Source organism: Pelodiscus sinensis, unplaced genomic scaffold, assembly GCF_049634645.1.
Source record: "Pelodiscus sinensis isolate JC-2024 unplaced genomic scaffold, ASM4963464v1 ctg36, whole genome shotgun sequence".
Classification (NCBI taxonomy): domain Eukaryota; kingdom Metazoa; phylum Chordata; order Testudines; family Trionychidae; genus Pelodiscus; species Pelodiscus sinensis.
Genome location: NW_027465931.1, coordinates 1,386,043 through 1,456,287, shown reverse-complemented (window position 1 = coordinate 1,456,287; position 70,245 = coordinate 1,386,043). Strand labels below are relative to the sequence as shown.

The 70,245-nt window shown below is 55.1% G+C and overlaps 1 protein-coding gene across 1 annotated transcript; it reads left to right on the top strand.

Moving 5' to 3' along the window:
• Positions 1–22,551: 22,551 nt before the first annotated feature.
• Positions 22,552–61,034, top strand: LOC142825128 (maestro heat-like repeat-containing protein family member 7). Its single transcript, XM_075916852.1, has 7 exons — positions 22,552–22,732; positions 23,047–23,169; positions 23,704–23,771; positions 23,888–23,993; positions 24,267–24,362; positions 24,525–24,629; positions 61,005–61,034. Exons 1-7 carry the CDS (start codon positions 22,568–22,570, stop codon positions 61,032–61,034), a joined length of 693 nt encoding a protein of 230 aa, XP_075772967.1. The 5' UTR covers positions 22,552–22,567.
• The last annotated feature ends 9,211 nt before the right edge of the window (positions 61,035–70,245 follow it).

The following is a 70,245-nucleotide window of genomic DNA, read 5'->3' as shown; positions in this document are numbered from 1 at the left end:
GTCGGGCTGTCCCGGCCGTACTACACGCCGCCAGTGGGGTTGCTTCCGGGAGTGGGGCCCGGGGCACTGCCAGGGCACGCACGCTCCCAGCCACCCGGGCGCCCCACTGATTGACGCTTTGCTGTGTCTCTCTCCGCAGGTGGTCAAGGCCATCAACCGGGTGCTGCTCCGCAGGGTGGTCCGCCTCGCCGACCCGGATGCCGTCATCCGGGGATTCGGCGCCCTCGGCTTCCCCAACTGCGGGGGGGCCATCGACGGGACGCACATCCCCATCCGTGCCCCGGAACACCAGGCGTCCCGGTACGTGAACCGCAAGGGGTACTTCTCCGTCATCCTGCAGGCCGTGTGTGACCACCGGGGACAGTTCACGGACATAAATGTGGGCTGGTCCGGCAAAGCACACGACGCACGGGTGTACCGGAACTCCTCCGTGTGCCAGCGGCTGCAGGACGGGACCTTCTTCCCCGACCGCCACATCAGGGTCGGGGACGTGGACATGCCCGTCTGCCTGGTGGGGGATGCCGCCTACCCACTGCAGCCGTGGCTCATGAAGCCCTACACGGGGCACCTCAATCCCTCCCGCCAGGCCTTCAATAACAGGCTGAGCAGGGCCCGCATCGTGGTGGAGGGGGCCTTCGGGCGACTGAAAGCCCGCTTTCGATGCCTCCTCACCCGTCTGGACCTGGCCGAGCACAACATCCCTCCCGTGGTGGCGGCATGTTGTGTGCTCCACAATTTGTGTGAGCGGAAGGGGGAGGCTTTCCTGCCAGCCTGGATGGCTGAGGCTGACCGCATGGCTGGACACTACGGTCAGCCCCGCACGGCCGTCGTCCGGGAAGCCCAGCGGGGGGCCATCCGGATCCGGGAAGCCCTGCGGGAGAGCTTCCAGGTGGAGGAGGAGGAGGACTGACCTCTCCCTGCATGCCCCACCGGGGCCTTCTTCCACCCTACCCCCCCCTTCCCCTTTCCCCTCCCTACCTACTGTCAAATAAAGACACCTGTTTTTCCAACAAAAACGTCTGTTTATTTCACAGAACTGGGGTGGGGGAGGGAGGAATGAAGGTGGGAGAAGGGAGGGGGAAACCTGGGACGAGGGAGCTGGAAGGGGAGGGGAGGGAAGGGAGGAAGGGAAAGGAAAGCTCAGGGGTGGGAGTCCGGCTGCCTCTCCCGTCTCGCCACACTGCGGGTCCGGGGGCGTCGGTGGGGAATGGTTGTGAAGGGGGGGGCAGAGAGGACAGGGGGTGTGGAGGAAGCAGGAGCGGAAGCAGGAGGAGCAGGGGGAGCAGGGGGAGCAAGAGGGGGAGAAAGAGGGGGAGCAGGGGGAGCAAGAGGGGGAGCAAGAGGGGGAGCAGGGGGAGGAGGAAACGGGAAGCGGTCCAGCAGGCTCTGGAGGTGGCCTCGCAGGGCACGGCCCTGCTCCTCCAGGGCCTCCAGACTCCTCTGGCGCAGCCTGAGGTCCTCCTGGACCCAGTGGTCCTGGAGACGGAGCTGTCGGTCCAGGAACCGGAGATGCCGCCTCTGGTAGTCCTCCTGGTTCCTGGCTGACCTGCTTGCCCGGGCGCGGGCGGCTGCTGCAGGCGGTGTGGTGCGCCCTGCAGGCCCCGGTGCTGCAGCTGTGGTGCAAGAAGACCAGCGGTCAATGACCCCAGGGGCCCAGGTGTGTGAAACCCAGCTCCCCTCTGCAAGGCCAGGGCCCCTGCAGGATCCCCAGCTGCTGCTCCGTGGTGGGCAAGGCCCAGGCGCACGGTCCCGGGGCTCCCTCTCGCCCCAGCCCCCCGTACACATAAGGGGAACACGAGGGTACTCACAGGTGGACGCCTCCCCGGCCTCTGATGATGCAGGCGAGCAGCTCTGTGGGGTGCCTCGGGGGTCCCGGGTCCTGGGAAGGCTGGCGGCAGGCTCCTGGCTCTCAGAGCCCTCTTCCTCCTCCTCGGTGTCCAGGAGCGGTCCCTCTGCCCCGGGGTCAATCACGTCCCGGGGGGCAGGGACGGCATGAGGCCCCAGGATGCGGTCTAGGGCATGGAAGTGGGGGCAGGCCTCCGGGTCAGCCCCTGGCAGGCAGGCCCGGGAGTAGGACTGCCGCAAGTCCTTAATTTTGCAGCGCAACTGCTCCCGGCTGCGCTGGTGGCCCCTGGCGGCCAGACTGGCAGCCATGCGTCCATAGACGGCCGCGTTCTGGTGGCTAGTGCGGAGATCGTGGACATTGGAGGCTTCCCCCCAAACCTGGATGAGGTCCACGATCTCCGCACTTGACCAGGTGGGCGCCCGCCTTTTGCGCCCCCGGGCAGGCTCCCGGGAGCCGCCAGGCTGGTCGTGGGGAGCAGTGGAGGGCTGGGAACCCTCGGATGGCTGGCTCATCCTGTGGCAGGTGCAGGCTGTGCAGGCACGGGTGCTTGAAGCCTTGCAACTGGCACAAAGTGAGTAGCCAGCCCGTGGACCTTTAAGGGCTCCGGGGCCGGGAGGGGGGCAATAGAGTTTCCCTGGTGTTGGCCAGAGTGGCCACCAGGGAAACCTGGGAAGCCTTAGCCTCCCACTAGTTCGAACTAAAGGGCTACACAGCCCTTAGTTCGAACTAGCTAGTTCGAACTAGGCGTTAGTCCTCGTAAAATGAGGTTTACCTAGTTCGAACTAAGCGCTCCGTTAGTTCGAATTAAGTTCGAACTAACGGACCGCTAGTGTAGCGCCTAGGAAAGTTAGTTCGAACTAACATCCGTTAGTTCGAACTAACTTTCTAGTGTAGACATACCCTGGGTTCCTGCAGTACATGGAGATCTTCCAGCGGCGGAAGCTGCGGGTGGTGCTGGAGATCACCCACTTGGATACATGCAGCCCTGACAAGGTGGTGGGCGTCCTTGATGCCATGAACATCCTCCTCTCAGACGATGACGCCCCTTTCATCTCCATCCTGGCTGTTGACTCCAGCATCATTGTCGACTGCGTGGAAAGCTCCAAGTATATGAGAGGTATGGCCAACAACGGCTACGAGTTCTTAAACTGCATCGTCACCCTGCCCTTCTCTGTCCCTCGGATGGACTGCGACACCAAGCGGAGGCTGATCAGGAATATCATCGCGCGCAAGGAGCAGCTAGAGGCAGAGGTCGGCTTCCGGCAGGATGGCAAGATGGAAGCCAGCTCTGACTTCCTCAACATCTCTCGCTACCATTCGGCCAACCACGATGCCCAGAATCCAGTTGCAGAGGACAGCCAGATACCTCTCATGGTTGGAACCCCAGCGCTGGGAACCGGCAGCTGCGGGAAAGGTATCCGAGCCAAAGACCTCATTCAAGATGCTTTCGACTACCTCCTGGATGACGCCTTGAAGGAATTCATGACAGACAACGTGGTGCAGATGCGGCGCATCGTGAACACCGTCACCATCACCATCAGGCTGCTGGCGAGTAACATCCCCAAGGATGAAGTGTGTCCGAAGAAGGTGGTGGAATGGGTGCTCCTTGCCAACCAGTGGCCGTGCCGTCTGAGCTGGCTCTTGCAGTGCATCGAGGATGAGGAGCAGAGGAGTCGAATGGGCAGCTGCCATGGAAGCCCGCTCCGCCCCGACATGTCTCTGTGGGAGGTCTACGAGAAGTACATGGAAGAGCTGGACATGCTGAAAGGCCAGATGGAAAAGCTGCTGGAACTGGACCAGGATCCCGAGCTGTTCCACACTTTCCTGTGCGGCAGGTTTCGGGTGGAGGAGGCCCTCTTCTACCTCCCCTTCACGGTCAATTTGGACCCATCCCTGAAAAGACAGATGGAGCTGCAACGTGGCAGCCACAGACTGAAACGGACAAAGAAATTCGACAAGCTCAGCGCCTGCACTCTGCTGGGTATGACGGTGGAGGATGTCTGCCGAGAGGTGGGTCACCCTTGGGTTTCCTTCCTTCGAGCAGGGCCAGCTGTCGATAGAATGTCCATGCCTCTTCATCGCAAGAAGCATGTCATTCATGTGACAGCAGCTGCCCACAGATGATGGCTACAGGCAGAGCCATCTTTGCAAATCGTGGGGCCCTGAATAATTGAGGGCCCTTCTGCAGGATTGCCTGGGCCTTTTCCCCTCATGCAGCTTCTGCTGGAGGTCTGGTCGTTCCTACTACCTCCCTACCCCAAGCAGGGCTCAGGAACTAGAGCAGAGTTGCAGATCCTCTCTGCTTGCTAGCTTGCTGCTGCTGCTGATTTGAACCCCGTAGCAGATTTGAACCTAGGCCCTCTAGGAGTGTGTCTAAACTACATGGCTCCGTCGACGGAGCCATGTAGATGAGGCTGATTGGCAGAGGGAAATGAAGCCGCGATTTAAATAATCGTGGCTTCATTTAAATTTAAATGGCTGCCGCGCTCTGCCGACCAGCTGATGATCAGCTGTTTGTCGGCAGATCGGGGCAGTCTGGACGCTTCCCCGTCGACGTGAAAGCCCTTTGTCGATCTCCCCGGTAAACCTCATCCCACGAGGCATCAGGGGGAGGTCGACAAAGGGCTTTCATGTCGACGGGAGCGTCCACACTGCCCCGATCTGCCGACAAACAGCTGATCATCAGCTGGTCGGCAGAGCGCGGCAGCCATTTAAATTTAAAAGAAGCCGCGATTATTTAAATCGCGGCTTCATTTCCCTCTGCCGATCAGCCTCATCTACATGGCTCCATCGATGGAGCCATGTAGTTTAGACACACCCCTAGAGGCCTCGACAGCTGGAGCCATGAAGGCAGCTGGCTCCCAGCTTAGGATGTAGAGCTCCCTTGTTCTTATCTCTGGCTGTAAGAGGTCCAATTGCCACACGAAGGGACAGTGAACCACACACACTAGGCGTGTGGATTACACTGCCAGCTGAGAGGAGCACGTGGGGGAGGGCGAAGGGAAAAGCCCTGCAGCAGACAGGACACAGCGTCCCCAGAGACGAACCGGCAGAGGCATATCCTCAGACATACAAGAACACATGGCTGCTGCATTGGGGAACTCAAAAATTTGGTGCCCAAATTTTCCGGTGCCCTATGCAGCTACATATTTCCCATGGGCCTAGGGACAGCCCTGACTACGGGCCCCAGAGCTGGGAGAAAACTGTCCCACATAACTGGTGCATAACTGGAGGGAGAGGAGCGAGAACTAGTGGGGGTAGGATGTTGAGGGGAACAGGCGGTGTGGGATGGGAGCTTTCGGGGAAGGCACAGTGTGGGTTTGAGGCCTCAGGAGTAGGGGGGGCACATGAGGGGGAATGGGCAGAGTGAGGATGAGGGGGAAAGGGTGATGTAGGGGGCAAGGCCACAGTCCGGGTTCTGCTAGTTCCCCCACTTTCTGCTGCTCCTGACTCTTGGTTTGCACAAAACAATTCTTCTTGGAACAACTCGGTTCCTTGGAGCTCTTTCCTCCAACCCCGAAGCCATTGGCTGGCTCTCCCCGGGTTCATCCTTTACGCTCTGAAGTGACTTGGGTCGGTTTTAAGACTGGGAGACCCGTAGCTGTCTGTTATGCACTCCAGAGAGAAGAGAGGCAAAAACATAAATACTCTTGCTGGAGGCCTGCAGCGTAATACCCCTTATCCAGAATAACACACAAGAACCCTGAGGCTATGTCTACACTGCTAGCTTTTGCCTGCAGAGAGCATGCTAATGAGTGCCAAGAAGTTGCTAACGAGTGCTTCATTAGCATACTCTCTGCCTGCAAAGGCCCGCAGTGTAGATATAGCCTTAGGTCGAGAGGCCCAACTCCACCCCAGTCAGGCTGACTGCATGCTTCCCTCCAGCCTACAAGCAGGGTCAGGAAACCTTCCCTCTTCATTTCAACACACCCCTCCAGTGGTCCCTGCATTGCTAGCTTTTGCCTGCAGAGAGCATGCTATTTCCCCTGCCGTGCCAACTTGCTCAGCGGTGCCCCTAGCAGAATCCAAGCACACGGCAGTGGGGTGTGCCGGGTACCATACCTGGCCCCACAGCCGGCCGGCCCGCCTTGTTTGCTAGAATCTGAGCAAGCCCAGACAGGTTCCTCTCGGGAGCTATAGCGGACCCTTCCTAAAAACGTGTTTGGCGACCTGTTCAGTAGATGCACGGCACTAACGGGTGCTCCCACTTCTCTTCCAGATGGACACAATCGGCTTGAAGGAGGAAAACGTCCCGCTGTACAAACAGAGGCTCAGGGACCATAATCTCAACGGGCGCGCGCTGGTCTACAGTGACAACATTGAAATCAAAGAGGCCCTGCACATGAGTCTTGGCGAATGGACCCTCTTTAGCATCCATTTCCTTGGAGTGTTTCCCCTGGCAAATTTGGCCTCTTCTGTGGTGTGCCCCGTCCCGTTCCACGTCAGGCCAGAGGCTCTGAAGAACATGGTTGCCTTAAGAGAGACTGTGGCGAGAGGGAGCAAGCTCTCTCTGAACAGCTCCAGGGAAGATCTTTGGGAAAAGAGATAACTCTGAATCCTGAACACAGAGGTGAAAGTGCCCTGGTGCGCAGCTCCAGCAAGAACTGCAAAGACCTGGGCTGCAATAGGACAGTACCTGTGAGAAACTGTAAAGTTACTTTCACGGCCGCCTGTACAAAACCAGAAGCAAGATCGGGGCTTTCGCCCACAATGTACCTCCCTGCGTCTCCAGTGACATCGCACGGATGAATCATAGAATCCTAGAGTTGGAAAAGACCTCAGGAGTCATCAAGTCCAGCCCCCTGCCCAAGGCAGGACCAAGCCCAACTCAATCATCCCAGCCAGGGCTTTGTCAAACCGAGACTTAAACACCTCTAGGGATGGAGACTCCACCACCTCCCTAGGGAACCCAGCCCAGCGCTTCCCCACCCTCCTAGGGAAATAGTTTTTCTTAATATCCAACCTAGACCTCCCCCGCTGTAACCTGAGACCACTGTTCCGTGTTCTGCCATCCCTCACTACTGAGAACAGCCTCTCTCCATCCTCTTTGGATCCTCCCTTCAGGAAGTTGAAGGCTGCTATCAAATCCCCCCTCACTCTTTGCTTCTGCATGCTAAACAAACCCAAATCCCCCAGTTTCTCCTCATAGGTCATGTGCTCCATACCCCGAATCATTTTGTTCAAGCTCCCCTGGACCCCCTCCAATGCGTCCCCATCCTTCCTGTAGTTGGGGGCCCAGAACTGGACACAATACTCCAGATGTGGCCTCACCAGAGCCGAATAAAGGGGAATAATCACTTCTCTGGATCTGCAGGCAATGCTCCTCCTAATGCCCCCTAATATGCCATTAGCCTTCTTGGCTACAAGGCCACCCTGTTGACTCATCTCCGGCTTCTCATCCACTGTAATCCCCAGGTCCTTTTCTGCTGAACTGCTGCTTAGCCAGTCGGTCCCCAGCCTGTAACAATGCTTGAAGCAATCAGATGACAAGAGAAGAATTAAGGATCCGGGGGGGGGAGGAGGGGGGACTGTACTGGGTCTGAGGGATTTGGGGCACATTCATGTCAACGGGGCTGGTGACAGACGTTGTAGGGCCCTGGGTAATGTATGGGAGTGGGTCGGCTCAAGACCCCCTCAAAGGGGCAAGGCTCTAGACCCCCTCAAAGGGGCAAAGCTAAAGGTAGGAGGGGCAAGGCGAGGGCCATTCAGGCCTTAGCGCCACCCACCTTGCACCAGACAGAGCTCTAGGATTGATTTCATTTGCCCGGGTCTCTGGCAGTGGCGGCTGCCATAATAGTCGATACAGTGACCCAGAGGCCTGGACCCTTTTAAATCATCAGCTCCCGAGACAACTGCCCCCTTTGCCTCTCCCCCTCCCCATCCGTGGCCCCTGTCTGTGGGGCTTCAGACCCTGGTGGTCAAAGTATTTTGGTCTGGTTAGTACAGCAGGGGACAGGGAGTTGGGACATACGGGTCCTATTCCTAGCGCTGCCACTGGCTTGCTGTGTTTTTGAACAAGCTGCTCCTCCTTTTTGGGACTCAGTTGCCTCTGTAGTAAGTTGCGGGTTGGTAACATAAAATCAGCAGGCCCGAATAAAGGCCGGTAACATAAAAACAGCAACAGGCCTGAAATCTAGGAAGCAAGACTTTGGCTCAGTGGAACCGCAGGCAGGAAAGAGAAATAGTATAAGCCAGATCAAGCATAAAGGTCCAGGCACAGGTACCAAGCACATTTATAGAATCCTAGGGCTGGAAGAGACCTCAGGAGTCAACAAAAAATCCTCATTAAAAAAAAATTGTTTGGTGTTCCTCGGTCTTAAAAAGTTTAAGAAACACTCGTCTAGACAGTACTGGGTCCTGCCATGAGGGCAGGGGACTGGACTCGACCTCTCGAGGTCCCTTCCTGCCAGCTACATGTGGCAATGAAACGGTAACTCGAACTAAGTCCTTAGTTCGAATTAACTGTTACATCTCATTCTATAGCCGCGCGGCAGTTACTTCGGGCTAGTGGAATTTCAAAATGGCGACCGGACGGGAACATGCAAATAAAGCCTGGGCTATTTAAATCCCGGGCTTCATTTACAACTCCGGTTGCCTGCTTTGCCTACCTAGCTCAAATTAACGAGCTAATGTAGACATACCCTTATTGACTAATTGAGTAGTCGATGGAAATTCCACCAACTACTGGATTAGCTGATTAAGCGCAATTTAACATCCCTCGGTTGAGCTACCACATATGTTTTAGAAAGACATCCAATCTTTATGGCTTGTGTGTAGTTCAACGCATTAAATTCCAAGCAGGTTGCTGAAGTTTCTTTTTTTCATCATGATTGGCAATTTGACCAGCCTTATACAGTAATGGATCTTTACCATTCCTCTGATTTCTTTTGTTCCCAATATATTTAAACATTTCCTAATTATCCTTTATGTTACTGGTTATAGATTTTTTCCCCTAATTTTAGCTTCTCCTATCAACTGTTTGCTTTTTCATAACTCGTATCCTCCATTTTTTCCCATTTGCTTCATATTTTTTTCTTGTGGTGTTTATGACAAAAACTAAAACATAGGACATAAACTTTGAGTCCTATTTATAGTACTTTAGGTTGGTTTAATGGAAAAGTGGGTTGATACAGAGTAAATTGGAGTTCAAAATAACCCTTTCTCGGGCAATTTTTCTCTCGAAAGCCTCACCTTTTTCAGCCTCCTTCCACTAACTTCTGATTTTAAATGTCTGGATTGTTAGACATGTGCTCAGGAAACCTTACCTGTCACTAAACATAGATTTTGTTTGTGTTAATTATAGATATGAATGGAGCTAGTTAATCCCTGTTGTAAGATTCCAGTGGAGCCAAAGAAAGTAAACAAGTAACTAATTTGGGTCAATCTTTCTACTTGACAGTCCCTAGGAATCTACCGTTTCAACATTTCCTGGGAACAGAAACACAAGTTAGAACAGTGATAGAAATGTAGCCGTGTTAGTCTGGTGTAGCTGAAACGAAATACAGGACTATGTAGCACTTTAAAGACTAACAAGATGGTTTATTAGATGATGAGCTTTCGTGGGCCAGACCCACTTCCTCAGATCAAATAGTGGATCTGAGGAAGTGGGTCTGGCCCACGAAAGCTCATCATCTAATAAATCATCTTGTTAGTCTTTAAAGTGCTACACAGTCCTGTATTTTGTTACAAGTTAAAACACTCATTAATTTTGGCTTCATTCAGCTTTCCCTTCGAACAAATTAAAAACATAGTTGATAAGTGGCAAAGTTGGTGCATGGGAGTGAAGGACACGTTAGCTCATTATGCCTACACAGGGGGATGTCACACTGGTCTGACCAGTTCCAAGGACAGTTGGGCTGCCATAGAAAGGGATGCAGAGCTGCTCTTCAGGAGCTCCATGGATTAGAGCTATACTGCTGTTGAAGGAATTGGGGCTCTCAAATAAAAGAAGTCCCTTGCCTTAGAATCATAGAATCCCAGGGCTGGAAGAGACCTCAGGAGTCATCGAGTGCAGCCCCCTGCCCAAAAGCAGGACCAATCCCAGCTCAATCATCCCAACCAGGTCTGTGTCAAACCAGGACTTAAAAACCTCTAGGGATGGAGATTCCACCACCTCCCTAGTTAGCCCATTCCAGTGCTTCCCCATTCTCTTAGGGAAAGAGTTTTTCCTAATATCCAACCTACACCTCCCCCACTGCACCTTGAGACCATCACTCCTCGTTCTGCCATCGTCACCACTGTGAACAGCCTCTCTCCATCCTCTTTGGAACCTCCCTTCAGATAGTTAAAGGCTGCTATCAAATCCCCCGTCATTCTTCTGCAGACTAAACAAGCCCAACTCCCTCAGCCTCTCCTAAGTCATGTGCTCCAGCCTCCTAATAATTTTTGTTGCCCTCCACTGGACCCTCTCCAATGCGTCCACATCCTTCCTGTAGTGGGGGGCCCAGAACTGGACACAATACTCCAGACGTGGCCTCACCACATCCCAATAAAGGGGAATAATCACTTCCCTAGATCTGCTGGCAATGTTCCTCCTAATGCACCCTAATATGCCATTAGCCTTCTTGGCTACAAGGGCACACTGTTGACTCATATCCAGCTTCTCATCCACTGTAACCCCCAGGTCCTTTTCTGCAGAACTGCTACTTTGCCAGTCGGTCCCAGCCTATAACAATTCTTGGGATTCTTCCATTCAAGTGCAGGACTCTGCACTTGTCCTTGTTGAAACTCATCAGATTTCTTTTGGCCCAATCCTCCAATATGTCTTGGACACTCTGCACCATATACCCTACCCTCCAATGTATCTACCTTTCCCCCTAGCTTAGTGACATAGGCAAACTTGCTGAGGGTGCAATCCATCCCCTCATCCAGTCATTAATAAAGATGTTGAACAAAACCGACCGTAGAACCGGTCTTTGAGGTTCTCTGCTTGAAACTGACCGCCAGTCCGACATCGAGCTGTTGATCACTACCCATTGAGCCCAACAGTCTAGCCCGATTTCTATCCATCTTACAGTCCATTAATCCAATCCATACTCCCTTAACTTGCTGGCAAGAATAAGTCCAGGTATATCACATCCACTGAATTCCCCATGTCCACAGAGCCAGTTACCTCGTCATAGAAAGCAATCAGGTTCGTCAAGCATGACTTGCCCTTGGTGAATCCATGCTGACTGCTCCTGATCCCTTTCCTTATTCTAAGTGCTTCAAAATGGATTCCTTGAGGATCCCCTCCATGATTTTTCCGGGGAGTGAGGTGAGGCTGACCGGTCTGTAGTTCTGTGGATTGTCCTAAGGAACATCTTGGTACCATTTACCTCCCACAAATAAAGTACATACCGACCTATGTTCAGGACCAGGTCAAAGTTGACAGCATAACAGATAGTAAGTTGACAGTATGAAGACTAGGAAGTAAGCCCCCTTCTGCAAGGTAAGGGACGGTAACCAGGTAACAGGGGGTAGCAACCTGATACATCAGGAATGTATAAAAGTTCACCTCAAATGGTGTTCACCAGCTGACTGTGTGGGGGCACTGGATGGTGCTCAGTGGGTGTTAGGACATTGCCACGGCTTCCATAAAGTGTAGCGGCGCAGCGCTGAGTCTGTTCGCTGGCAACTATTATTGCATGTTGTTACGCAAAAAATCTGCTTGGGCGATTTCGAATCTTATCTGGTTTGTGGTCTCTGGGGACTCTGGGCACGGAGACCACATCCAGCGATAGTGACTCGGCTCTGCAACTTTAGCGAAGAGCCAGGTGGCTTGTACCTGATGCAGTAGAGAAGGCTCCAGACTTACAAACCAGGTAACAGAACTTTTGCGTTCTCCTCCAGCAGCAGGCGCTCCGACACAGCTGGACTGAGTACAACACCTGCAAATAACCCAGTTAGTTAATGCAAGCATAAAGAGAGGCAGCCTGGCCAGATGTAACCATTCATTAACTTCCAGGCCAGAGAGGGCCATTGTGATCTTCAGTCTAGCCTGGCATCCTATGAGGTGCACACAGGCCCTTCTCTTCCACTTGTTTAAACAGAGGCACCCTGGGGCACCTTAAAGACTAACACGTGTATTTGGGCATCCGCTTCCAGGGGTAAAAAACACTTGGACATGCTTTTCCTCCGCAACAGCTGATGCCCAAATAAATCTTCAAGGTGCCACAGGACTCCTTGTTAGTAATGACTGTTGGGGTTGCCCCTCTAAGGCTATGTCTACACTGCAGGCTTTTTGCACAAGAACAGCTGTTCTTGCGCAAAAACTTGCAGAGTGTCTACACTGCGTGCGTGTTTTTGCACAAGTATTACAGTACAGCATCAGCAAACAGGGCTTCTTCCGGAAGAGTTATTCCTCTCCCCACGAGGAATAAGCCCTCTTGCACAAGAGCTCTTCCAGAAGGCGGCAGTGTAGACAGGCAACATGAATTTCTTGCGCAAAAAACCCCTACGGCTAAAATGGCCATCAGAGATTTCTTGTGCAAGAGAGTGTCGACACTGCCATGGATGCTCTTGTGCAAAAGCACATCTCTTCTGCAAAAGCACATGGCAGTGTGGACGCGCTCGTATGGAAGACCTTTTGCACAAGAACTCTTCTGCAAAACAGTTCTTGTGCAAGAAGCCTGCAGTGTAGACAGAGCCCACGAGTTTCAGAGGGGTAGCTGAGTGAGTCTGTAACAGGAAAAACTTAAAACACAACATATAGTCACCTTAAAGATTAACAAACCGTGTCAATGGGATCATGAGCTTTCCTGGGCATAGCCCACTTCTTCAGACGACTGGAGTGTTGTATGTCCAGAACCAAAATGAACAGGGGAGGAAAAAATGGGAGGGGCGAAAAAAGGAGGCAGGGGGTATGTAAATATCAAAGGGAAAACCCAGCTGGTATGTAACAGGCACCACTGATAAGAGTTGTTGGGAATTTCCCAGGAACCGATCGGGGTTTCTTAGGAACAAGTTTAAAAAGGGGTGAGAATCGGGGTGAACTGGGTGGATGCCTGGGTGAGGGTTGGGTCGAACAACGCAGGGAGGGAAAAGCAGGAGCGTGGGGCGTGAGGGCAGGTGAGCGCTGCGGTGAAAGCCACGTGCGCAGGCCGGGCCGGGCCCCTCTCTCCTCCAGCTGACTTGCAACTTCCACTGCCGGCCCACGTGGCCCTCGAAGGGCGGAGCTTCCCCTTTCCTGCGCCCGCCCCTTGGGCCCTCCAGCCAATGGGAAGCGAGGGCTAATGTTGCTGGTGTTTCAACATTCGGAGCCGGCTGGCACAGCTGCTGCCGCGGGCCCGGGAGCTGCGAGCAGGCAGGAGGCAGAGGTGAGGGGCGGGGGGCGGTGACTCCTGGCCCCCCAGCGCAGGGGGGTCCAGGTCCGGGTCCGTCCGGGGTTACCAGGCCGCGCACTCCCCTCGCTCTTGGAGGCGACGCTGGTGCCAGTGTCTGCTTCAATGCGACCCTACAATAACAAGCCCCAATCGGCCGAGTCGCTGCTTGTTTCACCTCGTGTCCCCCTGCGCTGCAGAAATCCCGCCTCTGCTGGGCCAGCCCCGAGACACGGGGTTGCCCCTGGATTGTAAGCAAGCTGCCCCCTTCTCCCCCATGCTCCCCATTCCCTGAATATCAGTCCTGCCCCCGCAGCCTGCACAAATCTTCATCCTTTAGGACCAAATAGGAAGGGGAGGGGGCGAGGGATTATTTTCTTTATTCCCACCCCCCCAGCGGAAGGAGCTGTTCTCTGTGTCTGTGTTTACAAACCAAGGAACGTGTTTCTCCCTGGTTTGGGTTGGGGGTTTTTTTTTGCCTGTTTCTTGACAAGATTGATTGAAATGTTGGTCTGACTAGAGTAGTCCCCAAGTTTAGCGCCCTGCCCTGAAGCAGGACGAAGTCAACCAAGACCTACGGGTTTGTCTAACCCTGTCTAATTCTTTCTTCCCACCCATGCTTCCCCAGAAGGGATCAGACAGGCTGTACACAGCGGGTGTTTAAGTCTCAGCTTGACAAAGCCCTGGCCGGGTTGATTTAGTTGGGATTGGTCCTGCCTAGAGCAGGGGGCTGGATTTGATGACCTTCTGAGGTCTCTTCCAGCTCTATGATTCTATGATTCCCTCCCCTTTCCTTCACCATCATTAATATCCTTTTGCAGTGAGTTCCAGAGGTTGATTATACACTTCAAAATACGGCCGTTTTAACTAGAGCTGGAAGGAAGTTTTCAGAGGGGGTGTTTTTCCATTGGAAAACACTGATTTTAGTGACCTTTTGTTTGGAAGGGGAAAACTCCACCATTTCAGAACATTAAAATGTAGTTTTCCATTCCTGAAATGACTCTTTGTTCTCTTTAAAGTTTATCTTCCGTAATCCACCGTAATACATTTAAAAATAGTTAAAATCTAAACAAAATGTGAATTTATTTGCAGAACTGTGTGTGATCAGGAAAAAAAAGTCAAAATCCTGGAATTTCTAGTCCCAGTTCAACCCTACTTTTAGCCACCTTGGTGCCAGGGATGTAAAATCTCATTTAATTAGCTAACCAGTTAAACAATACGTTGAACCAGTTAACCGATTAAATGGGACACGTAGGACGTGTTAAAGATGGACTTGGAGCAGCCCCAACACCTACCCCCGTGGCACACTGCTGTGACTGCTGAGCAACCCTACCCGTGGTGTGCCAGAGTGCCCTGTGCCTATGGCTGGTGGAGGGCTGCTCCAGCCCTCACTGGTTAACCATAACCGGCTTACTGGTTAGCCATTCACTTCCGAACTTGGTGTCCCCACTGCTAACATTAGGACAGTGGTGCCCAACACGGTGCCCGCATTTGTATGCGCCCGCCAATTGCTCAGGGCTGGCCTGGCCCCAGGCACGTGGTGCATGTGCGGTGCCGGAGCTGACCCCGGGCGCATGGTGCACAGTGAGCGCCGGCCCCGGGGGCGCCGCAGATTGGCTGCCGCGCTTTGTCCACGTGGTGCATGGGGGGAGCGCAGGCCCCGGGCGCGCGGCAGTTGCAGGGTGCGCCGGCCCCGGGCACGCGGTGCTTGGCGGGGGGCCCGGCCCTGGGCGTGCGGTGCTTGTGGGGGGGGGGCGGCACTGGGAATGTGGCTATGGGGGGGCCCCGCCCGGCAATGTGGCTATGGGGGGGTCCCCGCCCCCAGGTGCACAATGGGGGTCCCCGCGCCAGGGCGCCCTGCGGGCAAACGGCCACGCCCCTTGGCGCCGGGAAACCTCAAATGGTTGGGGACCACTGAATTAGGAGAAGCCATTGGTGCCTCCCCTGCCCCGCCCCATTCCTTCTTTTACATTCCCCTGCTCCCATGGGGGTCACGCTGCCCCCCTTTGAGAGCTGATGCTGAAAAGTGCTGGGAAAGCTCGGGGCGATTATCTGCCTGACCCCGGTGAATAGGAGCTGGCAAAGGCCCTGAAGTGTGACAGACCCTGGAGCTGTGACCGGCCCTTTCACCCAGCAGGATGTGCCGAATGCCCCAGAGGACCAAGGGATGGTGGGCGTGGCACTTCAAGCACACCTTGATTTTCTTCTGTCAGGGCTGGGGCATCGGACCGTCCAGGCTGGGTTCCTGTGATTTCCCGCGCGTGCTGGGTGGGACCTCTGCATATAAACGCTGGGTAAGTCCTGGTGGGTTTTTAATGGGCACTGCCATGTGGTTTGGTAACTCAGGGTGCCCCTGTATAAAACTATGGGACACCAACATCTTGAATACTGTGTACAGCTGTGGTCTCCTCACCTCAAAACAGATATTTTGGCCTTGGAAAGGGTTCAGAAAAGGGCAACTAACATGATTAGGGGTTTGAAACGGGTCCCATATGAAGAGAGGTTAAAGCGATGGGACTTTTCAGTTTAGAAAAGAGGAGATTGAGGGGGGATATGATAGAGGTCTATAAAAATATGAGTGGTGTGGAGAGGGTGAATCAAGAAAAGTGATTTATTAGTTCCCATAATAGAAGAACTAGAGGACACCAAATGAAGTTAATGGGTAGCAGGTTTAAAACTAATAAAAGAAAGTTCTTCTTCACACAGCGTGTAGTCAACCTGTGGAACTCCTTGCCAGAGGAGACTGTGAAGGCTAGGACTATAACAGGATTTAAAGAGAAGCTAGATAATTTCACGGAGGTTAGGTCCATAAATGGCCATTAGCCAAGAGATAGAAATAGTGTCCCTGGCCTCTGTTTGTGGAAGGCTGGAGAAGGATGGCAGGAGACAAATCGCTTGATCATTGTCTTTGGTCAACCCTCTTTGGGGCACCTGGTGCTGGCCACTGTCAGCAGACAGGCTACCCAGTACTGCCGTTCTTATGTTAGGGTTCTTGGTTGGGGCACAGGGCAGAGCCCATCGGTTCAGAGCTGCTAAGAGCAGAGTTATTTGCACTTACGTCCCAGCCAGACTCCCTCATATCCCCTAACACAGGGCTGGGGGGATCCTTTTTTGGGTCGGGGGCCACAGAGAAATCCGTCGGGCCTTGTAGGAGTTGGGCGGCAGGAGTGGAGCTTAGTGCCTACGGGGCCAAGGGAAACAGAGAGGGCACCATGTCCACAGGGCCGGGGTGCCATTTTCCCTAGGGCCTCCGGGGGGGTGGGGGGGGGAGTGTGTCTATGGTCTAGGAGCCAGGGCCCACCAAAGATGAATCCGACCCAGGCTCTGGTACATCTCTGCAGCGCTGCCGGCCGGTTCCCCCACCTCTTGGTCCTCAACCCAACTAGACCCGCTTCCCGACGGCTGGTTGCCCCCCGGCCAGCCCCGCTCCCTCCAGCCCCCTCCCAGCCAGCCCCGCTTCCCGGCGGATGGTTGCCCCCCGGCCAGCCCCGCTCCCTCCAGCCCCCTCCCAGCCAGCCCTGCTTCCCGGCGGCCGGTTCCCCCCCACCCCCTCTCTTCCAGCCAGTCCCGCCCCCCCCCCCCCCCCCGGCCCCTGCTGTTCGGTATTTTTTTTAAACCATCTGGTAACCCAAGCAGGTGGGGGTGAAAAGGGCACAGAACTGCCCGCACAGGCGCGTCTGGGAATGAGATGCTGCTCTAACATCTCCTCCTCTGTTCACTTCCAGCCCCTGCCTCGTGGCGCTGGCCCCCCCGTGGCCTGGGCAGGCCCCCCAGGCGCACCATGGCCCGGCATAGCAAGCTGCAGAAGCACGTCCTGAGCCTATACAGGCAGTTCCTGCGCGCCGGCCGGGAGAAGCCGGGATTCCTGCCTCGCATCCAGGCCGAGTTCCGGAAGAACGCCAGCATCCCCCGGGCCGACGTGATGCACATCGAGTATCTGCTCCGCCGTGGCCAGAGGCAGCTGGCGCAGCTCCGAGACGCGAACACCAAACAGATGGGCACCTTTGTCCAAGCCAAACCGGAGGAGCAGTGACCCCTGCTGGTTGGCGCAAGCGTCTGTCTTGTACTGGGACGGTTGGGGGTGAATTCACAGATCAGCCTTCCTGGTTCTCACATCCCTGTGCACCCCTCGTGTCCAAACACAGGTGCCTGGCTTGGCATTTGCTGAGCTAAGGTGTCTTTATTGGCAGCCAAGCTTTTAAACAGTTCAGGTGTGGATGGGTGATCTGGAGGAGATGCTCTTGTTTCCAGGACCTGGTACACAATTCATTCTACCCCTGCTGGCTCCTCTCTTCGGGTATGTCTACACTACAGCGCTAGTTCGAACTAAGCTAATTCGAACTAACGCGTCTAGAACTAAAAACTAGTTTTGCTAATTCGAACTAGCAAGTCCACATTGAGTGGACTCTGAACAGGGCTTAAGGATGGCCGGAAGCAGTGCCAGCAGGGCATCAGAGGAGGACTTAGAGCGTGGAGATGCAGTCTCAGGCTAGCCGAGGGCTGCGCTTAAAGGGTCCCGACCCCCACCCCGGACAGACAGTTCTAAGGGGTGCCCCGCTTGAAAACCAGTCCTGGCTTGGAGTGCCCGGAGTACCCACACTGGGCACATCACACCACTCAGCCATCAGCCCGGCTGCACTTGCCGCAGGCTGCCATCTGGGGAGAGGGGGTAATCGGGGGGCTGCAGGAGAGCTTCCACCCCCAGAAGCCTGCAGAGCCAGCCCAGTCCTCCCCATCGGGGGCTCGTACCCCATTCCTCCCTCACCTCCTTCCACTTACCCTTCCCTAGCCCCCCTTCTTATTGATGTACAAAATAAAGATAACGTTTCTTCCAACATTGACTCTGTCTTTATTGAACAAAACTGGGGGAGACTGGGAAAAGGAGGTGGGAGAGGGGAAGATTAAGGCTGGGAGAGGGGAGGGCAACTAAGATGATCAGGGGTTGGGAACAGGTCCCAGATGAAGAGAGGCTACAGAGACTGGGACTGTTCAGCTTAGAAAAGAGGAGACGGAGGGGGGACAGGCTAGAGGTCTCTAAAAGCAGGGGTTGGGTGGAGAGGGTGCATTCAGAAAAGTTCTTCATGAGTTCCCATAAAGAAGGACTAGAGGACACCAAAGGAAAGGACTGGGTAGCAGGCTTGAAACTAGTAAGAGAAAGTTGTTCTTCTTGACAAAGCAAATAGTTAACCGGTGGAACTCCTTGCTGCAGGAGGCTGTGAAGGCTACAACTAGAACAGAGTTTAAAGGGAAGGGAGATCAAGTCATGGAGGTTGGGTCCATGGAGTAGTCTTAGCCAGGGGGTAGGAGTGGTGTCCCTGCCCAAAGTTTGTGCAAGGCTGGAGAGGGATGGCATGAGACAAATGGCTTGGTCACTGTCTTTGGTCCATCCCCTCCACGGTCCCTAGGGTTGGCCGCTGTCGGCAGACAGGCTACTGGGCTAGATGGACCTTTGGTCTGACCCAGGACGGCCATTGTAAGCTCAGGGCTCAGGGTCGGGGGTCTCACTGGACCCCCTTGATTTTCATGCAAACCTGCTCCTGGGTGGCCAGGCTGGCAGCTCTCCTGCCCTAGATGGCCACTTTCCTGTGCCTAGTGCGGAGATCGTGGACGAGGTCCACGATGTCCGCACTAGCCCAGGAATGTACCCGCCTCTTGCTGTCCCGGGCAAGCTTCCGGGAGCCGCCAGCCTGGTCCCGGGAAGAGGGGGTGGGCTGGGGGACATCGGGTGGGTGGCTCTGTGCCGTGCCAGGTGCAGGGTCTGCTGGCTGGGTGCTGGCAGGCTTGCACCTGGCACGGGCACCGTAGCCAGCCCGTGCCCCTTTAAGGGGTCCGGGGCCGGGAGGGGGGCATAGAGTTTCCCTGGTGTTGGCCAGAGTGGCCACCAGGGAAACTTGGGGAGGGCTAGCCTCCCACTCGTTCGAATTAAGGGGCTACACAGCCCTTAATTCGAACTAGTAAGTTCGAACTAGGCTTAAGCCTCGTAAAATGAGGTTTTCCTAGTTCGAACTAAGCGCTCCGCTAGTTCGATTCAAATTCGAACTAGCGGAGCGCTAGTGTAGCGGCTATGAATGTTAGTTCGAACTAACGTCCGTTAGTTCGAACTAACATTGTAGTGTAGACATACCCTTCCATCCTTAGCCAAAGAGGAACAAGCCAGTTAGCCCAGGGAAATAAACGAAAGGGAGAGCGGTGACGGAAAACCCTGTGTCTGTCATTTTTTCAAATGATCTATCTTGCCTAAAAGCCTGTCAGGGATTGGGCTCTGTTGCAGGAGGTGCTGGCGAAACACTCCGTGGATTTGGGTGCTACAATTCCTGAGTGTCGTCCGCCTTCCTGCCCCCTCCCCCCACCGAAGCGCTTTGGAAGGCTCACAAAGGACAGAGACCTGCCTTTTGAAAATCCGACTCCCCACCGGTGTCTCAAGACAGGCGGCTCTCTCTCGCCAAAAACGGAGGCAGCAGCGTGGGATGACAGGCAGCCAGGTCGCAAGGGGAGGTGCTTTTTAGACCAGTTCCCTCCTGGCACTCCGTACTGCTGCCTCTGTATCAGAGGCAGCAGCACAAGCTGGCAGCAGCCCTTGCCTGGGGGCTGGGTCTGAGCTTCTGGACCTGGTGCAAACTGGAACTGAGCGAGGCTGCCTGCCTGCCTGGCTCCTAACACACTGTAAATGCAGAGCCGCAGAGGGGGTAGGTCCCGCACCCAGCGCGAGCCAGGACTGAGACAGCTGGCCCCTGGGGACTATCGAAAAGTCAAGTAACCGATAAGAAATCATGAGGTTAATTGACTACTCAGTGAATATCTAACGTCCCTAATCCCTTTTCATAGTTCCCCTCTGGACTCTCTCCCCTAAAGCATGGCCCTGAGATCTGGACACAGTGCTCCAGCTGAGGCCTCCTCCGTGCCAAATAGCTAGGAGAGTGACCTCCCATGTCTGCCGTACGTCTCCTACCACGCCCCAGGGCTATGCCCTCTTACTGAAGGGCTTTGTGTCTGAGATCGCTTCTCTCCTAGGCTACGTCTACACAACGAGTTTTTTTGGCAACAAATATGCTAACGAGGGACTCTATGACACGCAATGTCATTTGCATATTTTCTGCCGATCCGTTTTTGTGCTCGGGGTTTGTGCGCAAAACCAAGCCGTGTGGATGTTTACTTTTTGTGCAAAAAACCCCCTTTTCCCACAAGATCCCTATGCCTGCAAAAAGGCCGACCGATCTTGTGCAAAAAGGGGCTTTTGCCTAAAAAGAAAACATCCACATGGCTTGTTTTTGCGTGTTCTTGCGAAAAAACTTGTGGCGCGTCTACACTCTACGTGTGTTCTTGCAGAAGTAAATTTGCAGTAAAGCATCAGAGAACAGGGCTCCTTGCACAGGAGTTATTCCTCTCCCGACGATGACTAAGCCCCCTTTGTGCAAGAGCTGTTGTGCAAGAAGGCAGCGTGGACGGGCACCAGGGGCTTCTTGAGCAAGACACTTTTATGGCTAAAATGACCATCAGAGCTTTCTTGCACAAGAGAGCGTTCACACTGCCATGGACGCTCTTGTGCAAAAGCCCATGGCAGGGTGGAGGCACTCTTGCACGAGACATTTTGCGCAAGAACTCCGGCGTGAAACAGCTCTCGTGCAAGAAGCCTGCAGTGTAGGGCAGGGAGCAGCCTATGAGGGAGGGGGAGGGACCCCTAGTAATGGCTCAAACTTCCCAGGGGGGTGGCCAGAGGCAGGACATTTGCCTGGCAGGGTGGGGGGGGGGCGGTGACCTCACAGGGGCTTTGGGCAGCCCTCAGCATATAAGGCAAAGGGCAGGTGGGGAGGTGGTGACCTCACAGAGGGACCCACATCTCAGGCTGATAAAAGCGGGGGGCGGGCCCAGGGGACTTTGGAGACCCCCGGTTGCTTTAGCTCTGGTGCGTCTCCTCCTCACGGTTCCTTCGCGTTCTGTGAGTTCCACATCCCGACACCTTTGTGACGAAGGTAAGAGCCCCCAGGGGTTGGATCCCGCCCGGGGCCGGCTGGGTTCCAGGCAGGCCCAGCCCTCGGTCAAGGGCCAGAAGGTGATTCCTCACCTGGGCTGCGTCCTTAGCGCCACTGGGGCTTTCTCCTGGTTGGTTTCCCTTTTCCTCCATCCCCCCACATTTCTGCTCTGTTCTTGCCTCCTCTGTGACCTTCCCTTGCTGCCTCCCCCAGCTTGGGACCCAACAGACTAGCTGAAGGACGGGGGGTGGTTTGCAGGAGCCGTGGGGTGGGGGATGCAGCCCCCATTGTGGGGACTGGGGAGGTGGGGCTGGAACAAGTCTATGCCGATGTCTTTGGGGAGAACGCTCCACCCCCCACACCTTAGATTCTCCCCTGATTGGCCAAGAAGGGGCTGTTGATGGGCAGGAGACTCGTGGAATGAGGAGTAACGGTAGTTTGAACTAGGAAGCCTAGTTTGAACTACCTAGTTCGTGCCCCGTGTAGCCGCGCTGCACGGGGTTCGAACGAGCGAGGTTTTAAAAATGGCGGCTCCCCGCTTATGCAAATGAAGCCCGGGAAATTCAAATCCCGGGCTTCATTTGCAAGTGCGGTATGCCTACATTACCCTCCTAGTTCGAACTAGCGGGGTAGTGTAGACATACCCTCAGGTCCTTGCAGTGCCTGTGCAAGACCGAACCGATAAGCAAGGGGCCATTTGGGGGCTGGGGGCAGGCGCTCTGGGGAGCTGGAACCCCTGGATTTCGTTCATCAGGCTGCGCCCCAAGCTCCCCTTTGCTCCCCTCATTTGCAGCATGGCCAAACGTTTTCGGCTGTGGTTCAAGAAAGCCCTGAAGATGGCCCCAGGGCCGGTGGGGAGCAGCTTCTCCGTCCCCGCGGGCGGGGAAGCTGGATCCCACCAGCTCGGGGCGACTCGCCCACCGGCCAGGCCCCCCCGGACCTGGCTCCAGAGGCGGCTGGGCAGGCGGGACCCAGCCCAGCGGGGGAGCCGGGTAGGGTGGCTCCGGGGCCTCCTCTGTGGAGAGAAACACCTGCCCCGGGAGCCCAGCCCCCATTACCACCAGGGGGCATCGCCCTGCCCGGCCCCCGGGGACCTGCCAGTCTCCGGGAGCCCCCAGCCCGTCGCTCCCCGCACCAGCCCCTGCAGCTGTGGGTCCAGGTCCGTCAGCAGCAGCGCCTGGGCCTCCAGCTGCAGCTGGGCCACCTCCCGCAGCCGCTCAGACCCAGGTGAGGGGCCGTGAACACGCTGGGCCCAGGGGCTCACCCAGTACCCGGGGGGGGGGGGCAGCCCCAGTGTCTGCCCCGCAGCCAGGGCAATGGATGGGGGGGGGCTGCTTGGCTCTCTTGTTCCTGGTGGGGGCTCTGCTGAGGGCGTTGGCAGATGTGAGGGTGGAAGGGGGATGGGTCCCTGCGAGGGGCGTGTGGGGCCCAACCTGCCCTGGGTCCCTGACATGGGGGCGCGTGACCCCTGCTGGGCGCTGGAGTCACCCTGGTCCCTTCCCTCCCGCACAGAGCCCCCCTGCGCCTCGGCGGAGCTCTGCCAGGAGCGGATGGACTCCCGGGTGGAGGAAGGGGCCATCTACGACATCGAAGAGCAGCTCCACACCCGGGACACGGTAGGAACCTTCTCCACACGGGGGGGACCCGAGATTGTCCGGCCCCTTCCCAGCATGTCCCCCCACCCTCCGGGAGGGGCTTGTCCCTGGGGATCCCCCTGGGGCCCCTTCTCCTGCATGACCTGGGCCCCCCAAGCTGGGGGCTCTTGTCATGCACCAGCTGGGCCCCCACATGCCTGGGGCAGCAGTAGGGGGGGAGTGTGGGTGCTTGGACAACCAGCAGCTCCCACCTCCACTCCTGGGAGGCCTGAGCCCTGCAGCTGTCCGTGGGGGGCAGGCAGGCCCCAGGCTCACAGACTCTCTCTGGGGTGCAGAGCCCAGCCGCCCTGCAGCGGTTCCTCTTGGCCATCCCCCTCGCCTGCCTCGCCGCCCTCCAAAGGGGCGAGGACACCCTGGCGCCGCGCTGCTGCAAGGACACCATGATGGCCAGGATCGTTGTAAGCGAGTCGCGGCAGCCGGGAGGAGGGGAGGGGATACGTGGGGTGGACAGGGGTCTGCCTGGGCCATGGCGGCGGGTGGGGGTGCTGGAAACGGGATGGGTGGAGCCAGGAGGGCTGGAGGTGGACATGGGGAGGGTGGGTGGGGATGCTGGAGGAGGGAGGGACACAGAAATGGGGCAGGTGTGGGGTGCCGGACAGGAAGGGGGATTCGGGACAGGGAGGGGTCTCCCCGGGCCATGGGGGGCTGGAAGGCAGCCGAGCGGGCTGCTGGGGATGCGCCTGGGGAGCAGGGATGAGGAGGTTCAGAGGCTGGTCACCAGGGCAGGGAGGGGCAGGAGACGGCCTGGGGACAAGGATTGAGCTGGTCCCGGTTTGGGAGGGGGGTGCTGGGAGGGGCCCTGTGGCGGGCAGGGGGGCTACAGGGCAGCGGGAGGCAGTGGGGTTGGATCCTGCTGGGTGGGGGCGCTGGCCGTGTGAGCGTCTCTTGGGGGTCCAGCGTCACCCGCCCCTTTGTCCCCTTGGGTCTCCCAGGAGATCATGGAGGACTCGCCCCCCCCGCTGGTCTTGGCCGACTGCCTCAACGCCGCCTGCAGCCTCAGGTACCGACCCCCCCCCGCCCGCCGACTCCCCCCAGAGCAGATCCCCTGGCCAGGGAGTGGGAAAGTCTCTGTCTCCTGCTGCTCAATTAACAGCCTCTGCCCCTCTCTCCTGCCAGCACCTTGCAGCCTCCCCTGCGGGCTCAGCTCCTGAGCCCCCTGCTGATGGCGGCCGTGGGACAGACAGTGTCTGGGGACTGGCAGCAGGAGCCCATCCACACGCAGGTACGTCCCTCCGGGCCCTTCTCCCGGGCTGGGCTGGAGCTCCAGAGAGGAGTGGGGGGGGGGGGCAGAGGGAGGGAAGAAGCTGCAGGTTTGGATCCTTCCCTCCAGGGTTCCCGTTGCTCTCCCGGGGGGCCCGTCCCTTCCACGCCCAGCCTGGGCTCCTCCCTGCTCTGCGAGGCGGCTCAGACCCTGCTCAAGGCTGGACCCCGGAGCCAGCGGGTGGCCTGGATTCCCCAACCCCCCTCTGACCCAGGGCTCCCCCTTGTCTTGCAGCAGTTCATCCGGGCCCTTCCCTACGACCTCCAGGCCCTACTGGCGAGCCTCCTCGCCGAGTCCCCAGACACCGCCCGGCTGCAGCTCATAATGGAGGTGAGCCCCGTGGGGGGGACGGGGCCATTGTCCCTGCTTCCTCGGGGGGCCGAGAGAGGAGCTGTGTCAGTGGCTGGGGGGGGCACAGTCCGAGAGGAGCCCCAGGCTCTGCCCAGAACCGGCACCTCCCTACGGGTCCTGACCTGCCTCTTTCCCCCCCAGCACCTGAGCCCGTGGCTGGAGTCCCGCCTGCCCCAGGAGCGAGCCAGGGCCCTTGGCAGCACCACGGCCCTGCTGGGAGTCGCCACCACCCTCCCGGGGTTTGACGTAAGTGACCTCGGAGCCGGGGGGTCTGGGGCTGCAGGGCGCGGGGCTGGGAGCGTCCCCGGGAGGCAGAGGCAGGGCCAGGAATGGGCCGGGAATGGGCCGCGTTCCCCTTTCCCCGGGGAGGGGCGACCCTGGGCCCTTCAGGGGGGCTCTTGAGGGACTGGGCCCCAGACTGGGGAGTGGCCGTCAGTGGATCCCCTTGTTCCACCCCCGGAGTGACCCTTCAGTCGGGGCCATTGCTCAGGGTTGTCTCCTCGCAAGGCCGGCCCCGCCCCGCCCCGGGAGGTGTCTCTGTCCGTCCCCCGAGCTCAGAACCTCCTGCCCCTGCGAGCGTCCCTGGGGGTGGGGGAGGCTCTGAACACAGAAACTGTCCTAGGAGGCGGGAGGGGGCCGAGGTGTCAGGAGCTCTGGGGGGGGGGGGGGTCAGGAGCTCACCCTGCGGGCCTGACGGGGGGTGACCAGAGAGCAGGGGGGAGGAGGGTGGAAATGCTGGTGGGGGCAGTTCCCCTGAGTCCCCAGGGATGAATGTGACGGATTCTGCTTCCCTTGCAGCAGGAAGACACCCAGTGAGAGCAGCAAGAGCTGAGGAGCCAGCAGCTGCGTCCCCCTCCCCCCAACCCTCCCAATTGTATTGAATTGTATTTACATTCTCATTAAACAATGTTTCAAAAAACATTTGGATCAGGCTTGGTCAATAATTTGTAATGGGGGGGCCATTTTGGCAACTGATCAAGGGCCACATTTCTACCGAGGGCTTTGGGGTCTGAGACGGGGTGGTTGGGTGCAGAAGGGAGCTTAGGGGTGGAGCCTGGGTGCAGGGGCGGGGTATGATCTGGGGCGGTGGATAGTGGTGCAGGGTCCAGGAGGGGGTATGGGCGCAGGAGAGGACTCTGGCCTGGGGGAGGGGCTCTAGAGGGGTGCAGGGTCAGGGAGGGAGCTGTGACCTGGGTGAAGGGGGAGCAGAAGGTTTGGGGGAGGGGGTGCGGGTGCCAGAGAGGAGTCTGGCCTGGGGGAGGGGTGTCGGGGGGGTGCAGGGTCAGGGAGGGAGCTGTGACCTGGGTGAAGGGGGAGCAGAGGGTTTGGGGGAGGGGGTGCGGGTGCCAGAGAGGAGTCTGGCCTGGGGGAGGGGTGTCGGGGGGTGCAGGGTCAGGGAGGGAGCTGTGATCTGAGGGAATGGGGGACGCAGGTTCAGGTGGTCGCCTGGGACAGGCAGTCGGGGAGGGGACGTGGGCGCCAGGGGCAGGCTCTGGCTACGGAGGTGCCTACCTAGGCAGCTGCGTATGGGGGAGCCCGACTGTCACCTGAGGGGATGGGGGAGCTCAATTTTCAACTGTGGGGAATGGAGGAAATACTGTGGAGTGGAGGGAGCGAGATGGGGGGGGCTGAATTGTTCCCGGAGGGGAGATCTCCCTGGCTTGGGGGGGGGGGGGCATTTCCAGCAAAGCCCTCACATAAGAGGGGGACAGACGGGGGGAGGGAGAGGACGGGGATGGGCAGGGCAGGTGGAAATGGGGAGGGGCAGGAGAAGGGAAGGGGGAGGAGATGGAGGAGAGCAGGGGATAGAAGTGGGGGCGGGGATGAGGAGCAGGACAGAGGCAGGGCAGCGGTGGTGATGGCTGAGCGATGAGAACAGCTCGCAGGGAGCTTAAAGCCAGCAGATGCTTTTCGGCAGAGTTGCCATTTGCCCTGGCGGCTTTGCCAGAATAGCTGTGCCAGCGGGGGGGGGGGGGGGGGGCTTTTGCCACACACCCAAGCCAAGCCAGCTGTGGCGGCAAAGCCTTGTGATGTAACCTAAGCCCTTGGCAAGGTCGGGATCAACCTGCTCTGACAATTTCTCGGACCGGCGGGATGAGAAACAAGGATCGTGCAGGGAGATGGGGATGACTAGGAAGCGAATCCAGGTGTGGGGGGAATATCCTGGGTTGGAGGGTCAGTCGATACCCCCGCCTGCCACTGTCTGCCGGGGCTCTGCCCGCAAGATGGAACCAACAGCTGAGTTTGCTTTTCTGCCCCGTCGTGGGCACAAAAGGCCCAGAGCAGCCTCCTGCTATCTTGGAGGAAAGGGGCCAAAGTTCAGGAAGCAGGTGCCAGGCTGGGCTGGAATCCGCGAGCGCCGCTTTTGCTTTGCCCTTCCTGGAAGCTGGGTGGCAGGTGAGTGGCGGTTTCATCTCTGCTCTTGGGGTGTTTCTTGTGGGTTCCGAGTGTGGATCTGAGAGGGGCTGCGCAGGGGCAGTGTCATGAACGAGCTGTAAGCGTTACAGCCCCTTCTGCGCAGGCTGGCTCCAGCCTCCCGTCTGTCTCCAAGCCCTGGGGGAGAGGCGGGAGGCCAGCAGCATGGCCTAGTGGAGGGGGCAGGGGGTTGGGTGTAAGAACTCCCGGGTTCTAATCTAATGCCACCTAGTGACTAAGGCACAGAGTTGTGTGTTAGACCCTTGCTCCGCAATTCTGCGCTCACTCTCGCGCTGGTGACCTTGGAGAGGCCTTTCAGGTCTCCCTTTCCCTGTCCATCAAAGGCAGGCAAGTGCGATGTAATGCCCTGGAGCAAGTGCTTTGGGACGTGTCGCACAAGTGTGCCTGGCTCACAAGCGTGTCAGCACAGGTGTGTAAAAGCGTGACGAAGGCTTTGAGATCGATGCCGAAGGCGTGTGAGGCTGTAGCTGGCCAAGTGACAGGGAAATGAAAGGTCAGAGTTTGGTCAGTTAGATTTTATGGCAATACACTGAGACGAAGCACTTTGGGCGTATATACGATAATGTCTTTCCAAGTGCGTTAGTTCAAGCCGTGTCCTAGGAGCCAAGAGGTGAGACAAACATGCTTGGTCCTGTCTCGGTGCAGGGGTGGACTAGATCAGTGCTTCTCGACCAGTGGTACGAGTCCCCTTAAAGGTACTCAAGAGATGTCTGGGGGACACGTCAACACAACTGAAATTTGGAGAAAACTGAATTTTAGTTTTCAGTTTGACAGCGCTTTATTCTTTTTGTACCTTTTACACCCAAAAATGCCATCGCCCGCCCGGCTACGATGCAGTTGTTTAAACAAATGTGTTGCAACGGTAGAAAAAAATTGTGTGTGTCTGAAAACTGTAGGTACTGGGGGTACTTACACATTTTTTTTTAAAGGGGGTACATTATAAAAAAAGTTTGCGAAACACTGGACCTATCATGGTCCCTTCCACTCAGACTTTTCTATGATTCTGTGACAGGGCTGGGCGATAATTTTCAGAAGGGGGCCACTTAATGGATTTTGGTATGGGGTCATAGGCCGGCTCCACCCACAGAAGGGGCGGAGCCTGAGGCAGAAGGGGCGGTGTTGTGGACTAGCCCACCCTCAGAGTTCTCCGTGGCTGAGGCTTTCAATTAAAAGCACAGAAAAGAGCTCACAGCTTTGCCACTACTGGCAGCTGTCCAGCGTGGCTACAGCTTTTTAAAGGGCTCGTGGCTCCTGCCCCTGCTGTAACCATGAGCCGTGAATCATTTAAAATTGGATCCTGCTGCCTGAGTCCCCACTTAGAATTCGGCGGCATGGGCAGCAGGATCTAAACAGTAAGCAACCAGATCACAGTGTTTGGTAGGTTGCATCTTACCCAGCCCTGTTCTCTGAGCGCAGCACATTTCATTAGGGTGTGCACCCAAAGAATGTTTTTAAATGTACTCTTTGACCCCCATTAGCCACGCCTCTGGAGGTAACACTTTCAGGGCAATATGGACACATGACCAGAAATAAAAGGTGTCATGTGACCTCCCCCCCCCCCCCCAAGGACTTTTCCCACCATCCACTTACCAATAGGGATTAGTTTGGCCCTCACCAAACCCCCCTCATGCAACGATCCTGCAATTGCATTAACCCAATGTGTGTGACATTAACTCGGGGGGTGGGGAGGCTGGGGGAAGTGTTCCCTCTAAGAGTTTCCTCCCATGAGCACAATACATTTTGTGTTGTGCACCAGTACTGAGTGTGGCTTGTTTGGATGTGCCATGGTGGCACCCAAGTTATTCATAAATATCTTATGAACCACTTACCTTTCCCCTCTGCTGCCCTGTCTCCTTCCCTTCCTCCATCAGCTCCCCTGGTGCCTACTGCCCCCCCAACCCCTCACCCACCTCTGCTGTCCTGACTCCTGCCCTTCTCACTGCCCTCGGCCTTCCCGAGACCTGCCCCCTCCAGCAGCCTTTCTCTCCCCCCCTGTGCCCACTCCTCCAGTAGCCCCACTCTGACCATGTGAGCTACCCCTCCTCATCCCCTCTTCTAACACCTCCCTCTACACACCTGTCCTGCCTCTCTCCTCTGGTGCTGGTCCCTCCCCTGCAGGTGTCTGCCCTTCTGCTTCACCCCCCGGACTCCCTGGCACCTGCACCTTCCCTTACCCTTGCACCCTCTTGGTGCCTCCCCCTTCCCTCACTGCCCCTACCCACTTTGCCCACTCCCTCACCACCCTCTGCCCCCGTTCCCCTCATGCCCCTGTGCCCTCACACGTGCCTTGCTCCATCTCCGCCTTCCTCATGCCCACCCCTTCTTTCAAGCCTTCTCCCAGCACCTCCCCTTCTCCCCTCTAGCCCCCAAAGCCCTTCCCCTCTCCTCTCCTAGCATCATCCTGTGTCCCCCCCCCTGTGTGGAATACATTTTGTTATGTGCACCAAGGCATGCACGGATGTGCACTGTTACGTCACGTGGAGTTTCACAGCATGGGAAGAAATCAGTGGAAATACAGAGACCTTGAGTAGTTGCAAGTGTCCATTTTATTGCATAGCACGGAGCTAGCTAGAAAAAACCCAAACCAGCTGGGCTGACCCCCAGTGACCTAACGCAGTTACTATAACAACAAGATCTATGTCTACACCCAGTACACCACATGCACCACCACTAGAAACACATGCTACCGGCTAGCAAACTGGGCAGCATTTGAATGTCTCCTGGCTGGCCGCCCAAGAGCTCAGCTTGCAGGGAACACTGGCTAACCGTCCCCTTCCACCTGGAGAAGGGAGAGACAGGAAAGCAGCAACAGAGCATCTGCCTGGGGGAAGCCCGAATCCCATGCAGGAGTGGAGCCCTGTTCCTTGTTCCAGGCCCTTGCTAGAGTCCCCTCCAGTAGCTGCAGCTATGGCCGGCAGTTTTAAAAGCGGACTTACGCTGGCCCTGCAACCCGAGCGACTCTGTCAGTGGGTGCTTATCACTCCATCACCTCGAGCTGTTTAAGCAGCTTGTTTAACCAAGGAGGGAGGGAAAGGGAAACCTTTGGCCATTTGAGGGTTGCGTGCCAATGGAGGGAAAGGGGATGGATAAAAAGGGGCTGAGCACACGGTACTGCCTCTTTTTAAACCCAGGCCCAAAGATGTCCTGGAATTCTGGGCCACTGGCCTGAAGGAGATGGTCAAACTGCCTGGCAGCTGGACTTTTGGAGTCTTGTTATTCCTGGGCTCCTGGTAGCGATGGCTCCCATTCCAGGGGATTCCTGCCAGGTAGTTTACCTCAGACAGCAGCTTTTATTCCCCCGTGTCACTTCTCCCAGTATCTGAGACTTTGGTCATGGGGATCAAGCATTTAACATGATTCCAAGAGGAACCGGATGGTTCATCTAGCGAGCCAGGCTCACCGATATTTGAGTAGTTAATAAAAATCCCTAGTTGCTGTGTGTAGGTCTAAAAAGGGAAGGTTAGTATCATTAGTCTTATTTTACAGACAGGGAATAACCTCTCCAACCTGTGGGAGAGGCAGGAATAGAACCCAGGTTTCCTGATACCACAGTCAGGGCTTTGTTACCAGGCTACATCCTGTACTAGAAAGGATGGGCCTGGTGTAAGGCCTGAGGCCTGAACCAAAGTAAGCAAGAGTTAGCTGAAGAGAAACAGGCAGGTCGTGTCAAAAGCAGACGGTTGCCTGAAAGTCTTGGGACTTAACCCTAACTGTCTTGCCTGGAAAGGTTGAAACCATAGACAAAAGGTCCTAGAAAGTCTCCAGGAATGCTAGAGAAGCAGGAAGCGAGTTGACAGGAGGCCAGGAAAGAAAATGGAAGCAGAATTTGGGGTTTTGAATTGGAAGCAGTGATGTGCCTGTTGTTGTGTGATCATGCCTGGAAGATGTGAATTAAGCCAGGAACCTGGGCAAGCAGAATCCAGCGACTTTCTTGGCTAGGGAAAGACTAAATCTTGGAACAAGAGAGATGTGAGTAGAACAGGGAATTTTTAGTCAGACGCTACTAGGTTATTTTCTTTATTTTTTTAGTTTGTTGGACTTCTTTTTGCTAAGCACATGTAACTATCCCCCTTTACCCTGGAACTCTTCAAACTGAATCCCAGGGAAGCGATTTTCTGTGTTTTAATCTTTCTTTTTTCAGTTTCTTTGTAACACCTAGCAACCAAGTAGATACGCTGGAGGGCAGTAGATATGCTGGAGGGCAGGGATAGGGTCCAGAGTGACCTAGACAGATTAGAGGATTGGGCCAAAAGAAATCTGATGAGGTTCAACAAGGACAAGTGCAGAGTCCTGCACTTGGGATGGAAGAATCCCGAGCATAGTTACAGGCTGGGGACCGACTGGGTAAGTAGCAGTTCAGCAGAAAAGGACCTGGGGGTTACAGTGGATGAGAAGCTGGATATGAGTCAACAGTGTGACCTTGTAGCCAAGAAACCTAATGGCATATTAGGGTGCATTAGGAGGAGCATTGCCAGCAGATCCAGAGAAGTGATTATTCCCCTTCATTCGGCTCTGGTGAGGCCACATCTGGCGTATTATGTCCAGTTCTGGGGCCCCCACTATAGAAAGGATGTGGACGCATTGGAGAGGGTCCAGCGGAGGGCGACCAAAATGATTAGGGGGCTGGAGCGCATGACCTATGAGGAGAGACTGAGGGATTTGGGTTTGTTTAGTCTGCAGAAGAGAAGAGCGAGGGGGGATTTGATAGCAGCCTTCAACTTCCTGAAGGGAGGTTCCAAAGAGGATGGAGAGAGGCTGTTCACAGTAGTGACGGATGGCAGAACAAGGAGAAATGGTCTCAAGTTACAATGGGGAAGGTCTAGGTTGGATATTAGGAAAAACTATTTCACTAGGAGGGTAGGGAAACACTGAGATGGGTTCCCTAGGGAGGTGGTGGAATCTGCATCCCTAGAGGTTTTTAAGTCTTGGCTTGACAAAGCCCTGGATGGGTTGATTTAGTTGGGATAGGTCCTGCCTTGGGCAGGGGCTGGACTTGATGACTCCTGAGGTCTCTTCCAGCTCTATGGTTCTATGATTCTAAGTAATGTTTCACCAAGTGTATTTGTTTTGTTAATAGACGTCACATTTTTAAAACCATGATCTGATTCCTGCATCCTAGAGGGCGGAAGGTTCTGTATGCACGTGCCTAAGACAGCAAGCCATACTTCTAGGAGAAATTACAGGTTTTCAAGCTCTCTCTGGAGGGAGTGTCAAGGACAAGGAAGGTACCCCACAGGAGGGAATTCTGAAATGCGCCTGTCTGGTTCTCAAAGGGGTTTGTGCATTTGGATGATGGCAGCAACACCAACACAAGCCTCCAGTGGCAGGGTATTTTAAAGTCTCTTGTGGGCCCCCACCTTCTGCACTTGGAGTGCCAGAGTGGGAAACAGCCTTGACATGACCCCTCTCCAATTTATCAACATCCATCTGGAATTCTGGTCACCAGAGCTGGGCACAGAACTCCAGCAGCAGAAGTTCAAGTGCCGAATAAAGAGGCTAAGTCGGTTCCCCACTCTGGCACTTGGAGTGCAGAAGGTGTGGGCCCAAAAGAGACCTTAAAATACCGTGTCTCTATGGGCTTCTGCTTCAAAACTCCCCAAGGTCACAGATTCCCTGAGCTTAGGAGGGTTGCTGCCTCTACCCAAGTGGAAAAAAACTTTTTCTTCTTGAACGCAGGAAGAAGTCACTTGGGAACGTATTCCAGAAGGGTACCCCAAACTCTTTTACACAAGAGCCAAAAGAAATCTGATGAGGTTCAACAAGGACAAGTGCGGAGTCCTGCACTTGGGACAGAAGAATCCCAAGTATTGTTACAGGCCTGGGACCAACCAGCTAAGTAGTAGTTCTGCAGAAAAGGACCTGGGGGTTACAGTGGATGAGAAGCTGGATATGAGTCAACAGTGTGCCCTTGTAGCCAAGAAGGCTAATGGCATATTAGGGGGCATTAGGAGGAGCACTGCCAGCAGATCCAGAGATGTCATTATTCCCCTTTATTTAGCACTTGGAAAGAAAAAAAGAAAAATGAAAACAAACTGTAATTTCTGATAGCTGTCCTCTTAGTCTTAGGCAGGTATACACAGACCTCCTATTACTTTCCAGGATACAAAATCAGATCATAGCCTTAAAATAGGTGATTATATTAAGAAAACAAAAAGGTATTCATTTGTAAAGCTGACTTGGCTGCTAGGAGTTATAGCGCAACTGAGAAAAGAACAGATTAAAACACAGACAATTGCATCCCTGGGATTCAGTTTAAAGTTATAGTGGGGAGAGGAGGGGATATGGATTTAGCACAGAGGAGTTTAACCAAACAACAAAACAAAAAAATAACCTGATCGCATCTAAATAAACATTCTCTATCTACTCAAGTATCCACACTTCCAAGGTCCAGTCCAATTCTAGGCCCAGGTATTCTTTTTTTTAGGCATGATGTCCCTGCCCAGTTCAATTCATCCCCCCCCCCCCCCCCATCCCCTTCCGCAGCTCCAGGATTAAACTCACAAAGAAAAACAGCAGACAGATTCCCTTTTAATGCAGATCTGAACTCCCTGCCAACACTTTCTAGCTAGCTAGGTTTAACCCTTTAGTCACTGAATACTGGGATGTTCAGAAAAGAACAGTGGGCCTCCCATCCATCACGGAAGCGAGACAGCCTCTTTACTCCTGCTCAAGCGTTTCCTGTTTATACATCCCAGAATTACAATAGCTTTTTAAGCCCCAACGCCACAATGGGAGCTCATGTTCTGCTGATTACCCACCATGACCTCTACATCTCTTTTCCCCGCCCTGCAAGTCTGGCCCACAGAACCATGGGAAGTGGCATAGGCTAGCCTGGGCCAGGGCAAAGGAACACGTGGGCCTTTCTCTTCTCCATCTCTCCCTCTGCATTGCACAGCAGGGCGCAGGAGTGCCAGGGGGCTCTGTGGACGCTGTTTGGCTTAATGCCAGCGAAAGCAGGGTCTACAGGAGTACTTACGGGCTCCTAGTGTTAAGAGCTGTGATGTGGTTGCCTCAGCAGCGTGGCTCAGTGCTTCTGTTCTTGGAGCTCTGGTGTTATCAGTGGTCAGTGCAGGTAACGCAGCCTGCTCCTGCTGCAGATCTCGCTGTTATGCACAAAGACCGACCACAGGCACCGTCTGGTGACAGAGGCACTTGGCCAGGTTTATAGCCGTGTAGTCACAGATCTAGTGCCCTGGATTTGCGGTTACACGTGCACCAACTCAAGTGCTCCAGGACGAGGAGCAATTCAGTCAGTAAGTCTCTGTTGTCCCTTCGGCCATGCAAAGGGGGTAAGGCCAGGCACCCCAATATTTATAGCCTAAAATAAACTTGTCTGGTTTCGGACATTTGTTTGCTCCCTCCCCTTGTACCTAGTACCTTGAACCGAAAAATATTAGCGGAGACACTGTTGAGCATCCACTGCGGATGCGCTCGGTGAGGCTAATCTTCGTGTTTTACCTCATCCCCGTTGCAGGGTTCCAGACCAAGGAGGATATCTACTGCCTCGCTTTAGCAAAGGCCCTGTACACTGTGCCCACGCCAGTGACTGCTGGGTTTTATGCACCATGGGGACATTGCAAAAACCTGCTCTTACACAAAATCAAGGGTGAGTACTGCCCCGGGGAACGTAAGACGGGGAAGGAACCTTGTGGGGATGGGGATTAGTGGATGACAACTATCTCCAAAGAGCCAGAGCCACCCGTACTCATTTGCCGATTATGCAATCGCATAGGGGACCTGAAAATTTGGAGCAGCACTGGGTTTTCATGTCCACTCCACCCACCTGCCTCTTCCTATCCATGGTCTGTGGCTCTGCTTCCTCCAGCAGCAGAAGTTCTAGAAGATCTAGTTAATTTACAAGTGACAAAGTCTGCTCGAGCTACTGGCAGAACATCGACGACATAATAATGAAGCCATTTAACAGGCATTTGCCAACCTCTGCTAAATGTTTGCTGAATTTACTGTGAGAGTCGACAGGACCTTAGTTTAAAATGTGTTTGTTTATTAGTGTGTGGATGAGGGTTATAAAATCACATCGCTAAAAATTCAACATCCATCTGGGCTGCTGTTGGGCAGATGGGCACCAGTTTAATAGAACGGTGCAGGATCCCATCAATCCTAAGGATGGCTTTGCCAAGAGCTACCCGTTCTTGATTGCTTCCCAGAAGGGAGGGATTGTGAAGCTGGAAGACCCTTCAGGAGGAGAGATTTAAGGCACTGCCAGGTACCTAACATATCTTCCTCTTTTATCTCAGAGAACATGGAAAACGAATCGAAGAAGAAAGACCAGGAGGAATTTCAGCGGACGCAGAAGATGCAGCGTGACAACACTGGCCGGGATCTACTCAAGCTCCTGTTACTCATGATCTTCTACCGGCCGGTCCTGACGGAGCAGCAGAAGTGGAGAAGGAACGTGAAACACGTCTTCATCCATTTCAGCGCCTGGGAGTACGCGGGCTGCGACCAGCTCTGGGCAGGCCTCATTACCACACTGTGCGACGGCATCGAAAGCCACTTTGGTCTCCTACCCATGAGCATTTACAGGACCATAGACAGGAAATGTAGCATCATCGAAATACCAGGGGATCAGGAATGGGTTAGCAAGAAGTTCCTCTTCCTCCCGCTGTGGGTGGCTGTGATCCTTTTGATCATGGTAGCTATTGGGGTGGGTGGTCTCCTCCTAGTGTTTGGGATCCCCATCGGGGATGCCTCAGGAGACGCCATAGCTGTCGTGGAAGGCATTGGGGTGACGGCTGTCAGCGTCTCTGCAGCAGCTGCCATACGGCTCACTATCACAGTGGTACGAAACATTATCGTTACCCAGAAGAGCCAGCTGGAGAGACAGATGAACCAGACGGCTCTCAGCGCACAGCTGGGCTTCATGAGCTGCGTGAAAAGCGAAGTCAGGACAATCACTGGGTTCCTGCAGTACATGGAGATCTTCCAGCGGCGGAAGCTGCGGGTGGTGCTGGAGATCACCCACTTGGATACATGCAGCCCTGACAAGGTGGTGGGCGTCCTTGATGCCATGAACATTCTCCTCTCAGACGATGACGCCCCTTTCATCTCCATCCTGGCTGTTGACTCCAGCATCATTGTCGACTGCGTGGAAAGCTCCAAGTATATGAGAGGTATGGCCAACAACGGCTACGAGTTCTTAAACCGCATCGTCACCCTGCCCTTCTCTGTCCCTCGGATGGACTGCGACACCAAGCGGAGGCTGATCAGGAATATCATCGCGCGCAAGGAGCAGCTAGAGGCAGAGGTCAGCTTCCGGCAGGATGGCAAGATGGAAGCCAGCTCTGACTTCCTCAACATCTCTCGCTACCATTCGGCCAACCACGATGCCCAGAATCCAGTTGCAGAGGACAGCCAGATACCTCTCATGGTTGGAACCCCAGCGCTGGGAACCGGCAGCTGCGGGAAAGGTATCCGAGCCAAAGACCTCATTCAAGATGCTTTCGACTACCTCCTGGATGACGCCTTGAAGGAATTCATGACAGACAACGTGGTGCAGATGCGGCGCATCGTGAACACCGTCACCATCACCATCAGGCTGCTGGCGAGTAACATCCCCAAGGATGAAGTGTGTCCGAAGAAGGTGGTGGAATGGGTGCTCCTTGCCAACCAGTGGCCGTGCCGTCTGAGCTGGCTCTTGCAGTGCATCGAGGATGAGGAGCAGAGGAGTCGAATGGGCAGCTGCCATGGAAGCCCGCTCCGCCCCGACATGTCTCTGTGGGAGGTCTACGAGAAGTACATGGAAGAGCTGGACATGCTGAAAGGCCAGATGGAAAAGCTGCTGGAACTGGACCAGGATCCCGAGCTGTTCCACACTTTCCTGTGCGGCAGGTTTCGGGTGGAGGAGGCCCTCTTCTACCTCCCCTTCACGGTCAATTTGGACCCATCCCTGAAAAGACAGATGGAGCTGCAACGTGGCAGCCACAGACTGAAACGGACAAAGAAATTCGACAAGCTCAGCGCCTGCACTCTGCTGGGTATGACGGTGGAGGATGTCTGCCGAGAGGTGGGTCACCCTTGGGTTTCCTTCCTTCGAGCAGGGCCAGCTGTCGATAGAATGTCCATGCCTCTTCATCGCAAGAAGCATGTCATTCATGTGACAGCAGCTGCCCACAGATGACGGCTACAGGCAGAGCCATCTTTGCAAATCGTGGGGCCCTGAATAATTGAGGGCCCTTCTGCAGGATTGCCTGGGCCTTTTCCCCTCATGCAGCTTCTGCTGGAGGTCTGGTCGTTCCTACTACCTCCCTACCCCAAGCAGGGCTCAGGAACTAGAGCAGAGTTGCAGATCCTCTCTGCTTGCTAGCTTGCTGCTGCTGCTGATTTGAACCCCATAGCAGATTTGAACCTAGGCCCTCTAGGAGTGTGTCTAAACTACATGGCTCCGTCGATGGAGCCATGTAGATGAGGCAGAGGGAAATGAAGCCGCGATTTAAATAATCGTGGCTTCATTTAAATTTAAATGGCTGCCGCGCTCTGCCGACCAGCTGATGATCAGCTGTTTGTCGGCAGATCGGGGCAGTCTGGACGCTTCCCCGTCGACGTGAAAGCCCTTTGTCGATCTCCCCGGTAAACCTCATCCCACGAGGCATCAGGGGGAGGTCGACAAAGGGCTTTCATGTCGACGGGAGCGTCCACACTGCCCCGATCTGCCGACAAACAGCTGATCATCAGCTGGTCGGCAGAGCGCGGCAGCCATTTAAATTTAAATGAAGCCGCGATTATTTAAATCGCGGCTTCATTTCCCTCTGCCGATCAGCCTCATCTACATGGCTCCGTCGACGGAGCCATGTAGTTTAGACACACCCCTAGAGGCCTCGACAGCTGGAGCCATGAAGGCAGCTGGCTCCCAGCTTAGGATGTAGAGCTCCCTTGTTCTTATCTCTGGCTGTAAGAGGTCCAATTGCCACACGAAGGGACAGTGAACCACACACACTAGGCGTGTGGATTACACTGCCAGCTGAGAGGAGCACGTGGGGGAGGGCGAAGGGAAAAGCCCTGCAGCAGACAGGACACAGCGTCCCCAGAGACGAACCGGCAGAGGCATATCCTCAGACATACAAGAACACATGGCTGCTGCATTGGGGAACTCAAAAATTTGGTGCCCAAATTTTCCGGTGCCCTATGCAGCTACATATTTCCCATGGGCCTAGGGACAGCCCTGACTACGGGCCCCAGAGCTGGGAGAAAACTGTCCCACATAACTGGTGCATAACTGGAGGGAGAGGAGCGAGAACTAGTGGGGGTAGGATGTTGAGGGGAACAGGCGGTGTGGGATGGGGGCTTTCGGGGAAGGCACAGTGTGGGTTTGAGGCCTCAGGAGTAGGGGGGGCACATGAGGGGGAATGGGCAGAGTGAGGATGAGGGGGAAAGGGTGATGTAGGGGGCAAGGCCACAGTCCAGGCTCTGCTAGTTCCCCCACTTTCTGCTGCTCCTGACTCTTGGTTTGCAGAAAACATTTCTTCTTGGAACAACTCGGTTCCTTGCAGCTCTTTCCTCCAACCGCGAAGCCATTGGCTGGCTCTCCCCGGGTTCATCCTTTACGCTCTGAAGTGACTTGGGTCGGTTTTAAGACTGGGAGATCCGTAGCTGTCTGTTATGCACTCCAGAGAGAAGAGAGGCAAAAACATAAATACTCTTGCTGGAGGCCTGCAGCGTAATACCCCTTATCCAGAATAACACACAAGAACCCTGAGGCTATGTCTACACTGCTAGCTTTTGCCTGCAGAGAGCATGCTAATGAGTGCCAAGAAGTTGCTAACGAGTGCTTCATTAGCATACTCTCTGCCTGCAAAGGCCCGCAGTGTAGATATAGCCTTAGGTCGAGAGGCCCAACTCCACCCCCGTCAGGCTGACTGCATGCTTCCCTCCAGCCTACAAGCAGGGTCAGGAAACCTTCCCTCTTCATTTCAACACACCCCTCCAGTGGTCCCTGCATTGCTAGCTTTTGCCTGCAGAGAGCATGCTATTTCCCCTGCCGTGCCAACTTGCTCAGCGGTGCCCCTAACAGAATCCAAGCACACGGCAGTGGGGTGTGCAGGGTACCATACCTGGCCCCACAGCCGGCCGGCCCGCCTTGTTTGCTAGAATCTGAGCAAGCCCAGACAGGTTCCTCTCAGGAGCTATAGCGGACCCTTCCTAAAAACGTGTTTGGCGACCTGTTCAGTAGATGCACGGCACTAACGGGTGCTCCCACTTCTCTTCCAGATGGACACAATCGGCTTGAAGGAGGAAAACGTCCCGCTGTACAAACAGAGGCTGAGGGACCATAATCTCAACGGGCGCGCGCTGGTCTACAGTAACAACACTGAAATCAAAGAGGCCCTGCACATGAGTCTTGGCAAATGGACCCTCTTTAGCATCCATTTCCTTGGAGTGTTTCCCCCGGCGAATTTGGCCTCTTCTGTGGTGTCCCCCGTCCCGTTCCACGTCAGGCCAGAGGCTCTGAAGAACATGGTTGCCTTAAGAGAGACTGTGGCGAGAGGGAGCAAGCTCTCTCTGAACAGCTCCAGGGAAGATCTTTGGGAAAAGAGATAACTCTGAATCCTGAACACAGAGGTGAAAGTGCCCTGGTGCGCAGCTCCAGCAAGAACTGCAAAGACCTGGGCTGCAATAGGACAGTACCTGTGAGAAACTGTAAAGTTACTTTCACGGCTGTTACCAGATTTGCCCAATACCCTGGGGTATGCTCATTTATCAGGGTTACCCTTATGGGACTGGGGGAAGGTTAACAGTTCTATCAGTGTGCTGTTGGTGCTTACTTGGGCTCTCATATGGAGCTGAATTCTCCCTGCTGCCAATTCCCCCTCCCACTGGAGCTCTCCTGCAGGAACTAGGTTCCTCAGGATGGGGTTCTTCCCACCTTAGCAACACACACAGACACTCACACCCACTAATCAGAGCACGTCTGAGAGGACTGGGTACTCAGCACTCACAAGCTGACCCCCTCATATGTCCCTGGACTCAGCTGGCTGGGTTTCACAGCAATGCCACACTGCACCCTCATGTGCCTTTGGACTCCGTGGGCTGGATTAAACAGCACTTTAAGCTGCCATCCTCATAAGCCCCCAGGTTCAGCACCCCTTATCCCCACTTTCACACCACAGTCATTCACAGGTAAACCACACGATGAGCAAACCCCACAGGATTTTGGGCACTACAGGGATCTTTTGCTTGGGTACAAGAAGCGTTGTTGCAGAGCGAATGGGGAAGCCAAAACAACACCCCTTAAGGAAGAGTGAGCAAAAGAGAAAGAAAGAGAGAGAAGCAACCAGCTTAACAATGAAAGTGATTTATTTCTGAGTAGTGAATAGATATCAAACAGTTACAATATTAAATCTAACAATTACAATATTAAATCTAAATTGAAGCTGATTACACATGTTAGGTAACCATATAACAGTTTACACAGGGCAGGGTCAGGAGGCTATGCTTAGAGAGATAGTTGAGAGAGAGAAAGAGAAAGAGAGAGAGAGAGAGAGACCTCACCACTCCACGGAGCTTGCACTGATCGGGGTTCCCAGATGATGATGGTAGCCGGGGGTCCAGAGGGCAGGAGAAAAGCAGGACAGAGCCCCCAGCACGATCAGACAGGAGATGAAGAAGTCTCAATGGAACTGATGCAGTTTAAGTCCAGGTATCAGAACAGTTTTCTTGGGGCAAGGATAGGAGTTTTATAGAGATAGTTCAAAGAGAAAGAGGAGAGACACTAGAGACTGATCACACCTGGTTATGGGGGATGTTCCTTGAACGAGCTCACAATGCAACTTGGCAGTTTCAGTATTTTAGATGTCAATAGGATCGTTACTAGAATTGGTCTGATAATGACTAATTTGGGTGTGAGCAGGCCTAGGTTCATTAGCATCTGGAGCAGGGATTTCCCATCAGGCAGTGCTTCTCTGCTTTCGGTGTCCCATAGTTCAGTGCGGTTCCTGCCTTGGAAGAGCTGCTCTCCATTCTGTATGCTAATGAGATGTCCCTCTGTTCCATCTTTAATGTAAATGAGGCTGGGGTGTTTCCTTAATTGTATCACCCTTGTCTGAAGCAGTTTAGGTGTGTCTTCCCTGGCCTTTTCTTTGCTTTGTCTTTGATTCTAGCAGAGGCCTGAGGGAGGGGGATGGTTTTCCATGAGTATCACTCCCTGACTCCCCAAGAGCACAAGGCTGACAGGTGACCATGTTCTGGTTCCCCAATAATCACAGAGCTGGTGGGTAAAAGGCCGCCTGTACAAAACCAGAAGCAAGATCGGGGCTTTCGCCCACAGTGTACCTCCCTGCGACTCCAGTGACATCGCACGGATGAATCATAGAATCCTAGAGTTGGAAAAGACCTCAGGAGTCATCAAGTCCAGCCCTCTGCCCAAGGCAGGACCAACCCCAACTCAATCATCCCAGCCAGGGCTTTGTCAAACCGAGACTTAAAAACCTCTAGGGATGGAGATTCCACCACCTCCCTAGGGAACCCAGCCCAGTGCTTCCCCACCCTCCTAGGGAAATAGTTTTTCCTAATGTCCAACCTAGACCTCCCCCGCTGTAACCTGAGACCACTGTTCCGTGTTCTGCCATCCCTCACTACTGAGAACAGCCTCTCTCCATCCTCTTTGGAACCTCCCTTCAGGAAGTTGAAGGCTGCTATCAAATCCCCCCTCACTCTTTGCTTCTGCAGGCTAAACAAACCCAAATCCCTCAGTTTCTCCTCATAGGTCATGTGCTCCATACCCCGAATCATTTTGGTCAAGCTCCCCTGGACCCCCTCCAATGCGTCCCCATCCTTCCTGTAGTTGGGGGCCCAGAACTGGACACAATACTCCAGATGTGGCCTCACCAGAGCCGAATAAAGGGGAATAATCACTTCTCTGGATCTGCAGGCAATGCTCCTCCTAATGCCCCCTAATATGCCATTAGCCTTCTTGGCTACAAGGGCACACTGTTGACTCATCTCCGGCTTCTCATCCACTGTAATCCCCAGGTCCTTTTCTGCTGAACTGCTGCTTAGCCAGTCGGTCCCCAGCCTGTAACAATGCTTGAAGCAATCAGATGACAAGAGAAGAATTAAGGATCCGGGGGGGGGGGAGGAGGGGAGGACTGTACTGGGTCTGAGGGATTTGGGGCACATTCATGTCAACGGGGCTGGTGACAGACGTTGTCGGGCCCTGGGTAATGTATGGGAGGGGGTCGGCTCTAGACCCCCTCAAAGGGGCAAGGCTCTAGACCCCCTCAAAGGGGCAAAGCTAAAGGTAGGAGGGGCAAGGCGAGGGCCAATCAGGCCTTAGCGCCACCCACCCTGCACCAGACAGAGCTCTAGGATTGATTTCATTTGCCCGGGTCTCTGGCAGTGGCGGCTGCCATAATAGTCGATACAGTGACCCAGAGGCCTGGACCCTTTTAAATCATCAGCTCCCGGGACAACTGCCCCCTTTGCCTCTCCCCCTCCCCATCCGTGGCCCCTGTCTGTGGGGCTTCAGACCCTGGTGGTCAAAGTATTTTGGTCTGGTTAGTACAGCAGGGGACAGGGAGTTGGGACATACGGGTCCTATTCCTAGCGCTGCCACTGGCTTGCTGTGTTTTTGAACAAGCTGCTCCTCCTTTTTGGGACTCAGTTGCCTCTGTAGTAAGTTGCGGGTTGGTAACATAAAATCAGCAGGCCCGAATAAAGGCCGGTAACATAAAAACAGCAACAGGCCTGAAATCTAGGAAGCAAGACTTTGGCTCAGTGGAACCGCAGGCAGGAAAGAGAAATAGTATAAGCCAGATCAAGCATAAAGGTCCAGGCACAGGTACCAAGCACATTTATAGAATCCTAGGGCTGGAAGAGACCTCAGGAGTCAACAAAAAATCCTCATTAAAAAAAAATTGTTTGGTGTTCCTCAGTCTTAAAAAGTTTAAGAAACACTCGTCTAGACAGTACTGGGTCCTGCCATGAGGGCAGGGGACTGGACTCGACCTCTCGAGGTCCCTTCCTGCCGGCTACATGTGGCAATGAAACGGTAACTCGAACTAAGTCCTTAGTTCGAATTAACTGTTACATCTCATTCTATAGCAGTTACTTCGGGCTAGTGGAATTTCAAAATGGCGACCGGACGGGAACATGCAAATAAAGCCTGGGCTATTTAAATCCCGGGCTTCATTTACAACTCCGGTTGCCTGCTTTGCCTACCTAGCTCAAATTAACGAGCTAATGTAGACATACCCTTATTGACTAATTGAGTAGTCGATGGAAATTCCACCAACTACTGGATTAGCTGATTAAGCGCAATTTAACATCCCTCGGTTGAGCTACCACATATGTTTTAGAAAGACATCCAATCTTTATGGCTTGTGTGTAGTTCAACGCATTAAATTCCAAGCAGGTTGCTGAAGTTTCTTTTTTTCATCATGATTGGCAATTTGACCAGCCTTATACAGTAATGGATCTTTACCATTCCTCTGATTTCTTTTGTTCCCGATATATTTAAACATTTCCTAATTATCCTTTATGTTACTGGTTATAGATTTTTTCCCCCAATTTTAGCTTCTCCTATCAACTGTTTGCTTTTTCATAACTCGCATCCTCCCTTTTTTCCCATTTGCTTTATATTTTTTTCTTGTGGTGTTTATGACAAAAACTAAAACATAGGACATAAACTTTGAGTCCTATTTATAGTACTTTAGGTTGGTTTAATGGAAAAATGGGTTGATACAGAGTAAATTGGAGTTCAAAATAACCCTTTCTCGGGCAATTTTTCTCTCGAAAGCCTCACCTTTTTCAGCCTCCTTCCACTAACTTCTGATTTTAAATGTCTGGATTGTTAGACATGTGCTCAGGAAACCTTACCTGTCACTAAACATAGATTTTGTTTGTGTTAATTATAGATATGAATGGAGCTAGTTAATCCCTGTTGTAAGATTCCAGTGGAGCCAAAGAAAGTAAACAAGTAACTAATTTGGGTCAATCTTTCTACTTGATAGTCCCTAGGAATCTACCGTTTCAACATTTCCTGGGAACAGAAACACAAGTTAGAACAGTGATAGAAATGTAGCCGTGTTAGTCTGGTGTAGCTGAAACGAAATACAGGACTATGTAGCACTTTAAAGACTAACAAGATAGTTTATTAGATGATGAGCTTTCGTGGGCCAGACCCACTTCCTCAGATCAAATAGTGGATCTGAGGAAGTGGGTCTGGCCCACGAAAGCTCACCATCTAATAAATCATCTTGTTAGTCTTTAAAGTGCTACACAGTCCTGTATTTTGTTACAAGTTAAAACACTCATTAATTTTGGCTTCATTCAGCTTTCCCTTCGAACAAATTAAAAACATAGTTGATAAGTGGCAAAGTTGGTGCATGGGAGTGAAGGACACGTTAGCTCATTATGCCTACACAGGGGGATGTCACACTGGTCTGACCAGTTCCAAGGACAGTTGGGCTGCCATAGAAAGGGATGCAGAGCTGCTCTTCAGGAGCTCCATGGATTAGACCTATACTGCTGTTGAAGGAATTGGGGCTCTCAAATAAAAGAAGTCCCTTGCCTTAGAATCATAGAATCCCAGGGCTGGAAGAGACCTCAGGAGTCATTGAGTGCAGCCCCCTGCCCAAAAGCAGGACCAATCCCAACTCAATCATCCCAACCAGGTCTGTGTCAAAGCAGGACTTAAAAACCTCTAGGGATGGAGATTCCACCATCTCCCTAGTTAGCCCATTCCAGTGCTTCCCCATTCTCTTAGGGAAAGAGTTTTTCCTAATATCCAACCTACACCTCCCCCACTGCACCTTGAGACCATCACTCCTCGTTCTGCCATCGTCACCACTGTGAACAGCCTCTCTCCATCCTCTTTGGAACCTCCCTTCAGATAGTTAAAGGCTGCTATCAAATCCCCCGTCATTCTTCTGCAGACTAAACAAGCCCAGCTCCCTCAGCCTCTCCTAAGTCATGTGCTCCAGCCTCCTAATAATTTTTGTTGCCCTCCACTGGACCCTCTCCAATGCGTCCACATCCTTCCTGTAGTGGGGGGCCCAGAACTGGACACAATACTCCAGACGTGGCCTCACCACATCCCAATAAAGGGGAATAATCACTTCCCTAGATCTGCTGGCAATGTTCCTCCTAATGCACCCTAATATGCCATTAGCCTTCTTGGCTACAAGGGCGCACTGTTGACTCATATCCAGCTTCTCATCCACTGTAACCCCCAGGTCCTTTTCTGCAGAACTGCTACTTAGCCAGTCGGTCCCAGCCTATAACAATTCTTGGGATTCTTCCATTCAAGTGCAGGACTCTGCACTTGTCCTTGTTGAACCTCATCAGATTTCTTTTGGCCCAATCCTCCAATATGTCTTGGACACTCTGCACCATATACCCTACCGTCCAATGTATCTACCTTTCCCCCTAGCTTAGTGACATAGGCAAACTTGCTGAGGGTGCAATCCATCCCCTCATCCAGTCATTAATAAAGATGTTGAACAAAACCGACCGTAGAACCGGTCTTTGAGGTACTCTGCTTGAAACTGACCGCCAGTCCGACATCGAGCTGTTGATCACTACCCATTGAGCCCAACAGTCTAGCCCAATTTCTATCCATCTTACAGTCCATTAATCCAATCCATACTTCCTTAACTTGCTGGCAAGAATAAGTCCAGGTATATCACATCCACTGAATTCCCCATGTCCACAGAGCCAGTTACCTCGTCATAGAAAGCAATCAGGTTGGTCAAGCATGACTTGCCCTTGGTGAATCCATGCTGACTGCTCCTGATCCCTTTCCTTATTCTAAGTGTTTCAAACTGGATTCCTTGAGGATCCCCTCCCTGATTTTTCCGGGGAGTGAGGTAAGACTGACCGGTCTGTAGTTCTGTGGATTGTCCTAAGGAACATCTTGGTACCATTTACCTCCCACAAATAAAGTACATACCGACCTATGTTCAGGACCAGGTCAAAGTTGACAGCATAACAGATAGTAAGTTGACAGTATGAAGACTAGGAAGTAAGCCCCCTTCTGCAAGGTAAGGGACGGTAACCAGGTAACAGGGGGTAGCAACCTGATACATCAGGAATGTATAAAAGTTCACCTCAAATGGTGTTCACCAGCTGACTGTGTGGGGGCACTGGATGGTGCTCAGTGGGTGTTAGGACATTGCCACGGCTTCCATAAAGTGTAGCGGCGCAGCGCTGAGTCTGTTCGCTGGCAACTATTATTGCATGTTGTTACGCAAAAAATCTGCTTGGGCGATTTCGAATCTTATCTGGTTTGTGGTCTCTGGGGACTCTGGGCACGGAGACCACATCCAGCGATAGTGACTCGGCTCTGCAACTTTAGCGAAGAGCCAGGTGGCTTGTACCTCATTCAGTAGAGAAGGCTCCAGACTTACAAACCAGGTAACAGAACTTTTGCGTTCTCCTCCAGCAGCAGGCGCTCCGACACAGCTGGACTGAGTACAACACCTGCAAATAACCCAGTTAGTTAATGCAAGCATAAAGAGAGGCAGCCTGGCCAGATGCAACCATTCATTAACTTCCAGGCCAGAGAGGGCCATTGTGATCTTCAGTCTAGCCTGGCATCCTATGAGGTGCACACAGGCCCTTCTCTTCCACTTGTTTAAACAGAGGCACCCTGGGGCACCTTAAAGACTAACACGTGTATTTGGGCATCCGCTTCCAGGGGTAAAAAACACTTGCACCTGCTTTTCCTCCGCAACAGCTGATGCCCAAATAAATCTTCAAGGTGCCACAAGACTTCTTGTTAGTAATGACTGTTGGGGTTGCCCCTCTAAGGCTATGTCTACACTGCAGGCTTTTTGCACAAGAACAGCTGTTCTTGCGCAAAAACTTGCAGAGTGTCTACACTGCGTGCGTGTTTTTGCACAAGTATTACAGTACAGCATCAGAAAACAGGGCTTCTTCCGGAAGAGTTATTCCTCTCCCCACGAGGAATAAGCCCTCTTGCACAAGAGCTCTTCCAGAAGGCGGCAGTGTAGACAGGCAACATGAATTTCTTGCGCAAAAAACCCCTACGGCTAAAATGGCCATCAGAGCTTTCTTGTGCAAGAGAGTGTCGACACTGCCATGGATGCTCTTGTGCAAAAGCACATCTCTTCTGCAAAAGCACATGGCAGCGTGGACGCGCTCGTATGGAAGACCTTTTGCACAAGAACTCTTCTGCAAAACAGTTCTTGTGCAAGAAGCCTGCAGTGTAGACAGAGCCCACGCGTTTCAGAGGGGTAGCTGAGTGAGTCTGTAACAGGAAAAACTTAAAACACAACATATAGTCACCTTAAAGATTAACAAACCGTGTCGATGGGATCATGAGTTTTCCTGGGCATAGCCCACTTCTTCAGACGACTGGAGTGTTGTATGTCCAGAACCAAAATGAATAGGGGAGGAAAAAATGGGAGGGGGGAAAAGGAGGCAGGGGGTATGTAAATATCAAAGGGAAAACCCAGATGGTATGTAACAGGCACCACTGATAAGAGTTGTTGGGAATTTCCCAGGAACCGATCTGGGTTTCTTAGGAACAAGTTTAAAAAGGGGTGAGAATCGGGGTGAACTGGGTGGATGCCTGGGTGAGGGTTGGGTCGAACAACGCAGGGAGGGAAAAGCAGGAGCGTGGGGCGTGAGGGCAGGTGAGCGCTGCGGTGAAAGCCACGTGCGCAGGCCGGGCCGGGCCGGGCCCCTCTCTCCACCAGCTGACTAGCAACTTGCAACTTCCACTGCCGGCCCACGTGGCCCTCGAAGGGCGGAGCTTCCCCTTCCCTGCGCCCGCCCCTGGGGCCCTCCAGCCAATGGGAAGCGAGGGCTAATGTTGCTGGTGTTTCAACATTCGGAGCCGGCTGGAACAGCTGCTGCCGCGGGCCCGGGGGCTGCGAGCAGGCAGGAGGCGGAGGTGAGGGGCGGGGGGCGGTGACTCCTGGCCCCCCTGCGCAGGGGGGTCTGGGTCCGTCCGGGGTTACCAGGCCGCGCACTCCCCTCGCTCTTGGAGGCGACGCTGGTGCCAGTGTCTGCTTCAATGCGACCCTACAATAACAAGCCCCAATCGGCCGAGTCGCTGCTTGTTTCACCTCGTGTCCCCCTGCGCTGCAGAAATCCTGCCTCTGCTGGGCCAGCCCCGAGACACGGGGTTGCCCCTGGATTGTAAGCATGCTGCCCCCTTCTCCCCCATGCTCCCCGTTCCCTGAATATCAGTCCTGCCCCCGCAGCCTGCACAAATCTTCATCCTTTAGGACCAAATAGGAAGGGGAGGGGGCGAGGGATTATTTTCTTTATTCCCACCCCCCCAGCGGAAGGAGCTGTTCTCTGTGTCTGTGTTTACAAACCAAGGAATGTGTTTCTCCCTGGTTTGGGTTGGGGTTTTTTTTTGCCTGTTTCTTGACAAGATTGATTGAAATGTTGGTCTGACTATAGTAGTCCCCAAGTTTAGCGCCCTGCCCTGAAGCAGGACGAAGTCAACCAAGACCTACGGGTTTGTCTAACCCTGTCTAATTCTTTCTTCCCACCCATGCTTCCCCAGAAGGGATCAGACAGGCTGTACACAGCGGGTGTTTAAGTCTCAGCTTGACAAAGCCCTGGCCGGATTGATTTAGTTGGGATTGGTCCTGCCTAGAGCAGGGGGCTGGATTTGATGACCTTCTGAGGTCTCTTCCAGCTCTATGATTCTATGATTCCCTCCCCTTTCCTCCACCATCATTAATATCCTTTTGCAGTGAGTTCCAGAGGTTGATTATACACTTCAAAATACGGCCGTTTTAACTAGAGCTGGAAGGAAGTTTTCAGAGGGGGTGTTTTTCCATTGGAAAACACTGATTTTAGTGACCTTTTGTTTGGAAGGGGAAAACTCCACCATTTCAGAACATTAAAATGTAGTTTTCCATTCCTGAAATGACTCTTTGTTCTCTTTAAAGTTTATCTTCCGTAATCCACCGTAATACATTTAAAAATAGTTAAAATCTAAACAAAATGTGAATTTATTTGCAGAACTGTGTGAGATCAGAAAAAAAAGTCAAAATCCTGGAATTTCTAGTCCCAGTTCAACCCTACTTTTAGCCACCTTGGTGCCAGGGATGTAAAATCTCATTTAATTAGCTAACCAGTGAAACAATATGTTGAACCAGTTAACCGATTAAATGGGACACGTAGAACGTGTTAAAGATGGACTTGGAGCAGCCCCAACACCTACCCCCGTGGCACACTGCTGTGACTGCTGAGCAACCCTACCCGTGGCGTGCCAGTGTGCCCTCTGCCTATGGCTGGTGGAGGGCTGCTCCAGCCCCCTCTGGTTAACCATAACCGGCTTACTGGTTAACCATTCACTTCCGAACTTGGTGTCCCCACTGCTAACATTAGGACAGTGGTCCCCAACACGGTGCCCGCATTTGTATGCGCCCGCCAAGTGCTCAGGGCTGGCCTGGCCCCGGGCACGTGGCGCATGTGCGGTGCCGGAGCTGGCCCCGGGCGCATGGTGCACGGTGAGCGCTGGCCCCGGGGGCGCCGCAGATTGGCTGCCCGCGCTATGGCCATGTGGCGCATGGGGGGAGCGCAGGCTCCGGGCGTGCGGCACTTGCAGGGTGCGCCAGCCCTGGGCGCACAGCGCTTGGAGAGCGCCGGCCCCGGGCGCGCAGTGCTTGGGGGGGGGAGAGTGCCAGCGCTAGTGCCAGCCCCGGGCGCGTGGCGCTTGCAGGGTGCGCCGGCCCCGGGCACGCGGTGCTTGGGGGGAGAGCGCCGGTTCCGGGCGCGCGGCGCTTGGTGGGAGGCCCGGCCCTGGGCATGCGGTACTTGTGAGGGGGGGGGGCGGCCCTGGGAATGTGTCTATGGGGGGGCCCCGCCCCCGGGTGCGCAATGGGGGGCTCCGCTCCAGGGCGCCCTGCGGGCAAACAGCCACACCCCTTGGCGCCCGGCAACCTCAAATGGTTGGGGACCACTGCATTAGGAGAAGCCATTGGCTGCCTCCCCTGCCCCGCCCCATTCCTTCTTTTACATTCCCCTGCTCCCATGGGGGTCACGCTGCCCCCCTTTGAGAGCTGATGCTGAAAAGTGCTGGGAAAGCTCGGGGCGATTATCTGCCTGACCCCGGTGAATAGGAGCTGCCAAAGGCCCTGAAGTGTGACAGACCCTGGAGCTGTGACCGGCCCTTTCACCCAGCAGGATGTGCCGAATGCCCCAGAGGACCAAGGGATGGTGGGCGTGGCACTTCAAGCACACCTTGATTTTCTTCTGTCAGGGCTGGGGCATCGGACCGTCCAGGCTGGGTTCCTGTGATTTCCCGCGCGTGCTGGGCGGATGGTTTCCTGTCCAGTGCAGATTGCTGCTGGTGCGGGACCTCTGCATATAAATGCTGGGTAAGTCCTGGTGGGTTTTTAATGGGCAGTGTCATGTGGTTTGGTAACTCAGGGTGCCCCTGTATAAAACTATGGTACGCCCACATCTTGAATACTGTGTACAGCTGTGGTCTCCTCACCTCAAAAAAGATATTTTGGCCTTGGAAAGGGTTCAGAAAAGGGCAACTAACATGATTAGGGGTTTGGAACGAGTCCCATATGAGGAGAGGTTAAAGCGATGGGACTTTTCAGTTTAGAAAAGAGGAGACTGAGGGGGGATATGATAGAGGTCTATAAAAACATGAGTGGTGTGGAGAGGGTGAATAAAGAAAAGTGATTTATTAGTTCCCATAATAGAAGAACTAGAGGACACCAAATGAAGTTAATGGGTAGCAGGTTTAAAACTAATAAAAGAAAGTTCTTCTTCACACAGGGTGTAGTCAACCTGTGGAACTCCTTGCCAGAGGAGACTGTGAAGGCTAGGACTATAACAGGATTTAAAGAGAAGCTAGATAATTTCACGGAGGTTAGGTCCATAAAAGGCCATTAGCCAGGAGATAGAAATAGTGTCCCTGGCCTCTGTTTGTGGAAGGCTGGAGAAGGATGGCAGGAGACAAATCGCTTGATCATTGTCTTTGGTCAACCCTCTTTGGGGCACCTGGTGCTGGCCACTGTCAGCAGACAGGCTACCCAGTACTGCCGTTCTTATGTTAGGGTTCTTGGTTGGGGCACAGGGCAGAGCCCATCGGTTCAGAGCTGCTAAGAGCAGAGTTATTTGCACTTACGTCCCAGCCAGACTCCCTCGTATCCCCTAACACAGGGCTGGGGGGATCCTTTTTTGGGTCGGGGGCCACAGAGAAATCCGTCGGGCCTTGTAGAAGTTGGGCGGCAGGAGTGGAGCTTAGTGCCTACGGGGCCAAGGGAAACAGAGAGGGCACCATGTCCACAGGGCCGGGGTGCCATTTTCCCTAGGGCCTCCGGGGGGGTGGGGGGGGAGTGTGTCTATGGTCTAGGAGCCAGGGCCCACCAAAGATGAATCCGACCCAGGCTCTGGTACATCTCTGCAGCGCTGCCGGCCGGTTCCCCCACCTCTTGGTCCTCAACCCAACTAGACCCGCTTCCCGACGGCTGGTTGCCCCCTGGCCAGCCCCGCTCCCTCCAGCCCCCTCCCAGCCAGCCCTGCTTCCCGGCGGCCGGTTCCCCCCCACCCCCTCTCTTCCAGCCAGTCCCGCCCCCCCCCCCCCCCCGGCCCCTGCTGTTCGGTATTTTTTTTAAACCATCTGGTAACCCTAGCAGGTGGGGGTGAAAAGTGCATGGAAATGCCCGCACAGGCGCGTCTGGGAATGAGATGCTGCTCTAACATCTCCGCCTCTGTTCACTTCCAGCCCCTGCCTCGTGGCGCTGGCCCCCCCGTGGCCTGGGCAGGCCCCCCAGGCGCACCATGGCCCGGCATAGCAAGCTGCAGGAGCACGTCCTGAGCCTATACAGGCAGTTCCTGCGCACCGACCGGGAGAAGCCGGGATTCCTGCCTCGCATCCAGGCCGAGTTCCGGAAGAACGCCAGCATCCCCCGGGCCGACGTGATGCACATCGAGTATCTGCTCCGCCGTGGCCAGAGGCAGCTGGCGCAGCTCCGAGACGCGAACACCAAACAGATGGGCACCTTTGTCCAAGCCAAACCGGAGGAGCAGTGACCCCTGCTGGTTGGCGCAAGCGTCTGTCTTGTACTGGGACGGTTGGGGGTGAATTCACAGATCAGCCTTCCTGGTTCTCACATCCCTGTGCACCCCTCGTGTCCAAACACAGGTGCCTGGCTTGGCATTTGCTGAGCTAAGGTGTCTTTATTGGCAGCCAAGCTTTTAAACAGTTCAGGTGTGGATGGGTGATCTGGAGGAGATGCTCTTGTTTCCAGGACCTGGTACACAATTCATTCTACCCCTGCTGGCTCCTCTCTTCGGGTATGTCTACACTACAGCGCTAGTTCGAACTAAGCTAATTCGAACTAACGCGTCTAGAACTAAAAACTAGTTTTGCTAATTCGAACTAGCAAGTCCACATTGAGTGGACTCTGAACAGGGCTTAAGGATGGCCGGAAGCAGTGCCAGCAGGGCATCAGAGGAGGACTTAGAGCGTGGAGATGCAGTCTCAGGCTAGCCGAGGGCTGCGCTTAAAGGGTCCCGACCCCCACCCCGGACAGACAGTTCTAAGGGGTGCCCCGCTTGAAAACCAGTCCTGGCTTGGAGTGCCCGGAGTACCCACACTGGGCACATCACACCACTCAGCCATCAGCCCGGCTGCACTTGCCGCAGGCTGCCATCTGGGGAGAGGGGGTAATCGGGGGGCTGCAGGAGAGCTTCCACCCCCAGAAGCCTGCAGAGCCAGCCCAGTCCTCCCCATCGGGGGCTCGTACCCCATTCCTCCCTCACCTCCTTCCACTTACCCTTCCCTAGCCCCCCTTCTTATTGATGTACAAAATAAAGATAACGTTTCTTCCAACATTGACTCTGTCTTTATTGAACAAAACTGGGGGAGACTGGGAAAAGGAGGTGGGAGAGGGGAAGAGAAAGGCTGGGAGAGGGGAGGGCAACTAACATGATCAGGGGTTGGGAACAGGTCCCAGATGAAGAGAGGCTACAGAGAATGGGACTGTTCAGCTTAGACAAGAGGAGACGGAGGGGGGACAGGATAGAGGTCTCTAAAAGCAGGGGTTGGGTGGAGAGGGTGCATTCCGAAAAGTTCTTCATGAGTTCCCATAAAGAAGGACTAGAGGACACCAAAGGAAAGGAATGGGTAGCAGGCTTCAACCTAGTAACAGAAAGTTGTTCTTCACAAAGCAAAGAGTTAACCTGTGGAACTCCTTGATGCAGGAGGCTATGAAGGCTACAACTAGAACAGAGTTTAAAGGGAAGGGAGATCAAGTCATGGAGGTTGGGTCCATGGAGTAGTCTTAGCCAGGGGGTAGGAGTGGTGTCCCTGCCCAAAGTTTGTGGAAGGCTGGAGAGGGATGGCACGAGACAAATGGCTTGGTCACTGTCTTTGGTCCATCCCCTCCAGGGTCCCTAGGGTTGGCCGCTGTCGGCAGACAGGCTACTGGGTTAGATAGACCTTTGGTCTGACCCAGGACGGCCATTGTAAGCTCAGGGCTCAGGGTCGGGGGTCTCAGTGGACCCCCTTGATTTTCATGCACACCTGCTCCTGGGTGGCCAGGCTGGCAGCTCTCCTGCCCTAGCCGGCCACTTTCCTGTGACCTAGTGCGGAGGTCGTGGACGAGGTCCACGATGTCCGCACTAGCCCAGGTGGGTGCCCGCCTCTTGCGGTCCCGGGCAAGCTCCCGGGAGCCGCCAGCCTGGTCCCGGGAAGAGGGGGTGGGCTGGGGGACATCGGGTGGGTGGCTCTGTGCCGTGCCAGGTGCAGGGTCTGCCGGCTGGGTACTGGCAGGCTTGCACCTGGCACGGGCACCGTAGCCAGCCCGTGCCCCTTTAAGGGGTCTGGGGCCGGGAGGGGGGCATAGAGTTTCCCTGGTGTTGGCCAGAGTGGCCACCAGGGAAACCTGGGGAGGGCTAGCCTCCCACTAGTTCGAATTAAGGGGCTACACACCCCTTAATTCGAACTAGTAAGTTCGAACTAGGCTTAATCCTCGTAAAATGAGGTTTTCCTAGTTCGAACTATTCGCTCCGCTAGGTCGATTCAAATTCGAACTAGCGGAGTGCTAGTGTAGTGGCTATGAATGTTAGTTCGAACTAACGTCCGTTAGTTCAAACTAACATTGTAGTGTAGACATACCCTCTTTTAGTTTTGTTAATAAAAACAACTTTTTTAAGGCGACGCTATGATTCTTGTATCCTAGAAAGCAGCAGGAGGTCTGTGTACGCAAGCCTAGACTGAGAGGTCATCTAGCAGAGATTACAATTTGTTTTCTGTTTATCTTTTCCAAGCTCTCTTGGCGGAAAAGAGTTTGGGGATACCCCTTGGAAGAACTCAAAGCCTAAGAAGAAAGGTGGGTTTTTTTATTCACTTGGCAGAGGCAGCTACCTCCCAAGGTGAAGGGATCTGTGACCTCAAGGAAGCTGGTTTTTATTTTTAAGCGGAATGCTGTTAAGGCAAGGTCTTTAAGGTCTCTTGCAGGTCTGTACCTTCTGCACTCTGAATGCCAGAGTGGGGAACAGAGTTGACCACCCTCCCCCTCCAGTGGCAACAGCCTCCCTGCGCTCTGCCTCCAGGCTGCGCTGACACCCCAGGAGCATCTGAGCCCCGCCCGGCCTGACCCCATGGGCCTGGCGTGGGGAGCTGGGCCCAGTGACACCCCAGGGGTGGGATCCAGCTGAGTGCCAGGTCCCAGCTCCCCAGGGAACGCCGCCGCCCTGCAGCCTGGGTCTGGGTGGGGAAGCAGGGACCCGGGGAAGGATTTAGGCCCCGGGGACAGTAACTGGCCATGAGCTCCCAGGGCACCGCGGGGCAGCTGGGCCGATGGGCCCCTGGGCTGTGTAACGAGGGGGCAGGGAGCAGGCACCGGGGGGGGGGGATTTCCCCGGCCTGAGGCCTTGGGGAGGCCGATCCTGGATCATGCGCCCGGCTCTGGCCCCGTTTCAAAGGCTGCTGGCAAAGTGCAGCGGGGGCAGGGCAGGGCCCTCTGCTGCTAGAGGGGATTTGCCGACTCCCTGGGCTTCCTTGGTTCCATTTTCTCCCACCCCCTGCGAGTTAGCCCAGGCTCTCACACACTCACCGAGCAGCAAGAGGAACAGAGACAGGAGCATCGGGGCTGCGGCAGGAACCGAGAGGGTGGAAATGGCCAAACGACGTCGGCTTCTGACGAGACCAGGAAGGGACAATCTGCAGTCGCTGTCTGCTCCGACCTGCCCCCCGCTGCCCCTCTGGGCTCACAGCAGAAAGCCCCCCTCCCCGTGCAGAGTCTCTGCCAGCCCCTCTGGGAACCCAGATGCTGTCGCTGCTCTGATCCTCGTCAGGGCGTACGGTGAGGGAGCAGAGATGCCGCGGCCCTTCTGCTCTGCCCCATCCTCTCCTCGTGTCTGATCGTCACTGTTCTTCATTTCCTGTCCTCTACATACCCCACCACCACCCACATCTTTATTTAGCGCCGGAAGCCTGAGAATCAAACACGTGTAGTTACAGGACTCAGCGAAACCTACCATGTTAGATGTAGTCCTGGCCTCGCTGGAAGGTTTAACATGAACTACACTGAACTCATACATAGAGCTCAAAGTGCTGTATCAGGGAAACAGGTGGGGAAACTGAGGCACGGGAAGGTGGGAATGGGAGTGTCCTGAAGTCACCCAGCAGGACAGAGCCAAGAATAGAAGTCAAGTCTTTGTCTATACATTCAGCATTAAAACACTGAGCGCACCGGGTGATTTTTTACACCTCTAAGCAATGTTCCCTCTAATTATTTTCATTTGTGTGCGCCATAAATATTGTTATGTGCACTGAGGTATGTGTGGATATGCATCACCAGTGGCAACACCTATTCCTGGCTATGGGCACTGTGCTCCTCAGCTGGGCTGCATGTAAATGAAGGGTAGCGGTGGTCGGAGACTCTCTTCTAAGGGGGACGGAGGTGCCCATCTGTCGCCCTGACATTTCATCCCAGGAGGTATGCTGTCTGCCGGGGGCCGTATCCAAGATTTTACGGAGGCATTGTCGAGGATTATCCGGCCCTCTGACTACTACCCCATGCTACTCATCCATGTGGGCACAAATGATACTGAGAGGTGTGACACTGAGCGGATCAAGAGTAACTACAGGACACTGGGGGTATGTCTAGACTACAGGCTTTTGTCGACAGAAGTTTTGCCAACAGATACTGTGGACAAAGCTTCTGTCAACAAAGAGCGTCCAGACTACTTACAGTTCTGTTGACAAAGCAGGCTGCAATAACGCCTTCTATTGACAGAACTCTGTTGACAAAAGGTGTTATTCCCTGTAGAATGAGACCGCCTTGGCTTAACCACGAGATCTTGCATGATCTAAAAATAAAAAAGGAGTCATATAAAAATGGAAAGTAGGACAAATTACAAACGATGAATATAGGAAAACAACACAGGAATGCAAGGGCAAGATTAGAAAGGCAAAGGCACAAAATGAGCTCAAACTAGCTATGGGAATAAAGGGAAACAAGATGACTTTTTATGAATACATTAGGATGAAGAGGAAGCCTAAGGACAGGGTAGGCCCACTGGTCAGTGAGGAGAAACATAACAGGAATGGCAGAGATGCTTAATGACTGCTTTGTTTCGGTCTTCACTGAGAAGTCTGAATCATAGAATCATAGAATCATATAATAATAGGACTGGAAGGGACCTCGAGAGGTCATCGAGTCCAGCCCTCCGCCCTCAAGGCAGGATCAAGCTCCGTCTACACCATCCCTGACAGATGTCTATCTAACCTGTTCTTAAATATCTCCAGAGAGGGAGATTCCACCACCTCCCTTGGCAATTTATTCCAATATTTGACCACCCTGACAGTTAGGAATTTTTTCCTAATGTCCAATCTAAACCTCCCCTGCTGCACTTTAAGCCCATTACTCCTTGTCCTGTCCTCAGAAACCAAGAGGAACAAATTTTCTCCTTCCTCCTTGTGACACCCTTTTAGATATTTGAAAACCGCTATCATGTCCCCCCTTAATCTTCTTTTTTCCAAACTAAACAAGCCCAGTTCATGAAGCCTGGCTTCATAGGTCATGTTCTCTAAACCTTTAATCATTCTTGTCGCTCTTCTCTGTACCCTTTCCAATTTCTCCACATCTTTCTTGAAATGTGGCGCCCAGAACTGGACACAGTACTCCAGCTGAGGCCTAACTAGTGCAGAGTAGAGCGGCAGAATGACTTCACGAGTTTTGCTTACAACACACCTGTTGATACAACCTAGAATCATATTTGCTTTTTTTGCAACAGCATCACACTGTTGGCTCATATTCAACTTGTGGTCCACTATGACCCCTAGATCCCTTTCCGCCATGCTCCTTCCTAGACAGTCGCTTCCCATCTTGTATGTATGGAACTGATTGTTCCTTCCTAAGTGGAGCACTTTGCATTTCTCTTTATTAAACCTCATCCTGTTTACCTCTGACCATTTCTCTAACTTGCTAAGGTCATTTTGAATTATGTCCCTATCCTCCAAAGAAGTCGCAACCCCACCCAGTTTGGTATCATCTGCAAACTTGATAAGCGTACTCTCTATCCCAATATCTACATCATTGATGAAGATATTGAACAGTACGGGTCCCAAAACAGACCCTTGAGGAACTCCACTTGTTATCCCTTTCCAGCAGGATTTAGAACCATTAACAACAACTCTCTGACTACGGTTATCCAGCCAATTATGCACCCACCTTATCGTGGCCCTATCTAAGTTATATTTGCCTAGTTTATCAATAAGAATATCATGTGAGACCGTATCAAATGCCTTACTAAAGTCTAGGTATATGACATCCACCGCTTCTCCCTTATCCACAAGGCTCGTTATCCTATCAAAGAAAGCTATCAGATTAGTTTGGCATGACTTGTTCTTCACAAACCCATGCTGGCTATTCCCTATCACTTTATTACCTTCCAAGTGTTTGCATATGATTTCCTTAATTACCTGCTCCATTATCTTCCCTGGGACAGACGTTAAACTGACCGGTCTGTAGTTTCCTGGGTTGTTCTTATTCCCCTTTTTATAGATGGGCACAATATTTGCCATTTTCCAGTCTTCTGGAATCTCCCCTGTCTGCCATGATTTTTCAAAGATCATAGCTAAAGGCTCAGATACCTCCTCTATCAGCTCCTTGAGTATCCTGGGATGCATTTCATCAGGACCTGGTGACTTGCTGACATCTAACTTTCCTACGTGATTTTTAACTTGTTCTTTGTGTATCCTATCTTCTAAACTTACCCTCTCTCTGCTTGTATTCACTACGTTTTGCCAGCGCAAAGCCTCAGAGGCGCGGGGAACCGCCGCTGCTGCCGCTCCAGTCTGGATGCCTGTGGTCTGCTGGGGACGGTCCCCAGCAGACCACAGGCACCCGGACTGAAGCCGCAGCCGCGGGGGGGTCCCGTGCCTCTGAGGCTTTGCCAGCGCAAAGCCTCAGAGGTGCGGGGAACCGCCGCTGCTGCTGCTTCAGTCAAAGCGGCAGCAGCGGCGGTTCCCCGCACCTCTGAGGCTTTGCGCTGGCAAAGCCTCAGAGGCGCGGGACCCCCCCGCAGCTGCGGCTTCAGTCCGGGTGCCTGTGGTCTGCTGGGGACCGTCCCCAGCAGACCACAGGCACCGGGTCTCATGCGGCAGCAGCGGGGGTTCCCGCGCTTCTGAGGCTTTGCTCTGGCAAAGCCTCAGAAGCGCAGGAACCCGCCCGCTGCTGCTGCTTGGGTCCCGATGCCTGTGGTCTGCTGGGGACGGTCCCCAGCAGACCACAGGCACCGGCACCCAAGTGGCAGCAGCAGCGGTTCCCGCGCTTCTGAGGCTTTGCCCTGGCAAAGCCTCAGAAGCGCGGGAACCCGCCCGGTGCCCCTGGTCTGCTGGAGATGGTCTCCAGCAGACCAGGGGCACCGGAGCAGCTTACGAACGGGGCTTTCTCGCCCCGACTTCCGGGGCGAGAAAGCTCCGTTCGTAAGTGCGGATCCGACATAAGTCGGATCCGCGTAAGTCGGGGACTGCCTGTAAGAACAACCCAGGAAACTACAGACCAGTTAGCTTAACTTCTGTGCCATGGAAGATAGTGGAGCAAGTAATTAAGGAAATCATCTGTAGACACTTGGAAGGTGGCAAGGTGATAGGGAACAGCCAGCATGGATTTGTAAAGAACAAATCATGTCAAATCAATCTGATAGCTTTCTTTGATAGGAGGCAGAGGCAGGCCGGGAATGGGCCGGGACTGATCCGCGTTCTCCTTTCCCCGGGGAGGGGTGACCCTGGGCCTTTCAGGGGGGCTCTTGTGTGACTGCACCTGGGCCCCAGACTGGGGAGTGGCCGTTAGTGGATCCCCTTGTTCCATCCTCCGGAGTGACCCTTCAGTCGGGGCCATTGCTCAGGGTTGTCTCCTCACAAGACCGGCCCCGCCCCCGCCCCCGCCCCCGCCCCAGGAGCTGTCTCTGTCCGTCCATTTAGCTTAAAACCGCCTCGGCAGCCGTTTGCATGGGACGTGCAGCCCCAGGATGCTCAGGGACCACCCCCTCCCTCTTCTCTCCCCTCAGAACTCAGCCGACTGGCCGAGGATGGGTCACCACGTGGCCCAGCTGGGCCTTTTCATTTTGGACCCTTCCGAGGACGTCAGCCGGCTGGCCCGGGAGGGGGTGCACTGCCTCTGCCAACTCCTCCTGCATCACAGGGGTAAGGAACCCAGCCGGGACCTGGGCCCCAGGGACACCCTGAGGGTGCCAGCAGCGGGGGGAGGGGTCCCAGGCCTTTTCCCCCAGACTGGCCCAAGGGGGGATGCGTCCCTCTGTGTTCCCGTCCTTCTTCCTCCTTTGCCCCTCCATTTGCCCAGGGATGCCTGCAGGGACCCGTGGGAGGGGAAGGGCTCAGACCTGCCAGCAGAATGACCCTGTTTTGTCTCTTGCAGGCCTCAACATCCACGAGACAGAGGACCTCTGGTGCAGGCACTGGTACAAGGAGAGGTGGGTCCTGGCTCACAGCAACACAGTCAGGGTGGGAGAGGTAAGGACGCGCTGCCAGGGCAGGGCAGGGCTCAGGGGTGGGCTGCCCCTTTGTGACGCTGTCCCGGCGTTTCAAGGGGGCGGCTCTTCCTAGGGGCAGTGACGCACGGAGCCCTGGATCTCCCGTAGAGGGGGAGCCAGGGCGGGGGGGGAGGTAACACTTTCTGATGTTGGCCAGTGGTCTAGGGCTGCTCTGTTCTGTGAAGGGGGGTGAGGTCTGGGAGGATCTTGGGGGCAGGAGGAAGGTGTGACCTGGGGCAGGGCTTGGGGTGCAGGGTCAGGAGAGCGTCCAGGTGCAGGGTCTGGAAGGGAGTTTGGGGAAGGAGGAAGCTGTTTTAGCCTCAGGAGTTGGGGCTGGGCTCTGGGCCATTAACTGAAGCCTCGTGTCCTCTTGATTTCAGGTCTTTGGGCAGCGCTTCTCCCAGGAGCAGGAAAACTCCTTTTTGGAGACGGCTCTGCTCGCTGCCCACTCCTCCCTGCGGCGCCCCAGCAAGGCCGGGCTGGTCCTGGCCCACGCCCTGCAGGGGCAGGCCCAGCACGTCCTCGGCTACATGGTGAGCAGCCAGAGCGGATGCAGGAGAGTGGGGAGGGTCAGGGTCTCCTTCCCATCCCCTCAGGGAGTCCACCCCGCCCCTTTCCTCAGGCTGACAGAATCCCTCCTGCCCCTGCGAGCGTCCTTGGGGTTGGGGGAGGCTCTGCACACACAAGCCGTGTCCTGGGAGATGGGAGGGGGGAGAGGTGTCAAGAGCCCTGGGAGGTGGGTCAGGAGCTCACCCTACGGGCTGCTGGCCTGACAGGGGGGTGAGCAGGGAGCAGAACAAGTCTCAGCACTGGGGGCAGGAGGGTGGAAATGCTGGGGGGGGGCCCAGTACCCCTGACTTCCTGGGGATGGATCTTTGTCTGACAGATTCTGCTTCCCTTGCAGCAGGAAGACAGCCAGTGAGCGCACCAGGAGCTGAGGAGGCAGCAGCTGCGTCCCCACTTCCAACCCTGCAAATTGTATATAATTGTATTTTAATTATGATTAAACAACATTTGAAAGAACTTTTGGAGCAGGCTTGGTCAATCATTGTTAATCCTTCAGTCTCTCCATACGCAGCCAACAGTGGACAGCAGTTTTATATTCTGGAATGCAACATTAAAACATTAGACGGAAAGTCACTTTAAAAGGGAAAATCGAGAGGTTCCCTTTCAATCTGATGGCAACAACTCATTTACCTTTTTTTTTTCATTACCCAGATTTTCGTCAAAATTGACAAGTTTCTTTGAGGTGTTTCAATTTTGATGAAACTGCATTTTCCAGTGGAAAAGCATTGCGCTGGAAAAATTCCAGCCAGCTCTAGGAAATAGGTAATACACCAACCAATGGCTCTCAGGAATATGTAGCATAGCTCACGAGTGTACTAGAACGAATAAAACGACCTTGTCATGCACTGCAAGAGGCTTTTTGTGTTCAGTTATTTCCTTTTTTTAAAAGCCCTTCACCCCAGACAGTTGCAGCTTCCATCCATGCAGGACTCTGCTGGAGAACACACAGCACGCTGGCTGCCCAATTTTATTGTCCACATGATGCCCCCTCTGGGAAAGGTGAGAAGGTTGCTCTGTGGTTGTTTGGTCCTCTGGTCTCAGCTCCTCACTGGTTCCCCTGCACAGACATCCCTCTCTGAAGAGCTACACAGCACTTGAGTTGCAACCTTTTCTGTCACTTCACATAGCACCATGATCTGATATATGTTGATTTTCGTCTGGCTTTTGGCATTGTCCCTCATGGCATTCACACCGGAAGACTGGGGAAATGTGGTCTAGATGAAATTAGTATAAAGTGAGTGAACAACGGCTTCTACATTTTGTAGATTACTCCAAACTGGGATGGGTTGCAAACACATTGTAGAATGGGATTACAATTCAAACAGATCTTGAGAAACTGGAGAATCGGGCTGGTATCCCGGATTCTGACTGCACCTTTATACAGCCACAGCCTCCTGCCCCGGCACCAACATTGACAGCGGATGGTGATGGCTTCCCCCATGGCAACCACCCCGCCGGGACTGATGGAGATGGAGGGTCCGGGCGCAGAGAGCTCTGCATTTACACACAGACAGGAGTGAGCTGGGGAGGCACAAACTCCTCCCCGTGTGTTAGCACCCACTCCCAGGGACAGCGACGGGGCTCACAGACACCTCTCTGCACCCACAGGGGCCCTGCGGGTTGGGGACTGATCTCTGTCCCCCTTAGAACAATCTGGAGTCACCCCCGACTGCCCTGGGAGTAGGGCCTGGTTCAGATCTAAGGCCCCCAGTGTCGATCCGCAGTCACCCCCCAACTGCCCTGAGGACCCGTCCGGATTCTGATCTAAGCCCCCCAGTGTCAAAACAAGGAGGTGGAACTCAGCTTTGGGGTGAACATTCAGGTATCAACAGCTCTTCTCTGTCCCCACCTGTCCCAAAGAGAGATACTCATGTCCCAACACCCTGAATTGCTCCGCCAGCCAGCATCCTGGAGAGGAGACAGCTCATTAGGGACCAGAACTCAGAGCGATTGGATCCCACACCCTGGTCTCGGATCTCCCACACACACACCTGCCATAGGCACGTGCCCCAGCTGTCTCTGATACTCACCGAGGAAGAGGACGGTGATAGCAGATGCCATGATGGGGCTGTGAGGGGCCCCTTAGCACCACCACCAACGCCCCGGTGCCCAGTTCTACCCAGTCCCATATAAGGAGCTCAGATGCTAGCTGCAGCTACAGGAAGATGTCGATGTCTTGTCACTTCCTGCGTCCGTCACACTTTGTCTCTGATCTTCAGGTGAAATCTAGTGCGGTCACAGTTAGCAGCAAAGGTCCCTGCACAAATCAGGAAACCCTGCAGCCAAGTGTCACGTAGCTCGCAGCTGGCCTGTTTGTTTTGGGGAGGGGGAAACTGGTCATCATCAAAGTACTCTGTGTCCTGGGCTAATGTGCATCTGAGCGAGATCTAGGAAGCCGCAGTCTCATCTTCCATCTTTAATCGACGACTATTTCCTGCAGATTACACACACCCCTTTTTTTACAAATGATCCAAAGGATGGCATCACAAGCCACGTGACTGAGGGGGCAGAGTTAAGGGCATTTGGGGGACAGTCACTGTGTCATTTCCAGTTGCTGGAAAGTTTGATTCTGCAGCCTCCCCTCCTAGCCTGCAAACCTGCCGCCATGTGACATGGGCCCTGGTGCCATGCATGGAGAGGACGCAATGGGGGGCACCTGGGTTTGCTGCCTCTTATGCCATAGTTCAGCGGTGATGATGGCTTAATGCCTGGAGCTAAGCGTGTTTTCTCTGTGTGTGAATTAAATCAACCAAGTTCAAAAGGAAACGGCAACAAGATAAATTCGATCCTGTGCCCCCAGTAGGTTACCAATGAGGAGAGACCCAGGGACTTACTCATGCCCCACAGATCCCCTGCCCCCAAGTGGCCAGTGGGTGAGTGGCCAGGTCCCTAGCAAGAGATGGGACACGGGCTGTGTTTGTGCTGCCGCTGGCTAGAGAGCAGGAGAAAGCTGGGGGCCAGGAAGGTTTGATTCTGATCCTGGCTCTGGGAGGCGAGTGGGGACTAGTGGTTAGAGTCGAGGGCCTGGCAGGCAGGACTCCTGAGTGTTGCCAGCAGAGGTCGCCGTAGGGCAGAAGAGGGGGTTGAGAGAAATGGGATGGGAGCTGCAGGGCAATAAGGGTTGGGAGGGAGATGAGCCGAGGACAGTGCTGAGAGATGGGGGAAGGGGTTTGAGAGCAGACAGGATGGGGCAGAAAGGACGGAGATTCGAGGGGACATGGGAAGGGGCAGCAGGGCGGAGGTTTGGGGGGAGATGGAGGAAGGTCCAGCGGGGGCCACAGACATTGTTGGAAGGGGGTGGCGAGAGGGGGGATGGGAACGGTTCCCCCCTCACCGAGTCAGGGTCAGCGGATGGGGTGTGGGGATTTGTTTTCCCTCCAAAACTCCGGCTGAGCTGGGGCAACTCTGTCCGGTGGGGGGGGGGGGGGGGAACAAGGGGCAGGCGACACCCCCCATGGCCATGGGGCAGATACACACTGACACACTCATGAACGGGGAACGCTGGTGCCCCCCAGCCAGGTGGGGGAGTTTCCATTGTCCCCTCTTCCCTTCCCCCCTCAGCACCTGCTCCCTTTATCCCCCTCTCCCCCCATATTCCCCTCCCCCCAGTGGGCACCATTTCCCTGAGGGGAGGGGGACAATGGTAGGTGGCAGCCATCGTAGCTGAGGGCGGGGGATTGGCATTGAAAGGACACGGGGGGAGGATGGCCAGTGGTGGCCGGGAGGCCCTGGTTTTCCTGGGCAGCAATTGGAAGGCAAACTTTGCGGGTACGACCCCCACACAAGGACTCAAACCCGCCTGTCCCTGGATGGGGGTGAGCGGAGTCAGCCCGGCTCCCCGTCCTGCTGGAGTCGCCCGAGCAGAGACGCTTGTTTGTTTCCACAGGAGCCGGGCTCCGGGGAGGTGGCTCCGGTGCTTTTCACTCTCTGTGTGGACAGCAAGGGCTGTGGCTGACCCTGCTCCCAGTGTAAGCGGGGGAAAGGCCCTCGTAACCCCAGCAAGGCTGGGCCAGGATCCCTGGAGGCGCGACCCCCCAGTCTTGTCCTGGGCACTTAGCACAGGGGCAGGGAGTCCCCAGCTTGGGGTGGTCTCTGTGCTCCGGATGCTTCCCGACCACAGCTCGTTACATAGAGCTCAGGGCAAACACAATTTATTAAACAGCAATTAATTAAAAAATAGAGGAAAGAGGGGGAGGTGAAAGGAAACAAGTGACCGCCCTGTGGGTACAGGGACACCACAAAGAGCCATCTCGGCAAGGGAAAGGAAGTTCACAATCTGTTTCTCACACGTGCCAGGCGCTGGCCGTGCTGCGCTGACACCCCACGGTGACCATCGTACCTCAGAGCAGCCCCCGGCAGCCCGTGTTCCCCACAGTGACAGAGCCGGGCTGGGCTGGGTACAAAGTGTTGTGCTAGCAGGGCCAGCTCGACCATACAGGCGAATTAGACGTTGCCTTGGGAGCCAGGCTTCCTGGGGCACCAAATTAAACAGAAGAGATTTTGTCTGTATTTCAAATATCTTCACGTGTGTGATCTCCTCTGAACAAAGTGTCAAACATTGTACCTGTCAAACAGCGCCACGTGGCCATGTCAGAAGCTGAGTTGCTTATAGCACCTAGAGGAGCACAGTGGGGTACGTCAATCCAGTTAAAACGTGGCCGGGCACAGTTTGAAAAGAGCCACGCCGAGGTCTGCTGACTGGCAGCTCAGTTGGTTTCAGTAGCCCAGTGCTGGCCAGTCACACAGCTCGGTCCGTGTTGCTCGCTCCTTAGCGAAGGCCGGTCAGCCACCCGCAGCAGTTGTTGTGCCGTGTGACGAGCCGTGATCCCGAAGGCGCTGTGCCCATGAGAATCGTGTCTTGTGCTGGACTTGAAACGTCTGGGAAGAGGTTTTATCCTGATTGTAAAAGGAGCATCACACGTACTTGGAACATTTCTTGTCGACTACTGCAGTTAAAGTAGCAGTAAGGCCGGTTTCCTTTCTCTCTACGGCAATGGTCCATAACAGACATTCTGCCCTTTCGTTTAATTGTTAAATAGTTTAAAAACAGTTCTCAATGAATGCTGATATGATAAAAGAAATGAGAACTTACCAGCTGTATGGCACTGAGGTGGCATCGCATGCACGGTAACATGCCCAGAAAGATTTCAGTAGAATAGAGAGCTACACGCTCAATTGTAAAGTCGTCACTTTTCTCTTGCCTTGTGTTATTTATTTCCTCCATATTCCATCATTCTTACTAATCCTTTTGTTGATAGCCCTGCCCAGAAACACTGGGTGCAACTCAAAATGGTTAGAACGCAAAGGTTTATGTTGAGCCAGGTGGTTTGGGGCCAAAAAGCTTGAGAGCCGCTGCTCTGGGATGTGCCCTGCAGCCTCCTGGGGGAGGGGAGGTCACCTCCTCTGAAGCTGGGTTGGGGGGAGAGGGAAGAGGTTTCTGCTGTAGGGCTCCCTAAAGCTGGCCCTGGCCTCTGTCACGTGGTGGGGGGGGGGGTGTCTCTGTGTTCCTGATGTGACTTGAGGTATCGCCCCTTCCTGACAGCACGTCCCTGCCCCCAAAAGTGGGAGCTGGAAAAAAAAACTGTAAAGAGTCTCTGAGGAGCAGGGTTATGTGCGTGTGGGGGAGAACCCCAGACACCTGGGCACAGAAAGGGCAGCTCCCCTGGGCCCTGACTGGGCTCTCATCACCCAGCCATCCTCACCACTGCCCTACTTCTGTCCTGCTCCTCATCCCCCACCCTCCGCTGTTCCCATCCCCTGTTCTTCTCCATCTCCTCCCCCTTCCCTTCTCCTTCCCCTCCCCATTTCTACCTGCCCAGCTCTCTGCCCATCCCCATCCTCTCCCTCCTCCCCATCTGTCCCCCTCTTATGTGAGGGGCTTTGCTGGAAATGTCCCTTCCCCCCCCAGCCAGGGAGATCTCCCCTCCGGGAACAATTCACCCCCCCTCACATCTCGCTCCCTCCCCTCCACATTGTTTCCTCCATTCCCCACAGTTGAAAATTGAGTTCCCCCGTCCCCTCAGGTGACAGTCGGGCTCCTCCATCCCCTCAGGTGACAGTTGGGCTCCCCCATATGCAGCTGCCTAGGTAAGCGCCCCCCAGCCAGAGCCTGCCCCGGCACCCACATCCCCTCCCCCACTGCCTGTCCCAGGCGACCACCTGAACCTGCGTCTCCCTTTCCCCAGGTCACAGCTCCCTCCCTGACCCTACACCCCCCGACACCCCACCCCCAGGCCAGACTCCTCTCTGGCACCCTGTGACGGCGCGTTGGGGTCCCCCGCCTCCTGCACTCCCGTAATGGCACGAACAGACTCCACCAGCCGGTAGAATAGAGGTGGTTTATTGCTTCTTCAGGATACAGCACAGCACAGATGTCATCAGGCTACAGGGCAGGTCTAGGATGCCTCAGCCCCCCTTGATATAGGGAAGGGGGTCTCGGCTTCTAAACCCCCCAGCCTGTAGCTGAGGCTGCTTCCTCCATGCTCCCAGACAGAAACTAACTAACTCTCCTCCAGCCCTGCCCCCCAGCCAGGGCAGACTTCCCCCCCTCCCTGCACCCAGGCTCCTACCCTAAACTCCCTTCTGCACCCAACCACCCCGTCCCAGACCCCAAACCCCTCGGTAGAAATGTGGCCCTTGATCAGTTACCAAAATGCCCCCCCCCCCATTAAAAATTATTGACCAAGCCTGATACAAATGTTTTTTCAAATGTTGTTTAATCAGAGTTTAAATCCAGTTCTATACAATGAGGAGGGTTGGGGAGAGGGGGACGCAGCTGCTGGCTCCTCAGCTCCCTCACTGGCTGTCTTCCTGCTGCAAGGGAAGCAGAATCCGTCAGCGGTTCATCCCCCAAGGACTCAGGGGTACTGGGCCCCCCGGGATTTCCCCCCCCCTCCCCCCTGCGCTGAGACTTGTTCTGCTCTCTGGTCACGCCTGTCAGGCCTGCAGCCCGTAGGGTGAGCTCCTGACCCCCCCAGGGCTCCTGACACCTCTGCCCCCTCCCGCCTCCTAGGACACGGTTTCTCCCCCAACCATGCGGGTAGGACATGGGGTGGGGGCAGCCTGAGGAAAGGGGTGGGGGGGACTCACTGAGGGGAAGAGAAGGAGACCCTGCCCCTGCCCCATTCTCCTGCATTTGCTCCGGCTGCTCACCATGTATTCCAGGAGCTGATGGGCCTGCCCCTGCAGGGCGTGGGCCAGGACCAGCCCGGCCTTGCTGTGGCGCCGCAGGGGGGAGTGGGCAGCGTGCAGAGCAGTCTCCAGAAAGGCATTCTCCTGCTCTGGTGTGAAGAGCTGCCCAAAGACCTGAAATCAAGAGCACAGGAGGTTTCAGCTGACGGCCCAGAGCCCGGCCCCAACTCCTGGGGCTAAAACAGCTTCCTCCTTCCCCAAACTCCCTTCCAGACCCTGCACCCAGACGCTCTCCTCACCCGGCACCCCAAACCCTGCCCCAGGTCACCCCTTCCTCCTGCCCCCAAGGCCCTCCCAGACCTCACCCCCCTCCGCAGAACAGAGCAGCCCTAGGCCACTGGCCAACATCTTGGAGCAGCCTCCATCAAAAAGTGTTGCCCCCCCCCCCCCCGCCCTGGTTCCCCTCCTACGGGAGATCCGGGCTCCGTGCGTCACTGCCCCTAGGAAGCGCCGCCCCTTTGAAACGCCGGGACAGCGTCACAAAGGGGCAGCGCCGCCCTGTCCACGGCTCGAATAGTCGAGGGAAAATGCATCGACCATTCGATCAGCGACTCACTCCCCACTTCCCCCCCCCGCGTCCTACCCGCATGAGGGCCCCAGCCAGCCCCACCCCCGAGCCCTGCCCTGCCCTGGCAGCGCGTCCTTACCTCTCCCACCCTGACGGTGTTGCTGTGAGCCAGGACCCACCTCTCCTTGTACCAGTGCCTGCACCACAGGTCCTCTGCCTGGTGGATGTTGAGGCCTGCAAGAGACACAACAGGGTCATTCTGCTGGCAGGTCTGAGCCCTTCCCTCCCACGGGCCCCTGCAGGCATCCCTGGGCAAATGGAGGGGCACAGGGGGCAGAAGGATGGGAACACAGAGGGACACATCCCCCCTTGGACCAGTCTGGGGAAAAGGGCTGGGTCCCCTCCCCCCGCCACCGGCACCCTCAGGGTGTCCCTGGGGCCCAGGTCCCGGCTGGGTTCCTTACCCCTGTGGTGCAGGACTAGTTGGAAGAGGCGGTGCACCCCCTCCCGGGCCAGCCGGCTGACGTCCTCGGAAGGGTCCGAAATGAAAAGGCCCAGCTGGGCCACGTGGTGACCCATCCTCGGCCAGTCAGCTGAGTTCTGAGGGGAGAGAGAAGAGGGGGGGGTCCCTCAGCATCCTGTCCCACGCAAACGGCCGCTCCCTGAAAGGCCCAGAGTCGCCCCTCCCCGGGGAAAGGGGAACGCGGATCACTCCCGGCCCATTCCCGACCCTGCCTCTGCCTCCCAGGGACGCTCCCAGCCCCGCGCCCTGCAGCCCCAGACCCCCCCGACTCCGAGGTCACTTACGTCAAACCCCGGGAGGGTGGTGGCGACTCGCAGCAGGGCCGTGGTGCTGCCAAGGGCCCTGGCTCGCTCCTGGGGCAGGCGGGACTCCAGCCAGGGGCTCAGGTGCTGGGGGGAAAAGAGGCAGGTCAGGACCCGAAGGGAGGCGCCAGTTCTGGGCAGAGCCTGGGGCTCCTCTCAGACTGTGCCCCCCCCCCCCAGGCACTGACACAGCCCCTCCCTCGACCCCCCGGGGAAGCAGGGCCAATGGCCCCGTCCCCCCCACGGGGCTCACCTCCAGAATCAGCTGGAGCCGGGCGATGTCTGGGGACTCGGCGAGGAGATTGCCCAATAGGACATCGAGGATGTCAGCAAGGCCCCGGCTGAACTCCTGCAAGGCAAGGGGGAGCCCTGGGTCAGAGGGGGGGCTGGGGTTGGGGGATCCAGGCCGCCAGAGGCTGCTCCTGCTCCTGCTCCTGGCTGGGGGGGGGCGAGGGAGGGGACGTACCTGATTGTGGGTGGGCTCCTGCTGCCAGTCCCCAGACACTGTCTGTCCCACGGCCGCCCTCAGCAGGGGGCTCAGGAGCTGGGCCCGCAGGGGAGGCTTCAGGGTGCTGGCAGGAGAGAGGGGCAGAGACTGTTAATTCAGCAGCAGGAGACTTTCCCACTCCCTGGTCAGGGGATCTGCTCTTGGGGGGGAGGGTCGGGGGGGTCGGTACCTGAGGCTGCAGGCGGCGCTGAGGCAATTGGCCAAGACCAGAGGTGGGGGGGAGGCCTCCATGATCTCCTGTGAGACCCAAGGAGACAAAGGGGCGTGTGAGACTGGGGCCCCCAAGGGACGCTCACACGGCCAGCGCCCCCCACCCAGCAGGATCCAACCCCACTGCCTCCCGCTGCCCTGTAGCCCCCCTGCCCGGCACAGGGCCCCTCCCAGCACCCCCTTCCCAAACCGGGACCAGCTCAGTCCTTGTCCCCAGGCCGTCTCCTGCCCCTCCCTGCCCTGGTGACCAGCCTCTGAACCTCCTCATCCCTGCTCCCCAGGCGCATCCCCAGCAGCCCGCTCGGCTCCCTTCCAGCCCCCCATGGCCCGGGGAGACCCCTCCCTGTCCCCAATCCCCCTTCCTGTCCAGCACCCCAGACCTGCCCCATTTCTCTGTCCCTCCCTCCTCCACCAACCCCACCCACCCACCCCCTCCCGCTCTCCTGGCCCCACCCATCCCATTTCCAGGTCCCCCACCCACACCCATTGCCCAGGCAGACCCCTGTCCACCCCTCGTATCCCCTCCCCTCCTCCCGGCCACCGCGACTCGCTCACCACAATCCTGGCCACCACGGTGTCCCTGCTGCAGCGTGTCGCCAGGGTGTCCTCGCCCCTTTGGAGGGCGGCAAGGCAGGTGGTGGAGATGGCCA

Bases quoted from the DNA above. Each gene is read 5' to 3' on its own strand.
- LOC142825128 (XM_075916852.1), top strand. From the start codon at position 22,568: ATGGGGGCGCGTGACCCCTGCTGGGCGCTGGAGTCACCCTGGTCCCTT. The intron at 22,733-23,046 runs GTAGGAACCTTC...TCTGGGGTGCAG, and splicing joins AGCTCCACACCCGGGACACG to AGCCCAGCCGCCCTGCAGCG. The intron at 24,630-61,004 runs GTAAGTGACCTC...TTCATTACCCAG, and splicing joins CCACCCTCCCGGGGTTTGAC to ATTTTCGTCAAAATTGACAA.